The sequence below is a fragment of the Cucurbita pepo genome, chromosome 20, assembly GCF_057944985.1.
Source record: "Cucurbita pepo subsp. pepo isolate OVF chromosome 20, ASM5794498v1, whole genome shotgun sequence".
In the NCBI taxonomy this organism is placed as follows: domain Eukaryota; kingdom Viridiplantae; phylum Streptophyta; class Magnoliopsida; order Cucurbitales; family Cucurbitaceae; genus Cucurbita; species Cucurbita pepo.
Genome location: NC_141817.1, coordinates 6049208 through 6120928, shown reverse-complemented (window position 1 = coordinate 6120928; position 71721 = coordinate 6049208). Strand labels below are relative to the sequence as shown.

At 36.9% G+C, this 71721-nt stretch overlaps 4 protein-coding genes, 2 long non-coding RNA genes and 1 pseudogene across 12 annotated transcripts in view; 4 read left to right on the top strand and 3 right to left on the bottom strand.

The window, feature by feature from the left end:
* The window catches only part of LOC111783184 (putative calcium-binding protein CML48), a 2732-nt gene extending 1826 nt beyond the window's left edge, over positions 1-906 (top strand). Inside the window, exons 3-5 of the mRNA XM_023664086.2 lie at positions 169-344; positions 429-447; positions 665-906. Of these exons, the coding sequence (XP_023519854.1) occupies positions 169-344; positions 429-447; positions 665-775 (306 nt within the window). The 3' untranslated portion in view covers positions 776-906. The remainder of the gene's footprint in view (positions 1-168; positions 345-428; positions 448-664) is intronic.
* Positions 907-22557: 21651 nt separating this feature from the next.
* Positions 22558-27465, bottom strand: LOC111783586 (uncharacterized). Its single transcript, XM_023664510.2, has 5 exons — positions 27292-27465; positions 26966-27233; positions 23284-23326; positions 22845-23094; positions 22558-22752 (listed from the first exon to the last, which is right to left on the bottom strand). The coding sequence occupies exons 1-5, from the start codon at positions 27463-27465 to the stop codon at positions 22558-22560; spliced, it is 930 nt and encodes a 309-aa protein (XP_023520278.2).
* A 900-nt stretch (positions 27466-28365) lies between these two features.
* Positions 28366-33715, top strand: LOC111783181 (uncharacterized). Of its 2 annotated transcripts, none has more exons than XM_023664083.2 (8): positions 28366-28524; positions 29411-29617; positions 29724-30008; positions 30151-30216; positions 30360-30413; positions 30529-30636; positions 31983-32067; positions 33391-33715. In XM_023664083.2, the coding sequence occupies exons 2-8, from the start codon at positions 29420-29422 to the stop codon at positions 33582-33584; spliced, it is 990 nt and encodes a 329-aa protein (XP_023519851.2). In that variant the 5' UTR covers positions 28366-28524; positions 29411-29419; the 3' UTR covers positions 33585-33715. The 2 variants fall into 2 exon arrangements, with proteins under 2 accessions (XP_023519851.2, XP_086976506.1); XM_087120380.1 differs by lacking the exon at positions 33391-33715 and adding an exon at positions 32716-32765.
* A 1955-nt stretch (positions 33716-35670) lies between these two features.
* On the bottom strand, positions 35671-38607 carry LOC111783176 (glucan endo-1,3-beta-glucosidase 14). 3 transcript variants are annotated; one of them, XM_087120377.1, is made up of 6 exons: positions 38371-38607; positions 38037-38099; positions 36931-37961; positions 36348-36839; positions 36051-36133; positions 35671-35974 (listed from the first exon to the last, which is right to left on the bottom strand). In XM_087120377.1, exons 1-4 carry the CDS (start codon positions 38423-38425, stop codon positions 36777-36779), a joined length of 1212 nt encoding a protein of 403 aa, XP_086976503.1. In that variant the 5' UTR covers positions 38426-38607; the 3' UTR covers positions 35671-35974; positions 36051-36133; positions 36348-36776. The 3 variants fall into 3 exon arrangements, with proteins under 3 accessions (XP_086976503.1, XP_086976504.1, XP_086976505.1); XM_087120378.1 differs by having other exon boundaries at positions 36057-36133; XM_087120379.1 differs by lacking the exon at positions 38037-38099 and having other exon boundaries at positions 38371-38606.
* A 10090-nt stretch (positions 38608-48697) lies between these two features.
* On the bottom strand, positions 48698-50845 carry LOC111783188 (uncharacterized). 4 transcript variants are annotated; one of them, XR_015414666.1, is made up of 4 exons: positions 50576-50828; positions 50415-50496; positions 49787-49866; positions 48698-49201 (listed from the first exon to the last, which is right to left on the bottom strand). It is a non-coding gene; the product is annotated as an uncharacterized LOC111783188 (long non-coding RNA). The 4 variants fall into 4 exon arrangements; XR_015414665.1 differs by having other exon boundaries at positions 49787-50496; positions 50576-50832; XR_015414664.1 differs by having other exon boundaries at positions 48698-49866; positions 50576-50826.
* Positions 50846-63296: 12451 nt separating this feature from the next.
* Positions 63297-65366, top strand: LOC147786452 (uncharacterized). Its single transcript, XR_015414662.1, has 3 exons — positions 63297-63625; positions 63705-63786; positions 64365-65366. It is a non-coding gene; the product is annotated as an uncharacterized LOC147786452 (long non-coding RNA).
* A 6157-nt stretch (positions 65367-71523) lies between these two features.
* Positions 71524-71721, top strand: part of LOC147786451 (uncharacterized) — a 4826-nt pseudogene continuing 4628 nt past the window's right edge.

Genomic DNA, 71721 nt, shown 5'->3' with positions numbered 1-71721 from the left:
GGTAGATAAGAAGAAAACGAAAGGACAGAGCAACCTTTTAATTTAATAAAGACAGTTCCAGGTTGTATATCGAACACGTTCGAGTTTTATTTGCCTTTTCCATTCCTTTTATTTATTTATTTTCAGAATTCCTTCGGACCTTCGAGACTAAAGAACTCTCATTTTTAGGGCACGTTCGAGCGATATGATCGAGATAGAAGTGGGAAAATTGATGCATTAGAAATGAGGGATGCACTTTATGGTCTTGGCTATGCAGTCCCGTCTTCAGTCCTCGAACTTCTAATATCACTTTACGATGATCGAAGTGGGCGTCGAGTTGAATTTAACTTCGACAGTTTCGTCGAGTAAGTGTTTGAGCATAGTTGAATACTTCTAGCTTCTTATGAGATATACTTACATTTCTGGAATTGTCTATTTCTTGTCTGCAGGTGTGGCATGATAGTAAAGGTAAGACTTCAGACCTCTTACTCCCGGTTTTACTAATATTGTCACGTTGCTCGACTAAATAATACTATCGATAAATCTTGTTGAAGTAATCGAATGTGGCTTCGTATGTATAAGTAAAACTGAAAGCGTTTGTTGTTCATGGGTATCATTATCATATTGTTAGTAGCAGCACATGGTAAGTGATATCATTTCTAAACCGATCCGTGCAAAATTACAGGGCTTGACCGAGAAATTCAAGGAGAAGGATAGGCACTACACGGGTTCGGCTACGCTGACGTACGAAGATTTCATGTCAACAATCCTCCCATTTCTTGTGTCTTACAGTTAAAAGGCCTCAAAAGTAGACAAGGTGTTCATTTAAGGACGTTTGGTTTAGAGCAAAAAGGTTTTTGTTTCAGCTGCGTAGAGATATGTTTTGGAAGTTGTTTTTTCTTTATCAAAATTCTCCGATTTTCTATATTTGTCGCTATGCATGACGTTACCTTTTTTTTTTTTTTTTTTTTTTGGTGCCGAAAACATTCATTTTAAATAGTTCATAAACGATGTCATGAACTCACGCGTTAAAAATAAAATTCTTAATTCAATCCAGAACATATGAAAACGAGAATAAATAGAGGAAAAAGTAAAACAACGCTAATATAAGTTTCATGGACTTCAACTTAGTGCCTCTATCATCCGTATAGGGGTATCTTGCATTTACTGGGAAAAAATGTCGAATTATTTGTGTTCTAGGAATTCACGTGTTGGGTTAGAAAATAAATTACAAAAATGTCGAATTATTTGTGTTCTAGGTATTCACGTGTTGGGTTAGAAAATAAATTACAAAAATTTACGATGATCTCAAACGGGGACAAGAATCAATTAAGACTAGCAAAAAGTCTTCAGTTCCAGCGGTTCTATTCTTAAAAAAAGTCGTCTTGCTCAGCCATATGTCGTGTGAAGTCAATCTCTAACTGAGTGTCTAGTGAGGAAATCTTGACTAAGGAAAGTTGACTAAGGAAAGCTACCGAAGAATTCATTCTAGTCTTAAGAAAAGTCGTCATGCTCAGCCAATTGTCGTGTGAAGTCAGCGTTGTCTCTCACTGAATGTCTAGTGAGTAAATCTTGACTTAAGAAAGTTGACTAAGGAAAGCTATAGAAGAATTCATTCTAATCTTAAGAAAAGTCGTCCTGCTCAGTTATATCTCGTGTGAAGTTAGTGTTGTCTCTAACTAAGTGTATATTGAGAGTGACTCAGGAAAGCTAGTGAAGAATTTGTTGGGGAAGAAAAAACCGTAGACAAAATAAGAGAGAGAAAGAATAGGAAGATTTGGGACTTCACTCTATTCAAAAGACAAAGTGCCTTTATTTCTTATTTAATTCACGTATTTAAAACAAATTACCTTCTAAAATGGAGTGGCCAACAAATGTGGTCGAAGCACCCAAATGGCCAGCTAAAAAAAAGATGGTCTACCATTGTTCATAAATACCTAAAATCAAACCATTATTCATAAGAAAAAACGTGTAAATAAGGAGAAAAATCACAGTTTTTTTTTTTTTTATCTAAGAACAAAACTAAAAAAATAAATAAATAAACGTGGAAAGAAGGAAAAGGGAAAATCTCGAAAAAGTTAGGCTTGGAGGCTGAAACAAAATCCGAACCGTAGCCTCAGACTAAACCAAGTCAGGTTTGGATTCCACCCAGGCGCGCCTTCAGCCCAGTAAGTAGCTCGCGTTCTCGGCTCATTAGCGCGCAAGCCTGGCCCAGTTTTTGCTTTAGCCCGTCTGTGTTCTCGACCCAAAATCTGTACCCAGCATCAACACACCTACAGATCAGCCCGCCTTGTGTCACGGTCATGCTCGTCCAAGGCGTGTTACCCATGGTTGCATGACCATGACAAGTCCAGCCTTTTATGCCTTTTCATATTCTAGTGTTTTACTTTAATATTTCTAGGAAGTATGACGTTTTAGAAATATCATGTCTAGGTTTGTCAGACATGAAATGCCTCATAATGTAATATAGGGGGATACAACTAGTTGTCAACTTCTCCCTACTAAAGGTTATATACTATGAGCCGTTGTTATTTATCTCTTGCTTACTTATATAATGTCTCTTTCAAAAATCTCTCTCTGTCCTCGTTTTCTAAAACCTTTTCTTAAAAACGAGGCCAGAGGCTCGAGCATACGTCACGACGCAAGAACGAATTCGCTTAGCTCACTTGTCGTTGGAAAATGAGTGTCGCACAATCGCAAGTCAGAGCTTTGTTAGCTCCATGACATAGCAAAGACCGAAAACATGTCGACGACAAAGTCGACACCCAAATCACAAGCCGACCGGCTTACTTTAATAGAGGAGGAAATGTTGTTCCTCAAAGAAGTCCATGACACCATCCGCTTCCTGGAAGTACGGGTGACAGAATTGAATGGAAAAGTCGTAGAAATCGACGCAATGGGCAACCGCCTGGATGGGTTGCCAATCGCAGAACTGATGTTTCGAGTGACCTCGCACGAAGAAATAGTTGCTCCTATGAGCAGCCCAAGACCTTCTGGTAGCCCCGATAGCTCTATCGCGCACAAAGAGGTGACCATGATGAGTTTGTTCAATGGATTAGCTGACGAATTCAGAACAACGATCGATGACATCCAAGAAAAGATGTCTGTCATGAGCACCCGGATTGAGGTGACCATGAAAGCCGTGGAGAACGTCACGGCTGGGCAAACTAATACACGATCCAACAAACTGAAGTTCCCAGACCCTAGACCTTTCAAAGGGAACCGGGACGCCAAAGAGTTGGAGAACTTCATCTTTGATGTCGAATAGTACTTCAAAGCCACAACGGCTTGTACCGACGACATAAAGGTGACAGTAGCCTCGATGTATCTCATAGACGATGCCAAACTTTGGTGGCGTACGAAGGTGCAAGACATCGAGAATGGATTGTGCACCATAGACTTGTGGGAAGACCTCAAGAGAGAGTTGAGGGACCAATTCTTCCCCGAAAACGTAGAACATCTAGCAATGGAAAAACTGATAGCCTTAAAGGAAACTTGAAGCATAAGGGACTATGTCAGACAGTTCTCGACCCTGATGTTAGATATCAGGGGCACACCAAAGAAGGACAAGGTATTCTTCTTTATAAATGGGTTAGAACCGTGGGCCAAAAAAAAAAAATACACGAGAAAAAGGTCCAAGACCTAGCAACCGCAATTTCCAACGTCGAGAGACTCCTAGACTATGGGAACGAAGCGGGTTACCAAAGAAGAACAACACAGGCCCCAAACACTGGGGACAAAACATATAAAACTGCTGGGTCATCGAAATGGAAGCCCCAATAGGCCAAACGGAAGTAACGACAGACCAAGTAGGTGGATAGATAGATCTCCTCAGAACAACCAAGCGGGGACATCTTGAGGACCTTACCCTCAAAGGAACCACCCAACGACACCTTTACAATGCCTGTTGTGTAAAGGCCCCCACAAACTGTCCTACTGTCCTCATCGAGCCTCTCTCAGTGCACTCCAAGTGTCCATTCAAGAGAGCAATGACACAAGAGTTGAAACTATGCTAGACAAGAAGGAAGATCAAGACAACCCCCGAATGGGCGCGCTCAAATTCTTGTCAGCCCTCCAACGAAAGGTCGACCCGAAGGAGATAATAGAGAAAGGACTCATGTTCGTGGATGCGACAATAGACTCAGGAGCGACCCACAACTTCATCGCCGATCAAGAAGCACGAACATTGGGACTCACCATAGAAAAGGACCCCGAAAAAATGAAAGTTGTCAACTCCGAGCCTTGCTTATTGTGGGAGTTTCCAAAAGAGTCCCCTTCAAATTAGGGGTTTGGACAGGAAAGTTGGACCTTATCGTGGTTCGCATGGACGACTTTGACGTGGTACTTAGGATGGAGTTCCTCCTAGAACACAAAGTTATCCTAATGCCACTGGCGAAATGCTTGGTGATCACCGACCGCAACCCCACAGTAATACCTGCAAGCATCAAGCAACCAGGTAATCTTAGAATGATCTCGGCCATACAATTGAAAAGAGGACTCGCACGAGAAGAACCTACATTTATGGCTATACGACTGATGGAAGAAGTGACCACTGAGGAAACTATTCCAAGCGAAATCAAGGAGGTACTAGACATTTATGCCGACATAATGCCAGAGAGCTTACCACAAACATTACCACCCCGTCGAGGCATTGATCACAAAATTGAACTCCTCCCTAGGGTTAAACCCCCAGCGAAGAACGCATGCTGGATGGCTCCCCTTGAGCTAGCCGAATTGAGGAAACAACTAGATGAGTTGTTGACGGCAGGATTCATCCGCCCGGCAAAGGCGCCTTACGGAGCCCTCGTACTATTTCAGAAAAAGAAGGATGAGACGTTGCGTCTGTGCATAGATTATAGAGCCTTAAACAAGGTGACGGTACCCAACAAATACCCAGTACCGATAATATCTGACTTGTTCGACCAACTTCACGGGGCCAAATACTTCACGAAGTTAGACTTACAATCAGGGTGTTAGATAAAAGCCTGAGGTTTCCTTATTTAGATTTACACGTTTTAATTAGTTAATTAAATATATTCCTTTGACCTGACAAACACGTTGAATGGATTACCAATTTTGTAGGTGGCGAAACGAAATGACACAGATTTAGTTGGCCACTCTCTGTCCATTTTTAGGATAGTTAATTATTTAAATAAGTGAATCTCTTGAGGAGAAAAAATTACCTCATTTCAAGCAAGAGTCAAAATTGCAATTCTCTCTCTTTGTTATTCTTCGCATTTTTTATTTTCTTCCAACAACTTCCCATCAAACGATTTTCTCTCACCGAAGAGGATTTCACTTGCCGATTATCCAGTGTCGAAAAACATCAAGTGGTATCAGAGCCAAGTTGAAGCCATCAGTGGTATATCATTGCGGAGGAGCCAACCTTATCAACAGTTAAGTTGAATAGCTCAAGTGGTTAGAGCGTCGACCTAACAATACATAGTTCTCAGGTTTGAGTAGAAGAAAATGCAAAGTGCAAAAATACACATATATGGAGTCCATCTCGAGCAGGCTCATGTTTCTCCCTTCAGCCATGGGCCACCCAACGCTCAGGCCCCGTAATCGATTGTTTCCTCATCGTTCTGCGCCCTTTCCCATATCAGAAAACATCCGCCCAGCACCACATCGTTTTTGCCAAAACCGACCTCAAGAGGGTGCAAAATAATTCTATTAGATCTAATAAGTACCTTGTGTCAGAATTCAGAAATTCTATGGCTCGAATCTTTAGTATTCTCTTATTTATTACCTGTGTCTACTATTTAGGCAGAATACCGTCACCCATTCTTACTAAGAAACTAAAAGAAACGGAGGGGACTAAACAGGAACAAGAGGGATCCACCGAAGAAGATACTTCTCCTTCCCTTTTTTCGGAAGAAAAGGAGGATCCGGACAAAATCGATGAAACGGAAGAGATCCGAGTTTTTTTCGGAAGAAAAGGAGGATCCAGACAAAATCGATGAAACGGAAGAGATCCGAGTGAACTGAAAATAAACGTTTTAGTTTTTTGAAAATGGGTTGAACAGAATCGTCTGTGGGCTAGGTGCTGGGTAATCCGTTTGCCAGGAACAATCTGATCTCTGTGTGTAATATTATGCAACCTGGTTGACATGTATCCTAATTGCTATGTATTCTGATTGTCGTATATTTTTATTGTCGTATGTTCTGATTGTCGTATATTCTGATGGTTGTGAAATCGGATGGTTGTGTAATCGGAATGTTGTGTATTCGGATCGTAGAGTAATATGGTTAGGTTGGGCAGTCTGACGATATGTGTCTATTGCCGACATAATGTGCTTGTAGGTAGTCATGAGTAAGGATTGTGGTAATAGTTACTCGCTGTGTGATTCGGGTAACTAGCCACCGCTAGTCACCTTTGGGGTGATTCTAGAAAAGACTATCCAGTAATGGTTACATGCTGTGTGTATCGGGTAACCAGCAGTTGATAGTCAATGGGAGGAAATAAGGAGGTGAGGTCCTCGTGGTAGTGGTTACACGTTGTGTGTTTCGGGTAACCAACTAGGAATAACCACTTTAAGGATTAAAAGTGGCGTTGAGGTGGTGGTGGCAATAATCACCTGCTGCGTGTTTTGGATGATCGCCTTATGACGATTCATATGTTGACCCCCAATAGGGGAGTTCCTTACTGAGTATTTTTATACTCACCCTGTTTTTTGTAGATGATTTTCAGGCGAAGCTGTGGCACGGAGGTGACAAGTAGGATGCCAAAGTCAGTCACGGGGCGATTCAAGGATTTTTATGTTTTTCTTGTAGTCTCATTTTTTGTGTGAGAGACGTTTCCGCTCTTTTGTATTAATATAAACTATGTTGTGGATAGTTTGTGGGAACTAGGCGGACACATCAGACTTCCTTTGATTCAAATTTCCTCTTTGTTTTAAATAGCTTTAGGAGGCATTGTTTTGCGAAATTTTAAAGGAGTACCCCGCACGTGATTTCTAATAAGATTCTGCATGATTTTCATCATTTTTCCAAAGAAATCGCATTATCTTTTATAACGGCCCTGACCGCTACCGTCAGGATAAGTCGGGTCATTACAGTTGGTATCAGAGCCTAGTTATGGGATTCTGTAGACTGCTTACATCGTAAGCCAAAGAGCCGCCCATGACTGAACGGCAAACCTCATCACTTCCAGGTACGCTTGGCCATAAAATGTAGGAATATGAATTATAAGTATTGATATTTTAATTGACTATCGTGTGTGGTTTTATATACTTGTCAGTCATGAAGTAGTGTAGAATACACGTAAAAAAAAAAAAATTTATGAGGTAATTAATTGTGGATTAGGAACGAAACAAGCGAAAGGATGGCTGACCAAAAATTGGGGAGGTAAACGTGCTCGAAGCGGGTCGGCAAGGGTACAAGAGAACCTGTCCTTGGGGGCCCCACTTCAAGAACAGTCAGTGAATGCGAACCCAAATCCGGGGATAGGAGTTCCCCCATCTAGTCTACCGAGAGCAAACATTGATACTACGGAAGTACCTAATATGACTATGATGATGGGACTGATGCAATCTATGGCACAGACAAATGGGCAATTGGCCCAACTGATCCCGACCTTAGCGTCAAGTGCCAGGCTGACGACCCATCACAACTCGGGAGACGTTGATGCATCAGAAGAAAGCAAGTATTTTCGGGCTTTCAAACGTCGGGACCCCAAAGTATTCGAGGGAAAATCCAAGGACCCTGTCGTAGCTGAATTATGGTTGTCGGCTATTGATGAAATTTTTCGACGCATAAAGTGTCCGGAGGAACATAGACTGAGTTGCGTGACTTATTTGTTACGCGAAGATGCTAAACTGTGGTGGCAATCAGCCTCCCGGGCGATTGCTGCAGACGAGGACGACATCACATGGACATAGTTTAGAAAGGCATTTCTTCAAAAATACTTCAAACCAGTGGTGCGATATAAGAAGCAACGCGAATTCCAAGCATAGAGCAGGGAGACAGGTCAGTAGAGGAGTATGAGCGAGAGTTCACCCGTCTGTCCCGTTTCGCCCCATTAATGGTCTCAATGGAAGAGCTGAAAGTAGAGTGTTTTGTTATGGGTTTGCGGCCTGATATCTGAGGGGTGGTGTCAGCTCACGATCCACCTGACTACGCAACAGCACTCCGACTGGCCGAGATGCTCGATGTTAAGGAATATCCAACAGAAGACGTCTAAACCCACCCAAACACGTCGGTTGACCAGAAGAGAAAGAGAGAGCAGACGTCACCTACTTCCTCAAAGGTGTCTTCGCACCAGGCTAAGACAAATTTAAACCAAGAGCGCAGACAACCAAAGGCTTGCCCACAGAACACGCCACGTGACAGACTGCGTTGCTCAAACTGTGGGAGACGTCACCCAGAACAATGTTGGTTTAAGAACAGGGTATGTTTCAACTGTCACCAAGAAGGCCACGTTGTCGCGCACTGCACCCAAGGGAGAGAAGCTAGTACCAATAGACCCCCTGGTAACCAACTGACCTCAAACCTGAGGCCAGCTCCGCAACAGGGGCGAATGTATGCTACCACCCGTCAGGAGGCAGCAAACTCCAACACTGCAGTCACAGGTACGCTCTCTATTCTTGGGTATTACGCACGGGTCTTATTTGATTTCGGGTCAACCCACTCTTTTATTTCCACTAATCTTGTAAAACACGCAAGAGTAGAAGTTGAACCGCTAGGGTACGGGTTGTCTGTGGGTACCCTAGCAGGGGTAAGTATGGAAACCTTCGAGAGGGTAAAGAACTGTCAGTTGTGTGTGTCAAACCATACGATGGATGTGACGCTGATAGTCCTAGATATGGCCAATTTTGACGTCATCTTAGGGATGGAATGATCAGCTAAAAACCATGCATCCATCGATTGCTTCAACAAGGAGGTGGTGTTCAGACCTCCTGGTCAACCAAGCTTCAAGTTCAAGGGGACCAGGGAGGGAACGGTCTCGAGGATAGTCTCGGCATTAAAGGCAAGGAAGATCAATCTATCATAATCTTATCCCTTTCTACCCATATCCTAATCGTAATCTTTTTTCAATCGATCGTGACCATATCGTTTTTATCATTCTCTCATATCCATAGCACTTCGATACGAACCCTAACCTTAATGTTCCATGAACATATCTTGCTCCTATCGTTACAATACGTTTAATGCATCCTTCTCGTATCCTATCTCAAACAGATCATTGAACACATTGTACCATAAGTATTATCATACAATTCACATATTATAACATATACATAACATAACACATCATAAGCATATCCATCCACAAACAATTCACACATATCAATATATATGACACATGCAGAACCATGAGACATGTGTCAGCATCAAATATAACCATGCTGATAGTAAGACCACTTACCTGATTAGTTTAAGTCGTTGTCACGAATATATCCTTAATGAAAGTTCGATTCTGTCCTTTGAAATCCAAGTCAACCTATGTGAGGCCATGACATCAGTTTCAAGCTTGAACTTCTATAAAATTATTTCTCTAATTTACCTTGGTCAATTTGTTAAACTTCATGGAATATTAGAGTCTTTGCATGAATAAAATTTTGAAATGTTTATATATATATATACACATATATACACACGTATATATTCTAATTTTTATTAAAAATCTTATTTTCCAATGTTACCGTTTGGTAGAGTTATTTTAAGTTACATTCACCACTCTATTTAGTTTTAGTTTTTTTTATTATTTTTTTAAAATTTCATTGACGGAATCATATTTTTTTTCTTTTTATGTGTATTTATTTTGTTTTGCCTTTTAATATTGTTCACATCTATTCCAAATTTCGACTGCACCCTTGTTTCCAAATCTTTTTCTTTTCTTATTTCTGTGTTTTTTTTCCTCTCATTCTGTTTACTTTAATCATGTTCACAAATTTTCTTGCCTTTTAATCCATTCATTTGGCTAATGGTATAAATTTATTGATTAATATTACTGATCTTATTTACTAGAATTCATATAAATTATTGACTCAAAGTTAAACCATTGCAATGATTTAGTGAAAATTTAACGTATAATTACCTAGGATTTCTAAAAAAAATAATTAAGATAAAAGAAAAGGAAGATTTCTTAATCACCAATCTCTCTTCAAGTAATCTCCGTCTACATGTGAATCTGTAACCGGGTAAAGGCCCTTTTCATTTTTTGTTTATTTTGTTTTTTGGGCTATTACACACTCATATAGAAGAAACCTGGTTAAAGTGTTGAGGTGTGGAGCTTTTGTAGGGATGTGACCATGGATAGTGGTAGTAGTAGTCATTATATATTATTATTATTATTAAAAAAATCTTTTCAAAATACTACTACTGCCACCACCACCATTACCACTGCTACTACTACGACTATAACTACTACTACGACTATAACTACTGCTACAATTACTACTACGACTATTACTACGACTACGGTACGACGATGACAACGACTACTACACGACCACTGCCACTACTACTAATGGCCAAAGTAACTGAAACCCACCTTAAGTTTTTGGTGTTGATGTTGTTGATCCTGTTTCTCATGGGTCCGGCGACGGATATTGATCAAATAGAGTGCTTGAAAGTACCCTTGTCAAAGTTCTCTAACTTTGTCTGCTCTATTGGATATCAAAATATGTTGAAACAAATAATTGAAGCAAGAACAACTTAAGGGGAGAGAGCTCTTGGAATATAGAAACCTTAAGCACTTGTGCTTTCTATTCTCTTTGTTGTGGTGAAAAGAGCATACATCTCACCAATAAGTTAGCACCTACTAACCATTCTCCTTCACATAAGACTAACAATTTTCCTAAACATATTCAAATCAATAAATATTAAATAGTTATCCTAAAATTGCTTAAGTTAATAACTTATTTTACTAAGTCAAGCTTATTAACTCACATTCTCCTCCGTAAGCTTGACTTTGCTCGAGATACTTCACTTTGAGCAACTCCCGCATGTCTCCAAATTTAACCCTCGCTATGGTATTGGTGAGAATGTCCACACGCTGCTCTCTAGTTTCAACTTTGCTTGGTCTTGGTCAACTCTATCTTCTTCAAAAGAAATTTTAGTTTCGCAACATGCAATTTCTTCCCCTCCTCTCTTTTGTGCAGAAAATGGATCATTATAACCTATTCCTTATTTTTTTCAACCTTCTTTTAAGCCTACCTCTAGGTTTCTTTCGTTGATATGACAATTTTGAAGTCTCATTTCTCTTACACCCTAGTGTGGCCTTCCATTTGGCCTCCTTGGTTGAGATGATATGTCGATGAAACACATTGACTAGTAGGTTGCACTTCGCTGATTGGGCAGCCTCTGGTTCCTTCTTGGATTTGTACTTCAATTCCTTTTTCTCCCTTCCATTGGTTTCTTCTTCACTTTCTTGCTACCAACACCAATGGATACTTTTGGATGATGTTGATGGTCTTTCAATAGTATTTTATACGAGCGGTTTTGTGACTATTTTACCTTCATCAACAGGACTCCGTTTCTATCGTATATCTTGAGCAACAGATCGACTATCTCCACTCTACTACCTTCTTTTGTCATTTGACCAAGGCTAATAATATTGCTCTTCAAACTCGAAATTTAGTATATATTGGTCAATAGATGTTGATCACCGTTCTTACACTGGAACATGATAGATCCTTTGCCTTGGATCGATACTAGTGATCCATTGCAAAACTTCATGTTTCCAATAAACTTCTCATCAAACTCCTTGAACTTTGTTCGATCTCCAGTCATATGATTGCTCGCTCAGTTGTCTAGGAACCATATGCTCGTCTCTACTTGTATTCTCCATCTATGAAGGGGTTCACCATAACCTTCTCTTCATTAAGCATCAATAGGTGGGTCATTTTCTCGGCCAACATCAATGTAGGCTTTTCATCATCCGTGAACAAGAGGTTTGCCTTCTCACCGTGCTCCTTGTTGCGACACTACCACATAGTGCCCATATGTTCCACAAGAGTAACATTCGATCATACTTTTTTCCTTCTAGGGGTTGGCATTGTCATGGGTTTGTGAGGTATTATCATGGCCTCCTTTGTCACCACGTCTGCGGCCATGTCTGCAACCACGTCCACACCTATGTTTTCCTTGTTATGGCTTCCACATCCCCTCATACCTGATAAAAAAGAGTAAGTTGTATCGTTCTTTTTCATCTTTGCGAGCCACATCTCATGTGTGAGTAAGAGATATTTCTCCTCCTCTTTTTCTTCGTAGCCACGAAATCTCTCCTCATGGACCTTAAGACGACCAACAACCTCCTCAACCACCATGTTCTTGAGATTTTCGAATTACTCGATGGAGGTAACAATCCGCATTAATCTTGGGGGACAATTCGAAGAAACTTCTTGACGATGGAGATCTCCTCCACGATGTCACCTAATGAATGAATGCCGCTTATTCGTCAACTTCATGGCAAAGTCGTCTATTGACTCACCGTCCTTCATGTGGATAGCTTCGAGCTCACTATTCAAGGTCTGTACCTTTGTTTTCTTAACACATTCCAGACCCACATGCATTGTATGAAGCACCTCCCATGTTGCCTTTGCCGAGTCGTTCTCTGCCCATTAGAAGAACGTCCTCCGAGACTACTTGGTAGATGACGACAAGAGTCATTCTGTCCTTATGCTCCTCAACGTCCTCACCATACTCGATGGCGTCCCACACATTCTGTGCCTGTAAGTTAACAGGCATCTTTATCGACCATGTTGTGTAGTTACTCTTCATGAGTAACGAGTAATAGAGCGTTACAATCCCCCCTTCTTCTTCTTATCATTGTCACATCTAGGGGTTTACATGGTCCGGGTTGGGTTAGGTTGAGGGATTTTTTTGACCCAACCCAAAAGTTCGGGTTGGTTGGATTGGTAACCCAACCCAACCCTCTATTTTCGGGTTGGGTTCGGGTTGGGTTGTCGAGTTGTCAAAAAAAAATTAAAAGTTTTATTTATCCACAATTTATAATTATTCGGATACAATTTTAGATAACATATATTAAAAGTTCACAAACAAACACAAAACGATATATAATTATTCACATAAAAAAATCAATAAAAAACAACCCATGAAAATTAAAATATAAGATAGATCATCCAATTAAATAAACAAGAAAAATGATTAGTTTAAAGATCTTGTATATAATAAAAATAAAAATACTATAAAATATTTTAATTGCAATATAGTGTGACCTTGTTAAAGAGCCCTAAACTAAACCAAATAAGAAATTAAAAGAAATTAAAAATAATAAAATAATATAAGAGAAATTAAACAAAATAATAATAAAAGAAATGTATATCCATGGCGTCAATCTTAGTATTGGTGTCTTTAGAGAGGCCGAGGTACCACTCTGGCAAACCTATTAATACAAAAAATTTCTTAATATAATTTATATATTTTTATTTGGCTTGGGTCAATTCGAAGGTTTTATCCACGAACCTAAAATCGAACCGATTCAGTTCGGATTCAGAAAAATGAACTCAACCCTACTCGAAATGCTAATTCAGTTCGGGTTGAATTTACACCCCTAGTCACATCTCCTTCGATGACTTTGTACGGTGACAACATTTATTTCAGCATCCTAGCTCTGATACCAAATGTTGGATATGACTCACGATTGATATATGTCAGAATAAACAACTGAAGGAGAAAGAACAACTCGAGGGGAGAGATCTTTTGGAACAAAGAAACCTTAATCACTTGTGCTTTTCAATTCTCGAAAAGAGCATACATCTCATGAGTATTTATAGCGGAAAAGACATTAAAAAAATTTCCTAAACTTTCTCCACAAATTAGCAACTACTAACAATTCTCGTTAACAAAGACTAACCATTTTCTAAGTTATTTCATGTAAGTAACTACAAAACAATTATCCTAAAATTGCTCTAAGTTAATAACTTTGCTAAATCAAGCTTATTAACTCACACTCTCCCCATCGGTGCCTGCTAATTTTCTTTCCATTCACTCATTTTCTTTCCCTTCCGTAAATTACTGGGTAATTCACAGCTTCTGTCTCAATTTGTTGGACTCTTCTGCTGATCAGTTGAGCTGGTCGCTCTTTGTCACCTAAAATCCAAAGGGTAAACGATTTTTGTCCCCACGACATAATAAATTTTGTTTTCCATATTAGTCCATATTTGTTTTAGATACTGTAATTGATTTAGTGTTGGACCTACCAGTTATATTAGACGATCTTCTCACTTTGTCTTCATGTGCAAATGCAAAACAAATTACAGCTAAGAACAATAGTACCAGAGATCTGAGTTCTGATCTAAAGACATGGCTGAGCGCTGCACGGGTTAATCCAGAAACATGCATGAATGGATTCGAAGGCACCAATAACATTGTCAAAGGTCTAGTATCCGAAGGCATCAACTTGTTAACTTCACAGCTCTATAACCTTGTTTCCATGGTGAAATCGATCCCTAATCAGCCTGTTAGAAATTACCCACGATCGAAATATGTCGAAACTTATAATTGGAGCGGAAGAACAACTTGAGAGGAGAAAGCTCTTGAACAGAGGAACCTTTAAGCACTTATGCTTTTTTATTATTATTATTATTATTATTATTTTATTTGTGGTGTAAATAACCTACATCTAATGAGTATTTATGATGGAGATTGTATAATCAATCTCCAAAACTTTGAAATCAATGACTACTAAATCTTTCTAATTGATCTCCTAAATTTTCAAATCAATAACTATTAACTCTTTCTAATCGATCTCCTAAACTTTCGAATCAATAACTACTAAATCTTCCTAATTGATCTCCTAAACTTTCAAATTAATAACTACTAAATCTTTATCCTAAAATCGCTCCAGGTTAATAACTTCTTTTGCTAAGTCAAGCTTATTAACTCACATTCTTCTCGGTAAGGTTGACTTTGTTCGAGATTTTTCACTCGCAGCAATTCTCGCATCTCTACAAACTTAACCCTTGCTAGGGCCTTGATTAGAATATCCGCACATTGCTCTCTAGTGCATACGAACTCCACAACGATTTGTCTCTTCTCAACACACTCACAGATGAAGTGGAAGCCAGTGTCAATGTGTTTGCTACATCCGTGAAATACTGAATTCTTCATCAATGCAATCGCGAATTTGTTATCAATGTAGAGAGTTACTGGCTCTAGTTCACTTCTAGCCACTTCGCTCAACAAATTTCTCAGCCATAATGCTTGACACAACGTCGCAGTTGTTACCATAAACTCAGCCTCACAGGAAGATAGTGCCACAGTTCGCTGCTTCTAAGATTGCCAAGAGATCAAATTTTTGTTGAGATAAATTGTCATTCCTAAGATTCTTTGTCAATGTCTCCAGCTAAATCACTATCGGTAAAACCGACTAGTTATTCAAGACCTAGCCTTCTTTGATACTTCAATCCATAGCTTGTGGTTCCCTTCACATAGCAGACAATGTGCTTAACTGCTTGATGATGCATCATAATGGGCTTTTCCATGTACCTACTCATTGTTCCAACAACGTATGAAAGGTCCGGACGAGTATGAGTCAAGTATACTCAGTGGGATTCACCAAGCTTCCTTCAGCATCTTTCCCAAGTTGTAACTTTGCTTCCATGGGATACTTGGTCGGGTTGCATTCTGCCATCTTAAATTGCTGCAACAACTTCTTAGCATAGGTTAATTGCTTTAGCGTGATGCAATCTTACCTTTGGTCCACTTAAATATCGAGGTAGTACGAGAATAACTCGAGATCTTTCATCTCAGATTCTTTCATCATTTGCTGGTTAAACTCTTTGATGCCTTCCACACTTGTGCCAGTGACAATCAGGTCATCAATGTACACGCCAACGATGAATGTTTCAACCCCATCGTTTCTTATATACACTACTTGTTCTTGTGAGCACTTCATGAAGTTTAGACTCTTTAAGCTCTTGTCCAGACGTATGGTCAATGCCCTCGGTGCTTGCCGTAAACCATATAGGGTCTTTGATAACTTGTACACTTTGTGCTCTTCGCCTTTGATGACGAACCCTTTAGGTTGGGCAACATACTCTTCTTCTTAGAGGTCGCCATCTAGAAATGTTGATTTGACGTCCAAGTGATGGACCTCCCACCCGTGTTGAGATGCGAGGGCAAGAATCAAACTTACAGTATCAAGTCTAGCCATAGGCGTGAAAACCTCCTCAAAATCAACTCCTTGTCGTTGCACGTATCTCTTCGCCACGAGTTTTACTTTATGCTTGATAACATTTCCTTCACCACGAGTCTTATTCTTCTCGATGGCTTCAAGCTCCTTTTGCATGGCCTCCTGCCACATCATCTCAGTTGTTGCCTCACAGTAGGTTGTTGGCTCCTCGGCCGCAAGCAACACTAACCCATCAGGATCCAGTTCTAATCCAAGTGTATCTGCATAAATTTCAGTAAGTGAACAAAACTTCTATGGTCCATCCTCTGTTGTGGATCCTCCTGTGCTCTCGCCTGAGCTCTCTTGTTCTAGAGAGTCCACCACGCCTTTCGATGTCACTGGTGATGACATGTTTGGACTTGTTGGTGTTGCTATAGGGGCACTTTCTAGGTCTGTTGCGTCTCCCTCTTCTTTCAAAGCATTGAACTCTGTAACAGTCTGCTTGTTATCACCAATGCTGCACCAATTCCACTCTCCTCTTCTTCGAATACGACATCTCTGCTTACATGAATTTCTCATGTTGCGAATCATACAACTAGTGAACCTTGGTTCCATCCTCTACGCCAAAGTACACCATCTTTTGGCTTCTGTCATCAAGATTTTTGATATATGGTTTTGCAGTCTTAACATGTCCTATACAACCGAAGACTCTTAAGTACTCAAAGTGAGGTGTCTTACGGAACCATGCTTTGTAGGGGTCGCATGTTTCCAGCGCCTTTGTTGGTAAACGGTTTAGAAGATAAACCACATGTCATATTGCCTCACCCCAGAAAATCGTTTGGACTTGCATTTTCTTGGTAAATCGTTTAGAAGATAAACCATGCTTTGTAGGGGCCGCATGTTTCCAGCACCTTTGTTGGTAAACGGTTTAGAAGATAAACCACATGTCATATTGCCTCACCCCAGAAAATTGTTTGGACTTGCATTTTCTTGAGTAGGCTTCTTCTAGTGTTCATTATGGTGCGATTTCTTCGTTTGATCTCACCATTTTGTTGTGGAGTGTACGGTGCAGTGAGTTGACACTTGATACCTTCATCTTCGTAAAACTTTGAGAAGTTTTGGGATAAAAACTCACCACCTCGGTCGGTGCGCCAGGTTTTCAGCTTGTCATTAAACCCATTTTCAACGAGTCTTTTGAATTTCTTGAACGCATATAATGCCTATCCTTTTTCTTTGAGCATGCACACCCACATCCAATGAATGTAATCATCAACAAGTAAGAGAAAATGCTTATTACCAGCAATCGATGATGGGGTGATCGGGGCACACAAATCTGCATGTACTAGTTGCAGTGGTCGCTCAGCACAGAAACTGGTTTGAGCTGGGAACGACAATCTTTCTTGTTTGGAGACTAGGCTGTTAGATAAAAAGCTACGGTTTTTTTCTTTATTTAGGTTATTCACATGTTTCCTTAAACTTAGTTAGTTGATTTTTGTTTTTAGGATATCTGAATTAACGCTACATGTCTAATTGAAGAGTGTATTCTTAACTGGTCATTTCAGTAACTTTAGACACAAGATTTGTTGGCCACTTCGGCTAATTTTAGAATGTAATCTGTTTTAAATAGACAAATTAAATGAGAAACATTTGCATCGTATTTTTTAGCAACAAATCCCAAAGCTTCCGTACTCCTCCTTTATTTTCTTCCGTTTTTCTTCTCCCAACAATTTCTTCGTCAATTTTTCTTCGTCAAGGATTTCCTTTATTTTCTTCAATTTTTCTCCCATCAATTTCTTCGTAATTTTTCTTCGTCAAGGATTTCCTCGCCAGCCGAATTGCTCAGTCAAAGATAACAAATGGTATCAGAGCAAGGTTTATCTACCGGTGGTATATCTTTGTGTAGAAGTCAAGTTTATCAAATTCAAGTTGATTAGCTCAATTGGTTAGAACGTTGACCTAACAACGCACAGGTCTCAGGGTATTCCAAAGTCTTCTTTTTTGAATATCCACAAAATTTCATTTCAAGGCTTGAAAAAAGGATGTTCGTTTCAAATAGGCTTGTGAAAGAGTCTAATGAAGGAGAAACATAACAATCGCTGGGCGAGCAGCATGAGCACCGGCGATGGGTCCTTGACACAGGGGCAACAAACCATATGACCCTGGGGCCAGGTCTGCATTCTCCGAGTTTGACTTGGGTGGCACCATCTTGTTCATCAGCAAGGGAGGTGAGCACCGCAAGTTGACCGATAACATGAAATTTCATTTCCTACACATTATCCTTATTTATTTCCATAGCAAACTGGTGACACGAAGATTTTGAGTTCTCTACTCTACCAACTGAGTGATATCGGTCATTTCATTTCCTACACATTATCCTTATTTATTTTCATAGCAGATTTGAACCGAACCAGTGACACGAAGATTTTGAGTCCTCTCTCTACCAACTGAGCGATACCGGCCATTTCCTTTCTGACACATTAGACTTATTTATTTCAATAGATGTGTTTGGTTTATGTCAAGTGCAAATAAGAAAAAAGGTATTCCAAAGTCTTCTTTTTGAAGATCCACAAAATTTCATTTCAGGATTTGGATAAGACTTTGGAAGTTTTAGTACAGTAAACAATATTCAGTATTGTTAATCATTCAAATTTCACAATGGGGATTCCTTGCGCAAGGATGTGCATTTGTACGTGTATCATAGATAATATACATCACAAGTCTTGTGATAAGAAATCCAATTTCAACTCAAATAGGCTTGTGAAAGAGTCGAATGAAGGAGAAACATAACGAATTGTGAATTGCTACTGAAAGGATAAATAATTAAAGAGGCCAATGGGCCTTTTTAGGGTTTTGGGGATTGAGGGACTTGAACTCTCACGATTTTTAAAGTCGACAGATTTTTCTCTTACTATAAATTTCATTTTTGTCGGTATTGACATGTAGAATGGGACTCTATCTTTAGTGGTAAGAAGCAATGGAAATCTCACGGGTGCGCGCAGGAAAGAAAGGGATCAAAAGGAGTCGTCTAATGGCAGGCCCAATCTAAGGAGGAAGAGTCTTTGGGCAAGCAGCCAGCATCGACGATGGGTCTTCCCCAATTCCGATTCCAATTCCAATTCCAAATCTACAGAGGTAATCAACTACGTAACTACTCTAATGAGCTTCGAACACGAGGAAGAGCTTCAACTGGGTGAGCAGCATGAGCACCGGTGATGGGTTCTCGAAACGGGGGCAACAAACCATATGACCGGGGCCAGGTCTACATTCTCCAAGCTTGACTTGGGGATTTGCGAGATGGTGAACTTTGGCGACGGTTCCGTTGCGAGATCAAAAGGCGTGACACCATCCTGTTCGTCAGCAAGGGAAGCGAGCACCGCAAGTTGACTGGCCTCTACTTCATCCCGAGGCTCAATGCTAACTTTTTGAGCCTGGGTCAACTCGATGAGGTCAGCTGCTACATTTCCATCAAGCGCGGGCTACTCAAGATTTGCGATGATCGACAATGGCTGCTCACGCAAGTTCGTCGCAAGGCAAACCGCCTTTACATCTTGGAGATGGTGTATGATTTGCCAACAATCGAAGGCGTGAATAGGCTATGCAATGGGTGTCTCATCGGCAAGCAGAGGCGCACCTCCCTTTTCGTTTAAGGCATCATACCGAGCCAGTGAGCCATTGGAGCTTGTGCACGACGATATCTGCGGGCCATCAAGCCAGCGACCCCAGGCGGCAAGACCTTCTTCCTCTTGCTGGTCGATGACAAGAGCCGCTTCATGTGGCTGGTTTTGCTGCAAGCGAAGAGTGAGACGGCAGAGGCGATTAAGCGCATTCAAGCGCTTGCGGAGGCCGAATGCAGAAGAAGATACGAGGGTGGTGGAGCGCCAAAATCAAACAATCGTCGGGACGACAAGGTCATTACTGATGACGGTCAGGATGTCTGGGACGGGAGGTTCTGGGGAGACGGTCATGACAGTCGTCTACCTCCTCAATTGGTTGCCAATGCGAAGCCTCGATGGGAAGACACCACACGAGGCCTGTTACAACAAGAAGTCGGCAGTACATCATCTCTGAGTGTTTAGCTGCGTCACATAGATGAAGGTCGCGCGTCCCCACGTCGCCAAGCTCCATCCTAGGTAGCTGAAGGTCGTCTTCATCAGCTACGAACCTGAGAGCAAGGCGTACAGGCTCTATGATCCTGCGGGGGGAGGGGGGGGGCGAGCTCACGTGTCGTGTGACGTGACTGAGGCAGATGAATAATTCACGGTGGAGTACTTTGTCACCGATCCACGAGAAGGAGGAGTGCAACATCAGGCACTATCACCGCACCCAGCAGCTGCACCAGGCACGCCTACGCCAACACCAACCACAACTTCTGCTACGCCCCCTGAACCAGTGAAGTTTGCAACACCACATATTGCGGGCTCGACGGTGGATGCCGATCACGATGATGGTCTAGCGGCCAGATACCGAAGGTTTGAAGACCTACTGGGAGGAGGTGAACCACTGGGACTGGCAGCGCGTGAGCTCGAAGAAGAGGTGATCAAACTACATGCCATCAGTGCAGATGAACTGAACTCCTTCGCCGAAGCAGAAAGGAGACCGTGCTGGCTTAGGCAATGCAGGAAGAGATGGCGTCCATCACTGAGAACAAGACGTGGAGTCTATAGAACATGCCGCTGGGACACCGAGCCATAAGCAAGGGGTGGAGTCTCAAACATAACAAAGAGGGTGAAGCACAAGGCTCGTCTGGTGGCGAAGGGCTACGTCTAGAAGCAAGGGGTGGACTTTGAAGAGGTGTTCGCATCGGTGGCAAGGTTGAAATTTGTCCGCCTGTTGCTGGCGATCGCAGCACATCATTCCTGGGAGGTCCACCACATGGATGTGAAGTCTGCTATCCTCAATGGAGAGCTGAAGAAGACCGTTTACGTCTGATAACCACCTGGCTTCCTAGACAACGACAACTCCGACAAGGTACTGCGCCTGCACAAGGCACTCTCGGCTTCGGAAAGCACCACGAGCCTGGAATGCTAAGCTCGATAGTACTCTACTATCATTGAAGTTCAAGCGTTGTGCCTCTGAGCATGGCATGTTCATGCACGACCACGGCAAGTAGCGGCTGATCGTGGGAGTGTACATCAACAACCTCATAATCACTGGAGGCGACATAGAAGTTCTTGGAAGATTTAAGAGGGAGATGTCAAAGAACTTCAAGATGAGCCATCTTTCAAGGTGCATACGCAAAGAAGCTGCTGGACACAGTTGGGCTAGCGGACAGTAAACCTACAAGGACGCTAATGGAGCCCCAGCTCCAGCAAAGGAAGGCCGACCCTTTGACGGCAGTTGATGTCACCAATTATCGCAGCATTGTTGGGAGCCTGCGCTATCTGGTAAACACACGCCCTGACCTCGCTTATTCCATTGGATACGTGAGTAGGTTTATGGAAGCACCTAGGGAGGAGCATCTTGTGGCTGTCAAGCGCATCCTGCGCTATGTGGCTGGAACCAAAGGCTGGGGTGTGAAATACCGTGCAGGGAGAGAAGAGGAGAAGCTTGAGCTAGTCGGCTACAGTGATAGTGACATGGCCGATGACGTTGATGATCGTAAGAGCACTAGCGGGATGATTTACTTTCTCTCAGACTGCGCGATCTGCTGGCAATCATTTAAATAAAAGGTAGTTGTTTTGTCTTCTTGCGAAGCAGAGTACATCGTTGCTTCGATGGCGGCAACACATGGGGTCTGACTTGTGCGGCTGATGGACGAACTTATGGAAGAGAAGGCGATCCACCAATACTTTACATGGACAACAAAGCTACGATCTCCCTGATAAAAAATCCAGTTTTGCACGACTAGAGCAAACACATAGAGATTAGGTTCCATTACATTCAGGAGTGTGCAGATCGGGGGCTTATCAAGATTGACTTCATTCGAACAAAGAAATAGCTTGGAGACATTTTCACCAAGTCCCTAGCACGGGTAAAATTTGAGGAACTACGCTCAAAGATCGGAGTTCAAATAATAAGGTAGATATACCACAGCTTTTAGGAGAAGATTGTTAGATAAAAATCTATGGTTTTTTTTATTTATTTAGGTTATTCACACGTTTCGTTAAACTTAGTTAGTTGACTTTTGTTTTTAGGATATCTAAATTAATGCTACATGCATAATGCAAGATTTGTTGGCCACTTCGGAAAATTTTAGAATGTAATCTGTTTTACATAGTCAAATTAAATGAGAAACATTTGCACCGTGTTTTTCAGTAACAAATCCCAAAGCTTCCCTACTCTTTCTTTATTTTCTTCAGCTTTTCTGTTTTTCTTCTCCCAACAATTTCTTTGTCAAGGATTTCCTCCCCAGGCGAATTGCTCAGTCAAAGATAACAAAGGCAACTTTCACATAGCTTGTTCGAGCCTATGATTTTGGATAAGCCCGTAGCCATATTCTTTTCTCCCATCATTTTGAGCGTCTAAAAGTTCACGTGCCCAAGTCTTGCATGCCATAGCTAAGGTGGGTCTGCAAGTTTTGTCAATAGAGAGGTAGGTTGACTGGTCTCCAATAATATCTTGTACAGGCAGTTATGCAATCGTTTTACCTTCACCAACAAGATTCCATTTCTGTCGAACATCTTGAGGAACGAGCCAGCTAATTTCACTCTACTTCCTTCTTCCATCATTTGACCAAGGCTGATAATGTTACTCTTCAAGTTTGAAATATAGTATACCTTTGTCATTAAACATTGTCACCATTCTTGCAATGGAACAAGATGGATCCTTTACCTTGGATCAGTACATTTGATCCATCGCCAAACTTTACGTTTCCAATGAGCTTCTCATTAAGATCCTTGAATTTTGTTTGATCTCCAGTCATGTGGTTGCTTTCTCCGTTGTCAAGGTACCACACATTGGTCTCCATTCGGTTTTCTACTTTTGTGAGAAGGTTCGCCATAACCTTTTCTTCGTTGAGCATCAACAGGTTGGGCATCTTCTTAGCCAATATCAGTGCGGGATCTTGATGTAAGGACCGGGTTGACTCGATGACTCTAAAAAGACAGGTAAATTTTTCTCGAAATAAAACAAAGAAATTTAAAACATTACATACATTATATTTATATTATATCAAAATAAAGTTTATACAAAATAATTTAAAACACAACACAATAGTTAAAACAAAAATTAAGGAACGACACAAAAAGGGTTGAAGGACGATGAGTGAGGTTTGTCTATGGCACCTGCTCCAAAGTCCGCTTCCGACCTCAACCAGCTCCTTATTTCCTGAAAAAAATGGAGAACAAGGAATGAGTAAAAGACTTAGTAAGCAGCCTAATTATAGGCTCTTTATCGTGTCCTTGATATACTAGGGTACCCACTTTTTCTTTTCTTGTTCTTGTCGTAAGTTCTTGTTTTGTTTCTTAATTCGTTCTCCAAGACACTCCCCTTAGGATTTACGGTACTAGACATAAACTTGTCGACCCGTGTTCAGGCTTTATGCATTTCAAGCGACACAGTCTTAATACCTACGCTCAAGGCTTCATATGTTCCAAGCAGTGTAGTATAAGTCATAAGTATGATGTACCGTGGGAGGTCTTAGGAGGTTCTTGATTCATGGCTAGGGTAACTTACTATCTTCTTGATCCATCATGGCCATAGGTTACTCCCCATGATAGGCCATAAAGGTCACGTGATCGATGCATGCATGAACATGACATAGACCATAAAGGTCATGTGATCTGGCATATATACCATATAGGTCGTGTGATCGGTGCATACATGAACACGGCATCCTGCAAATCATTAAGTACCCATAACATGGCGCAGGGCATCTCATCTAAGTGAGGGAAATGAGACCAAACGTGACATCTTGCAAAGGAAACACGGTGCAGGGCATCCCACCTAGAAGAGGAAAAATGGCCTCTTTAGAAAGCACCGCATGGTGGGAGGTATGGGCCACAGTTGGACATTCTTAGAGTATTTCCTAGCATTCTTGAATTTTCATGTCTGAGAACTTTGGTCCCTCATCTTTGAGTGGTACCTAGCATTCTTATTGTCTTGGCAGTTGTAAAGCTTGTTGGTAATGTTCTTAGTTCTTAACCTTGTAAGTTTCTAAGGTTCTTATTTTCTTAAGGCATAAGGTGTAATCATGCATTTGTAATCATATGATCCCATAATAACTAGCATGAGTTGTTCTAGAGAGTCATAGATTTATAATGGATTCCTTGTAGGGAATCTTCTTATTTCATAGATACCTCTTTGGTCATCCTAGGAGGTAAAGTCATATGGGTCGTGATGAGCGTTTTTTCCCATATCTTGGTTTCGCTATCCTATGTCTTCCAGTGACTCCTAAACTTCATTACCTTATACAACCTCCTGAGATAAGGATTCATCATTTCATGATGTTGGGAGGTCATTTAGGTCTTAACCCGTAGGTAGTCTTCTTAGAGCCATTATAGTCATTTTACCCCTAATTCTTGGTTTTGCTACTTAACGAGTTTCAATGGATTTCAAACTTCACCAACTCATCAAGCATCATAAAATAAAACGTACTGTAGAGTTTCATGGCATTGGAGGTCATCTAGGTCATGAACCGTAGGTAGATATCCTTAGGGGCATTATAGTCATTTTGTCCCATTTCTTGGTTTACCTACTTATCCTTATACAATGACCACCAAATTTCATATATAACCTCAAAATGCTATAATATGCTCAGCATTAAAATTTCATAGGGATCATAGCTCATTTAGTGAGTTATTTTAACGTTCTTTGAATCCCGAGCAATTTCGTCAGTTTAGGGCCTTAACTCATGGTTCTTTTGATTTTTGTTTCATGTATCCTTAGTTCATACTTGGTTTAGGGTTCATGCGATTCCTACAAGTATTTCTTAACAAAAAGTCTAAGGTGACTATTTACCTTGTCGTCGACGTTCGGGACCTCCGTTCATGAGCTTCCGATATCCGAATTACTTCAAATTTCCTTCCACAGACTCTGTATTGTGTCTAGTTTCTGGAACCATAAAGGTTTTCATGTGAACCAGCCTGGAAGGGTTAAAATTGAGAAAATCGAGGAAAGATCGGATTTTGGGCTGACTTGGTCGGTTCAACTAAACCGCCCACGTCATCGTCTTCTTCCTCTGAATAGGAAGAAGACGCGCGCATCCTTTGCATTGTCGTCTGAGAATGGCCTTCCACAACTCTGATCGCTACATTTCTCCCCTCGATTTCTTCATGAAACTTAAAGAAGGTATTACAAGGAAGATCTTGGGATTGATTTCATATCTTCTCGTAGATCGTATCCTAAGATATTTTCCTCCAAAGTTCATCTAAAATCATTTTTCTCGCCGAAGCTAAAATAGAGGATTTCTTATTAGGCAGCCAATTCTAGGGGTTTTCAAGGTTCGATTTCTTCATGGAACCTCTTCCATATCCTTCCTCAAACTATAGGAATTGGTTTGGAGGAACTTCTTTGAGTGTGGGACCTTAATTTCCAGAAATTGTTCTCGGTCTGCAACTCACCCGAAACGCCGGATTTTCGATCTCTTGGGTAGCTTGTTCTACGACGTTTCATCTCTCGATTCCTTCATCAAAGTTACTCAACTTGATCCTCTTAAGCTTAAGAAATTCTCAATTCGAAGGGAAAGAGACCGTAGATAGGAGTTCGACTCTTATCCCCAAATTAAGCCCGAAATCCTTCAATTGGGCACACTCCCGAGGTTATTTCTCTTTGTGGCCTTCTATGAAAACACTCCTTGGAGGTGCAAAAACTGATTGGGATCGTTTTTTCTCGAAGAATCATCGTGTATCCTTGGATTTTATTTTTTGAGTTTTCCTTGAAGTCCTTCAATGGCGGATTAAATTGGGGGAATGGTTTCGAGCACTTTCAACACTCCATTCCTTCATATAAGTTGTGGGTAATCTTGTTTAGAAACTATAGGAATAAGTTTCAGAGGAAATGGTGGAGAATGACTCTCGAATTTGGAAGAAACCCGAGAGTAGGAGACCCACAATCTAAACACTCATAACTCTCGAATGGGTGCTTGACCTTGCTCGATTCTTGTTCCATATTGTTGCCCCTACTTCAGGCTTTATAGGAGGAGCTTAAACCGATATTGAAAGCTCCAGAATCGTCGTGATTTGGAGTTTGAATGTTTTGGATAATTCGCCAAAAATATCTGCTCCGATCAGAGGCTTACCGACTTTAGTTTTGAATACTAGCCGTTGGATATGATGATCGGTCTGGCTTCTAGATCATATCCAATTTTTGGGGAGATCCAACGGCAGAAATTTGAGTATCGAGAGATTTTGCTCAAATGGTCACGGTAGATGCTCTGATTCTGATCATAGGGACATTTTCGTAATTATCCATTTTCAGGGGTATTTTGGTAATTTGTCACTTTCTGAATATTTTATTATTATTTTCCTGAAACATCTATGATTTTACTAAAACTTCTTCATCCCTGGTCATTTTTCCCTCTTGGAGCATCTTGACCTTTTCGTCTTTTTCGCTTACTTTTCCTTTCCAATTCTTTTCGAAAGACCTTAACTCCTTAAGATTATTTGTTAGGGTATAGGAGTGACTTGATTAAGTCCCTTGTCCTTATTTAATCTTCCTAATTTCTTTTATTGGATCCTTTAGGTGGGTGGCTTATTCTTATGGGAACTAATTTCCTTCATTTTTGGGCGTTACACTTGATCTTGCATGAGTGTGAAGTTTGTCTCTCATCTCGCTTCTTGTTGTAGTACTCTGCCGCATAATGCCCATATTTTCCACAACCGTAACACTTGATCATACTCTTGTCTCTCCGGGAGTTGACTTTGTCATGGGTTTGTGAGGTATTGTCATGGCCTCCTCCGCCACCACGTCCCTGATCACATCCACGACCTTTTTTTTCTTTGTTATGGCTGCCACGTCCACTCGTACCTGAAAAAGAAGAGTCATCTGCATCTTTCTTTTTCGTTCGTGAGCCACTCCTCATGTATGAGTAGGAGGTATTTATCCTCCTCTTGGTCTTCGTAGCCACAAAGTCATGGACCTTAAGATGACCAACGACCTCCTCAACCGACATATTCTTGAGGTCGTCGAACTGCTCGATAGAGGTAACAATTTGGATGAACATTGAGGGAATGCTCGAAGGAACTTCTTGACGACAGAGATCTCCTCCACCACGTCGCCTAATGGATGGATGTTGCTGACGATCATTGTCAACTTCATGGCAAAGTCATCTATTGACTCACCGTCCTTCATACGATAGCCTCAAACTCGCTCTTCAAGGTCTGCACCTTTGCTTCCTTGACACGTTCCACGCCCACATGCATTGTTTGCAGCGTCTCCCATGCTGCCAACATGAGAAGGATGTCCTCTGAGACTACTTGGCAGATGGCGACAAGAGCCATCCTATCTTTACGTCTCAACGTCACCATGCTCGACGACGTCCCATACGCCCTGTGCTTGTAACTTAACACGCATCTTTACCGACCATGATGCATAGTTACTCTTCGTGAATAACGGGCACTGGATCGTTACACTCCCCTCCCTTTCGCTCCTTATAGTTGTCACATCTCCTCTGACAACTTCGTGTGGTGACGACATTTGTTTTGACATCTTGGAAGCTTTGATACCAAATGTTAGAAATTGCCCACGATCAAAATATGTCAAATCTTATAACTGAAGCCGAAGAACAACTTAAGGGGGAGAGCTTTTAAATAGAGGAACCTTGAGCACTCATATTTTACTATTTTTTTTTTTGGTTTAAATAACATAATATTGAGTATTTATAGATCAATCTCTAAACTTCTAGATCAATAACTACTAAATCTTTGTAATGGACCTCAACTTTCAAATCAATAACTACTTAATCTTCGAAATTGATCTCCTAAACTTTCAAATTAATAACTACTAAATCTTTATCATAAAATCGCTCTGATCATATGGTTCCATTGTTAAGGCAAATATTAATATTCATAATTCTTAAAGAAATTATTTATTTATTTTGTAAATAAAATTTCATTAAAAAGAAGAGATATAAGTAAATATTTTGAAAATATTGCACTTTATTACATAAAATAACAAATATTATCGAATTCAATTATTAAAGATAATATCATCTAAATATTAATATTATCAATATTTTATTCTTTTGATACAATTGATAAAAGAAATAAGATTTAGAACATAAATTAACAGACATGAGTAATTTTGGAGGTAGAATTAATTTTGTCAAAGATAATTTAATTAAAAATTATTAAATCAATGTAAATTACAGAAACTTTTTTTTTTCTTAAAAAAGAAAGAAAAAAGAAAAGAAAAAAAAACAAACAAAACAAATCTGACCCTACGGCCATTTATTCTCGCCGTCTCCTCCACCTTTTAGCAGTTCAGTGCGCTGCCGCAGCCGCTGCCCCTCTTTCACGTTCAGTGTTCCCGCCGCCGCCGCAATCGTATTTCTTCAGCTCGTGCCGGCGTAGCATCTCTCTTGTCGGGTCTGCATTGACTTTCTACTCTTTTATTGTTACTGTTATTCTTTCAATCTTCATCTATGCCTTTATTCTCACAACGAATTAGGGTTTGTTAGTAGAGGAGTTTGTTTAGGTTTTTTTTTTTTTTTTGTTTTTTTTTTTTTTTTTTTTTTTTTTTTGTGTGAATAGCATTAGCCGAATATATAAATTTCCTCGCAGAAACTGTCGAAGTAATCTATCATATTATCCAATTCTATTTAAAACCCTAGCTTGCAGTAGTTATTTTTGTTGAAGTTCTATCCTCATATTAACCATAAAATTGGTTAAATGTCACACCAAATGGTACTATGAATTTATTGAACATAAGAGCTTTTCGTATGCTTTGTACTACATGTACTTGGTTTAGAAAGTTATAGAAAATGATTGGAGTAAAAGACTTATGTTAAAAAGTTCGTATATAGTATAGGTATTGATAGTGAGGGGCGGTAGAAGAAATGTGGGAAAATAAGCTTTAATCGTGGGAAGATACTTAGATGTGTTGTCTACTGAGAGAGACAACAAATGCTTGAAGCGAAGAGTAGACAGAATAAGAAAAGATATAGTTGAACTCTATTCTTTTGTTTTTTACTGTTGTGCAATGGTCCATTTTGCGCGATCTTGGATATGGGGAATTTGTCGAAGATCTTAGGTTGTTCGTTTGAAAAATTCTTTTTTTGAATAATTTCCATGCTCAAGTGCATTCCTTTGATAAAACGAGAGAGAGTTAAGGTGCTTAACAAATACTACATGGTTGTTGGGATTAAATGGGACAAGTGCATGCATTCCTCTAAAATATGGCATATAAATCTACATGGTTTTTGGGATGTGCTAGATATTGACTGGTACACCATTCTGTTGTTTTCTACTACAGTGAGATAAAATGGGAGAGAGGAAGGTGCTTAACAAATACTACCCACCGGATTTTGATCCATCAAAGCTACCAAGGGTTCGTAGGCCCAAAAACCAGCAAATCAAGGTCCGTATGATGCTTCCGATGAGCATCCGATGCAATACTTGTGGTAATTACATATACAAGGGTACCAAGTTCAATTCTCGCAAGGAGGACGTCGTTGGTGAGGCAAGAGAATGCCTTTGATATTTTTTCCTTTTGACGTAAAACATAACTTAAAATATGTTTGTTCTTATTACAATTAATTTTTTCATGGTTTTTTTGCCTATCTCAGACATATTTGGGAATTCAACTGTTTAGATTCTACTTCAAGTGTACTAGATGTTCTGCTGAACTCACCATCAAGACAGACCCCCAAAACTCAGATTATATTGTAGAGTCGGGAGCCACACGTAATTTTGAACCGTGGCGTGAGGAGGATGAAGTTTCAGAGAAAGAGAAACACAAAAGGAATGCTGAAGAGATGGGGGATGCAATGAAATCTTTGGAGAATAGAACCTTGGATTCTAAACGTGAGATGGACATCCTTGCTGCTTTGGATGAGATGAAGTCTATGAAGGTTTTCTTTTTTTTTACATTGTTTTGTCATTGAGATTCTTGGTTTGTGCTTTGTTTCTTGGAGCTGTGGCTTTGATTGAGATTCTTCTATTATTAAGTTCAGTTTATTGTTTTAAACAACTTGTTGGGTGTTTGTTTTGCAGTCCAGACACGCAACTGTGAGTATTGATTCAATGCTTTTGGCTTTGCAACAAACTGCAGCAGAAAAGGTATGTATAGCAATGCCTCCAGGAAATCATTTGGACATGAAATATATGAGACGTAGTATTGAAAACAAAAACCTAGGTTCTCCTTTTTCTTGTAGGGCGTCAATTTCACCATTTTGACTAATTTTAAAATGTTTACCTTGCAGGAAAAGAAGTTAGAAGAAGAGGATGAAGCGTTGATAAAATCAATAGTCTTCAACGTGAGTTTATAGTTTCAAAGTGTTTCTCTTCTTCCATTTATAGTTATTTCTTTTTGTTTATTCCTATGAGGAATTATGAATTTTCACATACATTTGTCAATATTCCGATGCGCAGAACTCAAACAATTATGTTAAAAGAATTTCAGATGATCAGTTTGATGATAGCAGTCCTTCTGAACAACCTTCAACCAACAATGACAAAACATCCAACATTAATGCTAAGGTAATAACATAGCAAGCAAAGCTCCTTTTATTCCATATAAGTAGATTAATAGTGAACATTAATAGTGTGAGTTATACATTTATAAACTGGATTGACCAATCAGGTCCAGTCTCTGTGAATCTCAACTGTTTAGCTTCTTCTTAACTTCATGACATAAGAAGCTAGCTGTGCAGTTTTTATTATTCTTTGTAAAATTTGGTTGTGCAGTTTTTGAGAGTCTGAGATGTTTGGCTAATCAAGGGTGAATATGGTGATTAGAAAGAATTTGTTGAAAGCAATTTAGTAAGAATGAGATTAGACTTTTAAAGTCTTGAGATCTTATGGCAGCCACTATGTGTTCTATTTCTTTGTGATGTAGTGACATAGTGTACTCTTTTGTGTACTTTTTTTTTATAGTTGATTCTTTCTTTTACCGTGGCTTTAATATTCTTTTATGGCTGGATGTTAGTCTTTAAGCCTTCACTGGGGTTAAGGCCAAGTTAATTGGCTAGCTGTGAGACTGTAATTTTTTAAGCTCTTAGTTACTGTTGCTAATGACTTAGATGCTGATTTGTGGCCCCTTTAATAGGGATCTCTAGATTGTAAGAGATATTATTTATTAAATATTTGATTCAAGAATCCTGCAAGATTATTTATTAAATGTCTGGAGGAAAGAATTCAGTTGATGCCACCTTCTGTATTGATGTAGCTCGAACTGGTGAAGAGGTTAATGTCCGCTCCTGAAGATCTATCCTTCAACGTCTCCTTAGAATGGAAGAATCCATGGTAGAGACGAAGAATTGCCAACTTGATCTTCACCAAATGATGAAGACCTTTACTGAATGGATGGACTTGATGTCCACTCGGCCTTACTAATCTAGAGACAAGAAATAGAGATAACCATGGAATGTTCAAGTCCCAAGTTCTTAGGACTAGATAGTTCTACCAAAGAAGAAGAGCTTTTTAGAAGAAATCTGGAATGTGCAGAACCTCAAAGGTTCAATTCACTAAATTACCCCCACAAAATACTACAGATGCCTGATACAAGCTTCTGACTGATAAGCACCATTCACCTTCGACCTTTTTCCATTGGGCATCTTGTTGTGCGTTCGAGTGTTCATGGCAAGCTCCATCCAAAGAAAATCGGGCCTTCTCCTATTGTTGAACGTTGTGGTCTTAGTGCCAACAAAGTTTATCTTCCACCACACTTCAAAATTTCTCCTATTTGTATTATTTTTATGCACAAAGATGTTTTCATCTTCTTCTTCTTCTTCTTTTTTTTTTTTTTTTTTGCTAATTAATTCTATTTGTAGCATTCAAATTTGTATAAACCTTTCTCATTAGCATTTCTATCTAATTGATTGCAGAAGCAAAAGCTCTCTGAAGAATCTCCACATGATGATCCTACTACTACGACAAAAGATGTTATTCTTCATAGCCTCACGGGTGAAGGTAGCTCCACTTTTCATTTTTAGTCCATCTATTTTTCTAAAGAATGAATCTTGGGTGAATGAAGTGGAAGATAGGACTACGATACTAAATCTTTAATTGATTTGCTCCTTCTTTCCATATATCAAGCAAGCATATGATACGACTATGATATACTAAACCTTTAATTGACTTCCTTTTCTATCCATATATCAAGATAGAGAACGATTTGCATCTATTGAACTTTTTGCCACACCTTTTTTTAAGGTACTTTGGCATGTGGATGCATATTATCTTTTTTTTAGAAATATATATAAAACAATGTATAAGAGCATAAAAAAAAAAAAAAGAGGCTAAACACTTACTGCAGAAAAGGCTAGATAATAGACCATAAGGGCACGTTAAATCTAGCTACCTCCCAATACTTTCTCTATAATTTCTTGACTCTCAAGAAAGATACCTACTTTTATAGGTTTATGTTGTTGCATTCTTTGTCAGATGAGGAGAAAGACCTTGTCTATAGAGTTGTGACTTAGCTATGACTGTTTGGAATTCTTTTTTTTTTTTTTTTTTTTTTCTTTTTTCTTTTCTTTAAGGTGCTTGGATGTCGTTTGCTAGTCACAAAGGTCTGTGGGAAATGATTGAGGTGTTTCCGATCTATCGTTGTGGCAGGAGGTTTTTGTGGCCAGCTAGGATTCGAGGGGTGAGAGGAACAATAGAGGAGAGGACCTTTAGAGGGCTTGAGAAACCCTAGTGACATGTGGTTCCTTGTTAGATTCCCTGATTTTCTATGGGTGTTGGTGTAACAGCCCGAGCCCATTGCTAGCAGATACTGTTCTCTGTGAACTTTCCTTTTTGGGCTTCCCTTCAAGGTTTTTAAAACGCGTATGTTAAGGAGAGGTTTCCACACTCTTATAAAGAATGCTTTGTTCTCCTCTCCAACCAATGTGGGATCTCACAGTTGGACACGCCGTTATTTGTAATTATTTTCAAGATCTTGGAGCCTCTTTCCTTATTGGAGTTCCTTTTAATCAACTTTGTTTTTTTGCATGCCTGTGTATTCTCACTTTTTCTCAATGAAAAGTTAGGTTGTTTCTAAAAAATGGAGAAAGAAAAAGGTTAGAAGGGTTTCCTTGCCTACGGCCCTTAGAAGCAAATCTTACCTTTAGTCTCCATATTTCTTAATCAATTGATAGCTGGTTACTGCTGCTCGGCAATTATGAAAATAAGTTGGAGGCTTGTAGATTGATGACTTTTAGCTTCTTTTAGATACTTAGTGTTGGTAAGTTTATTGACAAATTGAGTGCTCAAATTTTGATGCTTTTGCTCTTTTTTGTTGCTTGACAGGAGGCGATGGCAATGGCGCCACATCCAGTGATGCTAAGTTGATTTCTAAATCCTTGTCAATTAAGGTTTCCATTATTAAGAAACCAGAATTGACTCCTCGGGTGGAGACCAAACAGAAGTTGGAAGTTCAAATTGGCGACACGAACAATGGACTAGAGTCATTGTGCCAAAACTATGGTAGTGATGAGGATTGATATATTTATTTTTATATCGGTTTAGGTCACATTTTAATCTTTACCAACTTTATCTTGTATTCTACCTATTTTAAGGAAGTAATATTTTTCAATCCACCATTTCAATTGGTGATGTTTGTACAAACGAAAAGCTCTATCAATTGGCAATGTTGCCTGTACAAAAGAGAAGAACCCATGAAAAAGCCTTTGTTGGATTCGACGTTAAGTCTCGTCTTAAAATAAGTAAATTTCTCGAGTAAAATAATGTTTCTTTGTTGGATTGGACGGATTCCCCTGCCCCGGTTGTGGATGGAGTAGTAGATTTGTAGCAATGGTAATGTAAAGCAAATGCTAGAAATTGTGAGGCCGGCAACTCAACTCGCTACCTCTTAAAACATATTTTAAGATGCTTTTGTTCAAAAGCTTTGCTGCTGCTTCAAATGGGGATGATTATGATAGTGATGTCTCCAACTTTGCATCCCCGTCAGTGTTAACAAAATACCCACCGCTTCTGTTATCTCTAAAATTTTATCCATTTTGTATCTGAAGAAATGTAAATGTATGTTTATCAGCTTCAGTTGCAGTTTATCGGAAGTCTAATAGGTCATAGCCAGATTTATTAGCTACACTATTGATACTCAACTCTAATTTTCAGCCCACCATTCAAATAACATAGGGCTAGAAGTAAATTAGATCTAGAACTAAGATTTGGAATCTTGTTCTAAATTGAGTCACTCCACAGTCAAACTTGATCAATGTTTAATTAAATGTCTCGGATGCAATCTACCGTAATAATTCATCCTTAGACTAGTTCCATAAATTTAGGTGAGTTCATTAAATGAAACTAAAGTGCATTAATGATCTCTTTCTTGAAGCTCAACTTTGCACAACATATAAGAGAGGTCTTCCACGTTTTCTAGAATTTTCTTTAATAAGCTCGTCATAGCTTGAATATAAGTGTACAAGGTTTGCTGTAGCTTCTTGACTCTTGTCCTTGTAATTGAACCTTGAGGTATGAAAATTTATTGGTCGTGGTTCATTGCAAGGTATACTACTAAAGTACTATCGATGGTGCCTAGTGGGGAGAACCATGACCTTTTTATTGTTCCATCTTGAGTGGCATAGTAACAGGTAGTTTTACTAGTCTAACCTAAAAAGGCAAAGTAGCAAGTAAACTGTTCTAGCCCGATGAGAGTACATGAGTAGGTGGTTTATTATTCCAGCCTGGAAAGACATAGTGACAGGTAGTTTGCTAATCATAGGAACGGTAGATGTTGCCCGAAACCAATAAGGAGAATCCATAGAGCTTAGTAGGAGGATATGTATGGAGTACGGTCACCATTTCGAGCAAAAATGGCTCCTCCACACTTATGAGTATTACCTTAAGGCTTCTCCATGGGCCACAATGACTCAAGGCACATTTTGCTAGGGACATTATGAGCACATAACCTAAGTTTTTGTGTATAAAATTAAGTTTGACAAGAGCCTACAACTATGTTGCTTAGCAAGTATTTTTATACTCATGCCATGTTTATTCTATTTGTTTTCAAATGGACCATAGACGACTGCACGAGGTGCCCTTTAGATCGAATGGTCTTCCTTCTCATCATTTTATTATTATTTTAAATGCTACTTCTTCAAACTTATATTTTTTTTAAACCGTTTTGATTTGACTCCGTAGATATCACCTTTAAACTATTTTTTTTAATATCAATTTTGAATGCATATTTAAATTTTAAATTCTTTGCGTCTCCGACTCTACAAAAGAAAATTTTACTGCGCTCCTTTTATCCTTGAGTGTACGTGACGACCTGTGATTCAAGGTATCAAAAATTGTATGGTCGCATTCAAACACTAAACTTAAAAAAATAGCAATAATAAGTAGGATAGGGTTAGAATGATTAAAAATTAAGTCAAATCCCATTTAAATCTATCAAACAATAAATATAAAAATCTAAGTTAAAGAATCTTACAAATGAAAGCTCTAAAATGGTTATGAAAAATGAATGAAAAAATCAAACAATTCTTCCTTTTGGTCCTCACCTTAATTTTTCATCTTCTTTTGAGATGGGAGAGGAGAAGGGAAAAGTTAGAGAATAGGAGAGAGAAGAAGAAGAGAAAGGTAGAACAAAATTTTACTCCTCAAAAAGGTAAATAAAGAAATATAAAAAGGAGGCCAATTTCCCTAAGAAATATCAGAAATCTCAAATACATGAAAATGGCAATCCAAACATCATCCAAAATCATTAATACTCTAGAGATGAAGATATCCATTAGCACCTCATCCAAAATACCAACAAAAATAAAATACCTAATTCCTTTATTTGGAAGCCACCCACCAAATCTCTTCCCATACCTCCCTTTGAAAAGGACAGCCACCGCCTCATATGGAAAGAAACCTCATCTTTCTCCTAAGATGACACAATTCAAAAAGTAAATATCAAACTTATCAAAAAGGAAAACAGAGGCAGGCCCAAGAAGGCTGACCCTTACTACTTCAATCACTTGGCCCCGCCACGTATGAGATCACTCCACCAAAAGGGCCAGAAGCTGATGCCCACCTTCTGTTCCTGCAAGGAAAAAAGACGAAGGTGGGGTGTCCACAATTTGTGATGAGAGCTGTTCAAAACCTTCCCCAGATGTCTATTTATTTATTTTTATTTTTTTATTTTTTTGGTTAGGAATAAGATACTACATGTCCGATCTCATACATCTCCCATACTGCTGGAGATGCATTCCTTACCTATAAATCCGTGATCATTCCCTAAAGTAGTCAACCATTACCTATAAATCCGTGATCATTCCCTAAAGTAGTCAACCATCCTCAGCATTTTTGCAGTTTCAAATTTGGCTTCCCAGGTGTGTGTTTAGTACCCTTTTCCGATATGAGTACCTTTGAGTTTTGTGAGATTTACTATATCAGACCTAAATGAAGCTGCAAAGAGTTGAAGAAAAAGAAACCGGTTCTTCTTCTGGAGCACAATATTATTTCAATTCAAGACAGTGAAAAAGCTTCATAATGAAATGATAATACTTTATTGCTGTGAGAAACTACAAAAAGAACTCATCCAATGAACCAAATTGATGATGGGATAGGAAGTAAACATATAATACAGATGGATGGTTAGGTGCAGCAGCTGAAGGGATCTATCTGTACGGGCTCCTCTATAAAACACATCATGCTAAGAATAAGAATTTCTACTATCTATACTTTTACTGTCTCATTATTAATTGATAGGCTATGAATATAAGAAGCAAGCTCAAAACTGAGAAAACCTGCAAATAAATTATTCACAAATCAGATACTTTATACAATAATGTAGAAACAGTAATAGGAATTGCAAAACAAAATAAATGGTGTTCTTACATTTCTTTTGGACGATGAATACAACAACTCCGGGAGATACCCCTGCAATCCAATGTTATAAACTGGTGTACCATCAGGATAGTAAAGACCATAGTTTCTCTCCGATGCTGGACCGGGCTTCAAATCCTCGTTAAACAAAGCGAAAACATAGATATCGATTGGAACTGATGGTTTTGCCGGGGTTCCTTGTCCACTCTGAATTCTTCTTAGCAAATTACCATTATACAACCCTGCGTTCTCTGGTGTAGCACCGACCTCATTCATATCGCCCTGAGATGGCCAACCAGTCTCAGAGACTTGGACTTGGATATCTGTATGTCCCATGGCTTTGATGGCAGCATAAACCGCATCGATTTGAGCATACAGCATATTGTCATAGTGAAAATTTGTAATGGGATCAGTCATCCCTTGGTTAGGCTGGAAAAGCACATATTCTAGGGGAACTTGGGCAGGGCTATCCTTGTATGCAAAAAAGGGATATGCATTTATAAGAAAAGGTGACTTAACCATCGAGTGGAAATTGAGAATTGGCTGTATGAATTCAGCAAGATCCGGCTTGAATGTCCCAGCCGACGGAGGGAAAGAGTTGGCTAGGATATTAAGAGAATGAGCTGTGGTAACAGAAACCTGCTTATCCAGCCCAAGATTAACAAGCGCGTTATAAACAGATTGCATTGCAGGAAGAAGATTAGACCTTAATTGGGAATCATTGGAGTTGAAAACTTCATTGCCAACTGTGATGCAAGTGATTTGAGTCTGAGAGATGTGTGTTTGAACATTTTGTTGAACCCAAGCTAGGGCTTCCTCGGGATCGGACATGTTCTGAAGATATTCATTACCAAGTCCTATAATGAAATTCACATCACTCCTGGAGAATGCAAACAAGACATTAGGGTCTGCGTCGTACAATTTTACTCTACTGATGTTTAGACTTTGGAGAAGAATGGCGACGCGTGATGGAGACGGCAGATTATTAGCGATCTGGCCGTAGTTAATTCCAATTCCAACACTCATGGTTCGGATTACTGAACCTGAAAAAAAACACAATCCGAATTCAAGAACAGCCAAAACGTTGAAAGAGGAACGAATCTTAAATTGATACTTACAGGGCATCTCAATTTCGTAATTATTCACTGGAGAACAGAAATTCGTAAAAGACAAAGAATATGCTACAAAAACGGAATTATAATCAACTAATCGTTACAATCTGTAGAGAAAAAAAAAAAAAGCAGAAGGAAACCAGAAAGAACTACAATCCTCTGCAACTCACTGAATTCAAGAAACAAACACAGAATCTCACTCGATGACACACTCACAACTCCCGTAACAAAAATTTCTACATTCTTTCTTGAATATCCGATTAAAATAAACAAGAAACAAGTTCCAAAGCATTTGCCGCAGTTTCCGAGCAGCCAAACAACCAAGAACAAGAAAGCAAACCTAAGAGAGTGAAAAACATCAACAGAACTCGGAAGAGGCGGTGGAAGTTAGGCATGAAGGACTGAAATGATAAGGCGAAACCAACAAAACACCGCCGCACCGCTACGTCCGCCTCCGTAACGGCCGTGAATCAGCAGATAGGATTATCCCCGGCCAGAAAGTGGGGGCTAAATTTCATGGAGTACGCGTTTTACAGTGAGACGCTGCAGACGCATCCGGACAGCTTTTATTTGAATTACCTTGTTTTCTAAATAATATATATTTTTAGATAATTATTTGTGTAATTAAATATAATTAAATATATAGTTTTTAAGGTTAAAATGAAAATATTTACTTTTTACAGTTTTCTGAAAATAGATTATTGCGAATCTAAATTGTTCCCATTCCCTCACACCCTCTTTTTCAATAATCAATTCATAAAAAAAACCTGTGGGCCCCTTCCAAAGATTTTTCATTTAAACCTTTTTCTAAAAATATATTTTCAATAAAAAAAATACTAAAATTTTATAAAAAATCATTTTTATTTAATAATATATATATATATATATATTTTATCATTTCATCATTGAATAAACCCACCTTAAATTATTAATTATTTATAATTATATGCTAAATTATTAATTATTTATAATTATATGCAAATAGCATATTTATATTTAAATTGAAAGGTGACATATATTTTAAGTTAAATTATAGAAAATACTTCCAAACTTTATAATTTATTTTAATAATACCTCTCGTAATAGTACCTGAACTTTTTGAACTTGAAAAAGAATCTAAAAATATTAGTATTCTAAATATGTAGATAGAAATTGATATCTATACCTATAAACTATATTTTCCTGCAATTCTCTTTATTTCTCTATGTCTCTCTCCCTACCATCTTTCTACCATAGCCTAGACCACTCCAGCTCGCATTGCAACTACTAGGTCAATCTAACGATCTTTATAGTCTCGCCCATAGCATATCTATGGCTTAATTGGTTGCCAACGACCTAACTTCTAAACCTGCATCGACCCAGTTCAGTAATCTAATTCATGGCCTAATTCAACCTTTATGACTCTAGCTTACCATTTTGGATCATTTTGGAGTTTTTTTTTTTTTGTTTTTTTTTTCACGTTATTGGAGTTTCAAGTCATTTGGATTAAGTTTAGAAACTAAACCAAGATGTTACCTCATAATAAGCTATAATCGACCATAAAGCATAAAGTAAGAAACAAGAGATACAAATATACCATGCCCTAAAGTAGCACTACATAAGACAAGTCCATTAAGACACGAAGATAGCTAGGTACCACGCAAGAAACAAGAACCTAGGACAATAACATAAAATAAGAATAAGGACAAGGATATGAATCATGAGAACTAGAATAAGAAAAATAGAACCTTAGAACTAAGGTCCGTAAATTAGAATCAAGATTTATAACTCATAATCCATGACTAAGGTCTTTGGGTAAAACGATGACAAGAACTCGAGAGCAGAATCTAAGAATCTAAATTTTTAGGACAAGAACAAGTCAAAAAAAGAGTAGGGTACCCTAACATACTAAGGATACTATGAAGAGCCTACATGTAGGCTACTTATTGAGTCTTTATACTCATTAAGCTTTTTCATGCTTTTTAGGTGACAAGAAGGAGCTAGTTGAGAACTCATGTGTTTTAGGTGACAAGAAGGATCTGATTGAGAATGGAAGTAAGTCAAGAGTAGGTATCCTACGTAGCATGTTTTCACCGTTTTAATGTTTTAATATTTTAAGTTGTTTTATTTACGAAACCCACCCAATATATTCCAACTTTATTTCAAATTTTTAAATATATTTCTGTTTTATTTTAAACACGAACTTTTTTTTTATCGTCCTTTTTATTTAGTCTTTTATGTTTTTAAAGATAGTTGCAGCTCGAGTCTAAGAAAAATTGGGTCGTGACATAGGGGCACAACGGTAATTTTGCCCTTCTATACTTCTAAACATGCATATTCTTACCACCTAAGTTAAAGAATGCATGTACGCTAGCGCGTCCCAATGATCCCTACAAGTATTACTTGTCTAAAGTCCGTGTGACTATTTACTTGGATGACACATGTCTTCTCGAATTAGACTTTTCATGTGTTAGGAGCTCCAAAATTTCTAAAATATCTCTAGAAGATAATATTTCAAGTTAAATTAAGGTTAGTCTTGTCGAAAAATCTAAAAGCACCTCTCATGTGCTGTTACGTGCCTACACATGCGAAGGAGAAGCTACCAACACACATTGTGTTGGATCGATATGGCAACCCTAGAGGAGGAAGGGGGGAGGGGGTGAATAGGGTTATAATAATAAAAGTGTTTAAACCGTGATTAATTTTTCTAATGATGAAACTTTTTACCAACCATGAAGCTTTTTACCAACAATAGAAGATAATAATGATAATTACTAGAATAAAATAATTAAGTCAAAACAATAATCAAGTAGAACATGCAATAAATCACAATAATAATTTTGAAATTAAATAGGAAAGAGTTAGAAAATATAACACCGTAGTTTTATAGTGGTTTGGTCAAACTTGACTTACTCCACTCCCCAAGCGCCTCTTGGGAATTTGAATAAACAATTGTCTCGACTCTTTCCATGAATCAGAGCCAAACCGCTACACCGTTCTTTTTACGAGTTTAAGAGCAAACTCAATCCTTTACACGGCGGAGGATCAAACCGGTACAAATATTTGAATTTGGTAGTAACACACCACAACTCTATCAAAGAGTAGATTTACAATTTGAAACACTCACAACTATTTTTTCACCATACAAAAGAAATCTATCCCAATAATAAGATGAATAAAAATAAAATTGGAAGTTTGGAGATAACAATAAACAATGAAGACTTTGAACAAATGAGGATCGGAGAATGTATGGAAGTTGTGCATCGAAAATGATGAGTTTATATAGATAAGAAAAGTAGCAAAATGTAGGAATTAATATTGACTATTGGATTGTGTTAGAGTAATGGAAGGTAGAGATTAAAAGTAAATAAATAACAAAATTTTCCAAATTCATTTATTTAAATTTTTTTAAATATAATACAAAAATAATAAAAACTGATGTGAGTACGGTCAAATGACAAATTCAAAATTTATTATAAATATAATAATAATATAATAATAAAAAGTTATGTAAGTAATGATTAAATTAAAATTTCAAAATTTATTATAGATATAATAATATAATAATAATAAAAACGATGTGAATAACCACTAAAATTTTAAAATATAATAATATAATATAGTAATAATAAAAATCGATGTGAGTAACGGTTAAATTCAAATTTATATTTTTTAAAAATATAATAATAAGAAAATCTCCACTATTTGTTACTCTTTCAAAATTATAAGGGTAATATTTGATATACTTCTATTTGTCCATCATTTTGATTTTGCTGTCATATCATCACGTCATGTAGGTTGCCTTGACTGTAATTTCTTCGTTTTAGCTGTGTAGGTTGCCTTGACGGTAATTTCTTTGTTTTAGCTTTGATTTGAGTAATTGAAAAGTGGTTGAAATTGTTATTCCCAACCTTTTACTGTGGACAGTTCAAAAGACTGAAAATATAGTTAATAATTAAGAGTAGATTTGTTATCCTCACAACATCATTCAATTAATTAATTGAAATTAATTAAAATGAGACAAAAAGCCAACAATCTCCCAGTTTTGTATGATGACAAACTATTTCAAAAAAATTTATAAAAACAAAGGTAATACACTGTCCATGTAATAATATCAATCTATGCTAATATATTATCATAAATTTCACCTAAGAGCATATTCTCCCCCTATATTAATGCCTAAAGAAAGTATGAAACATCACACCAAGTAAATGATTCATAAATTACAAAACAACAAATTTAGAGCATAATTTTTCTTAATTTTCTCCCCTTTGTAATCATAAAAAATAACAATTGAAAAATAATACAGAAGAATGACACAATGCTCCTCTAAAAACATTCCTTCAAAAATTATAAACAAAATTATAAAATTCAAGATATAACACAACTAATAATACCAAGCTGAAGTCTATTTTTGCAAAAATTTTCTTCATTCAAAGTCTTGGTAAAAAATATGGGCAGTTGATTATTAGGGTTTACAAAATCAAGAATAATATGTCCATTTTGCACGTACTCTTTAATAAGATGATGTTTAATGTCAATATGTTTAGTTCTAGAATGATGAATAGGATTTTTGGTTAATTAATAGCACTTTGTATTATCACAAGATATAGGCACACTATCAAATTTTAATCCGAAATCACAAAGAGTTTGTTTCATCCAAAGAATTTGAGCACAACACTAGCAACCGAAATATATTCCGGTAGTAGATAAGACAATCGGATTTTGCTTTTTACTAAACCAAGAAACTAAGGAACTACCAAGAAATTGACAAATTCCACTAGTACTTTTACGATCAAGTAAGCTTTCGGCAAAATCCGCATCAGAATATTCTTCCAATTTAAAATTCAATATTTCTACGATACACAATCCTAAATCAATAGTTCGAAGCAAATATTTAAATATTCTTTTAACTGCATGTAAATGAGATTCCTTAGGACAAGATTGAAACCTAGCACAAAGACATACACTAAACATAATATAGGGTCTACTAGCGGTCAAGTAAAGTAAAGATCCAATCATACCTCGATAAGCTTTAATATCCACGCTTTTACCTTTTTCATCCTTATCAAGCTTAGTGGATGTGCTCATGGGAGTTTTTGTAATCTTACCTTCATTGAACTTGAATTTTTTGAGCAAATCTTTAGTGTATTTCTCTTTATTGATAAAGATACCATCCTTGAGTTGTTTGATTTGAAGTCTAAGAAAGAAACTAAGTTCTTCCATCGTACTCATCTCAAACTCACTATGCATACATTTAGAAAATTCTTCACATAAAGAAGGATTAGTAGAACCAAATATAATATCATCCACATGTATTTGCACTAATAACATATCGTTTTCTTTAATCTTAATAAAGAGTGTGGTGTCGAGTTTACTCATTTTAAAATCATTCTCGATAAGAAAATTACTAAGTTTATCATACCAAGCTCTTGGAGCTTGTTTTAAGCCATAAAGAGTTTTTCAACTTATAGACATGATCAGGAAATTCAGCATTTTCAAATCCGGGAGGTTGTTCTACATAAACTTCCTCCATAATATAACCATTCAAAAATGCATTTTTCCCATCCATTTAATACAATACAATTTTTGTAAGAAGCAAAAGCAAGTACCATTCTAATAGTTTCTAATCTAGCAACGGGTGTAAAAGTTTATTCATAATCTATGCCTTACTCCTGACAATAACCTTGAGCTACAAGCCTCGCTTTATTTCATATTCCCATTCTCATCCATTTTATTTCTAAAAATCCATTTGGTTTCAATAATAAAAGTAGTAGAGGGCATACAGATTAATTACTTTGTTCCTTTCAAATTGATTTAGTTCTTCTTGCACACAACTAAAATCCAAAACTCATCATTTTCGGCATCTTTAAGACTTTTTGGTTCAATTTGAGAAACAAAAGCAAGATTATTAAATAAATTAATAGAAGAACGAGTTTTCACACCTTGTTCGAGATCACCAAGAATTAAGTCCTTGGGATGAGATAAGGCATACCTCCATTCTTTTGGCATTGATGAAGAACCTTCTTCCTTTAAGCTCACTTCTTCTTGAAACCATTTTCTTTGTCACTAACAAATAAATCTCCAAAAATTTCTTTCTAAATCATCACTACTACGTCTGCATAGATTCTTCAATAACTAAAGTTCACTTATTGAAAACTCTATTAGTAGATGAATAACCAAGCAAAATACCAATATCAGTTTTTTGATCAAATTTTTAAGCTTTTCTTTGCTGTTCAAAATAAAACATTTACCACCAAAAACTTTGAAATACCCAACATTTAGAATTTTGTTATTTCAAAGTTCATAAGGAGTTTTATCCAATGAAGGTCTAATTAAAACTCTATTTAAAATATAACAAAGAGTATTAGGCTTCCGCCTAAAAGTATTTAGGTAAATCATACTCATTTAACATTGATCTAGCAAATTCTTGTAAAGTACGATTTTTCTTTTCAACCACACCGTTTTGTTGAGGAGTCCTTGTACATGAGAAGTCATGAGAAAAACCATTATCTTCACAAAATTTTCAAATGCAATACTATCAGATTCTTCTCCATGGTAAATTAAAAAACCTTTTTCATTTTGAACTCTTTCTACAAAACTAGCAAATCTTTTCAAAACATCATTATTATGTTTTATCATCAAAACCCAAGTAAATCTTGAAAAATCATCAACTATCACCCGAGCATAATAATTTCCTCCATAGCTAGCTATTTTAGAAGGGCCAAATAAGTACATATGTAATAGTTGAAGAGGTCTAGCGGTAGAAATTAAATTTTTAGATTTGAAGGAAGACTTAGCTTGCTTACCTATTTGACAAGCATCACATATTTTATCTTTTTCAAATTTAAATTGAAGAAAACCTCTAAGTAATGAATTTTTTGAAATATTTGAAATCAAGTGCATACTAGCATATCCTAGTCTTCTATGCCATAGCCAAGAATTATCAAGCAAAACCGAAGGACATTTGTCATTTGTAGGACAATAATATAAATCAATAGTATACACATTATCATCTCTATTTCCTATCAACAAAACTTTTCTATCACTAGCATTTTAAATTATGCAATTATTCTTATCAAATACAACTAAAACCTTTATCACATAATTCACTCAGGCTAAGTAAGTCATGCTTTAGACCATCAACTAACAATACATTTTCGATGAAAGTACAAGAGCCATTACCTATAGTACTCTTACCAATTATTTTACCCTTTTTATCACCAAAGGTTACTAAGCCACCATCCTTCTGGGAAAGATTCACAAACTTGGATTGATTACCCGTAATGTGTCTTGAGCAACCATTCTACAAGTACCACTTATTTTTCTTGGAGACTTTCAAACAAACCTAAAAACAAAGATATTCAAAATTGACCTTTTGGTACCCATATTTGTTTGGGTCCTAGGAAGTTAGTCTTCACAAATTTAGGAATCTATTTCATGTTTGCATTCATATTAAAGACATTGTATTTAGATAAGTAACAAGAATAATCTTTATGTCCAAACTTACCATATGAGAAACAAACAACATCATGCAAAAATTTATTTTTTGGACTAAGCTTATGTGTTCTATTTTTAATAGAAAAATTACTTCTTAAGACATTGTTGAACTTTATGTTTTGAGAAAATTTTATTCTTGAACGAATATTTTGAGAATTTTTCAATTTAAGGCACTTAGGTCTAATATGACCTTCAACACCACAATAATGACATATAGGCACAGATCTAGATTTATCATACTTAAATACAAATTTACATGAGTTAGACTTAGACATGATAAGGGGATGCTTTTACAAATATTGTTTTAGAATTTGAAGGTGTAGAACATTCATTAATATAGCCTAATATTCTTTTATCACCCTATGACTTACCTCCTTAAGTATTTTGTCTAATTTTTTAGCAACTATTGTTAACCTTTTAATAGCCTCTCCCGCCAAGTTGTTGCAAATTATTTGATTCATTCTCTTTGATCAATTTAATTAATTTATCTTTTTCACAACAATCATGCTCAAGAAACTTAACTTTATCAATTAATGCATTTTCTACTCACAATCAAAAACATGTTTTTCACAAAGTACATCAATTTTACCAATATTATGACCATTCTTTTTTTAAGCAAGAAATTTTATTTAATAAAGACTTATTTTCAATTATTGAAGTTTATATTTCTTTTTAAGCACAATATACTTGAACTAAGTTTTTCTAAATCAATTTGATCTCATCAACAACTTTAAATAATTTATGGTAAGAAAGAGATTCAAGAATTACCTCATCTTCTTGTTAATCCTGTCTGTCACTTTGAGCCATGAAGCAAAAATTTGCTACTTCTTCATCACTTCCACTTGCACTTTCATCACTATCATCCCAAGTAGCCTTCATTGCTTTCTTCTTGGATTTCTTAGATGATTTGAGGAGAGGACAATCCATTCTTATATGACCCGACTTTTTACATTCATAATATATTTCCTCATCGTTTTTGCTCTTTTCACCTTTCGACTCTTTTTGGTTGGTGAAATGTTTCTTGAATTGTTTCTTCCTTCTAATAAAATTTTTATACTTACATGTGAAGTAGGCGACATCATCTTCATCAAGAACGTCCTCATCTTCAGAGTCAACCTTGATGGACTTTAGGGCTATACCTTTCTTCTTTTTGGATTCTTCTCTATGTGCCCCTTCATGGTAATCTCGTGTGTTATGAGAGAACCAACAAGTTCATCCAAAGGAAGTTTTGTGAGATCCTTTGCTTCTTGAATCGCCGTCACTTTTGCCTCCCAACTTTTAGGTAGAGACCTAAGAATTTTTCTTACATTTTCGGAAGTAGAATATACTTTTCCAAGATTTTTCAAAACATTTAGAATATTAGTAAATCTAGTAAACATATCACCAATAGGTTCATTTTCATCCATTTTAAATAGTTTATAATTATGAACTAACATGCTAATTTTTGTTTCTTTAACTTGATTGTTCCCTCATGAGTTACTCCAACAGTTTTTCAAATTTCATATGCCGAAAACCACATACATACTCTATTAAATTCATCATTACTTAAGGCACAATAAAGACAATTGATAGCACTAGCATTCAAAGAACATCTTTTCATATCATGCTCATCAAATTCCTCTTCTAATTTAGGCACCTCAATATTATTAACAATTTTTATTGGGATGTAAGGACCATTACTAACATTTAACCACAATTGATAATCAACCGATTGCAAATAAATTTTCATTCTAGCTTTCCAGCATATATAATTTGTTCCATCAGAATAAGGGGCTTAGAAGTTGATTGTCCTTCACTAAAACCATTTTTAACACGTAGGTTTCCCATAAGCTCGAACAATAAAGTTTAGATAAAAAATCTATAAGAGCAACCCGCTCTAATACCAATTGTTGGATCGATATGGCAACCCTAGGGGGGGGGGGGGTGGATAAGGTTTTAATAATAAAAGTGTAAAGTGTTTAAACGTGATTAATTTTTCTAATGAGGAAACTTTTTACAAATAAGTAGAATATGATAATTACTAAAACAAAATAATTCAAGTCAAAACAATAATAAGTAGAACATGCAATAAATCATAATAATAATTTTGAAATTAAATAGGAAAGAGTTAGAAAATATGACACCGTAGTTTTATAGTGGTTCGGTCAAACTCGACCTACTCCACTCCCCAAGCACCTCTTGGAAATTTGAATAAACAACTTTCTCGACTCTTCCCACGAATCAGAGCAAACCGCTGCACCGCTCTTTTTACGAGTTCAAGAGCAAACTCAATCCTTTCTATGGCACAGGATCAAACTATTTGAATTTGGTAGTAACACACCACAACTCTCTCCAAGACTAGATTTACAATTTGAAGCACTCACAACTATTTTCTCACAATAAAAAAAAAAAAAAAAATCAAGAATAAGATAATAAAAATAAAATTGGAAGCTTGGAGAGAGCAATAAACCATCCAGACTTTGAACATATGAGGATTGGAGAATTTATAGGAGTTGAACAAATGAGAATTGGAGAATTTATGGGAGTTGTGTTGAGGATGTGGGAAAGATGATGAGTTTATAGAGAGAAGAAAAGTGGTAAAATATAGGAATTAATATTGACCCTTGGATTGTGTTAGGAGTAAAGGTGGAGATTAAAAGTAAATAAATAAGAAAATTTTCCAAATTCATTTATTTAAAATTTTTAAATATAATAATAATATAATATAAAAATAATAAAAACCAATGTGAGTAACGGTCAAATGACAAATTCAAAATTTATTATAAATATAATGATATAATAATAATAAAACGTTACGTGAGTAACAGTTAAATTAAAATTTCAAAATTCATTATAAATATAATACTAATATAATAATAAAAACTACGTGAATAACCACAAAAATTTTAAAATATAATAATATAATATAGTAATAATAAAAATCGATATGAATTACGGTTAGATTCAAATTTATATTTTGTAAAAATAATTTATTTAAAAATATAATAATAAGAAAAACTCTACTATTTGTTACTCTTCCAAAATTAGAAGTGTCACACTTTAATATACTTTGATTTGTCCATCATTTTGATTTTGATGTCACATCATCACGTCGGGTATGTTGTCTCGACTGTAATTTCTTCGTTTTAGCTCTGATTTGAGTAAGTGAAAAGTCGTCGAAATCAATATTCCCAACCTTATATTGTGGATAGTTCAAAATACTGAAAATAGTTAATAATTAAAACTAGATTTGTTATCAACAAAACATCAATCAATTAATGGATTGAAATTAAGTAAAATGAGATCAAGACCAAAAAGCCAACACATTGCACATGCGAGGATGAACGCGCTTAGGGGAAGAATATGTTCGTCCACATTCTGACATGTGACACCCTTTGATTCACTCATTGACTCCAAGGGATTGCATTCGATCGTTTGTGAGCATGAAATTCCTTCGTTTATTCTCGTAATGACATGTGGCACACTCGTGTGATACACGAGTCACGGGTCTAATGAGCAGTTTGGGTTGGCTTGACAAGTAGACAGAGCTGGTTATCGAGTCGGGTCGAGTCTTCGAGACACGCATCACCGTTTGGTGCAAGAAGCGTCGCTCCATTCCTCTCGCGGTGTGCTACTCTCTTGGTTAGACGCAGTCTTCCATTGGCGATTTGACACATGTCTTCGCCCCTTCCTGAAACATGTCCTTCCTATGGCTGCATGAGTTTTCTAGATTTCGATTAGATTATCCATTCTTTTCTATTTTCTTTAGATTTTTAAAACTTCCTAACTAAAATGAACTTGGTTTCTTGACTAAACCTGCCTAATTTTAAACCATCTTTACAAAGGTATTTTTCTGGTAATTTATAATTAATCATAAAATGAAATAAATACGTCCAAAACTATAAATCTTATTATTTTTGACGCACACTAGAATGCTGTCTTCCGATCTGAACTAACTCCGTCTTCCTTCATGAATAATTCATGCAAACTAGGCATACCGGCTCAATGGGGCGATGACCTCCATCAAGCACCCAAAGCACAAGTTCGCGCTCAATGGGGCGAATTCGTCCATCAAGCACCCGGAACACGACATACACAATTCTAACATAAATTAAACGCATGCATACATACGGCGGAAGCTTAAAGGCAACACTCATGTAATTCACCCAATACAAACATAACAATTAATTTGACTAATACTTTACATGGAGAGCTAATCTGAAGCAGAACTACTAACATGCATGCAAACCAAGCGAATCCTACAAGTATTTCTTCTTAAATACTGGGTGGTGACTTACCTGGTTGACGCGTGCCCTTTTTGCTAGCGTTTCTTTGCCCGTGAGGGGTCCAAAAATACTGATTTCTTTAAATTAGGTCCCTATTCACGTAAAAACAGTATTAGAACTGGAATCGGGACAAAAATCGAGCAAACAGAAAGCAACAGGGCCAAATTGGCCGTTCCACGTGCACTCACGCGCCAGCAGCGCGCTGGGAGTGCGTGGACACGTGCGTGGGAAGGCGCTAGTCGCAGGCTGCACTCCCGCTTCAGCGTTGTCGTGGGTCGGCCGGTCCGGTCGGCTCAGCTCACGTATGCGGTTCGGCCCAGCTTGCAGACGACACGTGTCGATGCCTCGATGGAGCTGCGTTGCTCTAGCCGATGGTCGACGCGTGTCCGGCGCCTGTCGCCGCCCTCCGCCGCTCGCCGGCCGCCCCTCTTTTTTTTCTTTCTTTCTTCTTTTTTCTCTGTCCTCTGAAAACTGAAACACAGTCCCCTTTTCCGATTTTCATATCTTTCGATCCGTAGATCGGATCGATATGATTCCTTCGGCAAAGTTCTAGATCGTGTTACGGGCTACGTCCTAGTATTTTTTTGTTATATTTTTTCTTGACTACTGGACTAGTTAAGAGCGTCGGAAGTTCGCTCACCGTTCTCGGACGATTCTCGGACCTCCGCCTTCAGGTTGAGATCTCGGCCAAACTTCTTCACAGATCATGCGTAGAGTTGTTCCTAGATGAATATATCAAGATTTCAGATCTTGATTCACAAAGGAAAACCGTAGATCTGAGAAAACGTTCAAGATCCTTACCTTGTGGGTTTTCCGATTTCTTGATGAAAAATGGGACTCCGGCCACCCACCTTCTCTTTTCCCTTCCAAGAAAGTCTCCTTGCACCATGATCTTCACCTCCTTGCATCATGATCTTCACCGGAATAGACTTCGACGGTAGTTTTCGGTGAGTCTTCCAGCCGATCATCCCTTCTTCTCTCTCTAGGTTCTCTTTACCCCTTTCTCTCACTATTTCTCTTTTAGAGGACTCATGGGTTTCCTTTGGACCCCTTAGGTGGTTGGAGGGGCAAATTTACCTATTTACCCCTCTCTCGACTTTTCATATTTTTTTTTTTTCTATTTCTATTTTTCTTTCTTTGGGTATTACATTCTTTGTTTTTTTTTTTTTTTTTTTTTTTTTTTTTTTTATTACTTTTGGCCATTCTCAATGGATTCATATTTTCTTTTCTTTCCTCACAATTGACTATGTATCATGCATCTCTCTCATTCTCTTATTTTATTTTTTATATTTTATTATTATTATTATTTAAAGTATTTTTCGCCATTTTCAATGGTTTCTAATTTTTTTTCTTTTCTAAAATATCATGAAGCAATTTTTTTTTTTTTTTTTTTTTTTTTTAAATTCTGTTGCATGACCATTTTCATGATTTTCTTTTCTTTCATAAAAATGATTTGTATGCAATTTACATAATAATGGTTATTATTATTTGATTTCTAACTAAAATGTAATAAAATAAGGATAAAAGAATTTAACTAATACAATTTCTTGGAACATCCTCAGATAAATTTGTATAAAACTATCTTTGTTTTCAGGTTGTTTTTTTTTTTTTTTTTTTTTTTTGTTGAATTATACGGAATGGGAGAGGTATTTTAAGAAAGGAGCAGAGGGATTAAAGGAGAGGTGGTGGGTTATTTTTTTTTTTCCCTTTATTTTATTATTAGTATTTGTGTGGTTACATTACATTTTCAAAATAATTTCAAAATAACTTCAGAATTTTAAAATAGTCATTTAGGATAAATAAAAACATAATTGAAATTTATATGAAATCAACTTATCCTAAGATTTCTAATATAATTAACTATGTTGGATGATGGAAGTCTCACATCAGCTAATTTAGGGAATCATCAATGGGTTTATAAGTGAAGAATACTAACTCCATTATAAGTGAAGAATACTAACTCCATTGGTGTGAGGCCTTTTGGGGAAGCCCAAAGCAAAGTCATGAGATCTTATGGTCAAAGTGGACAATATCATACCATTGTGGAGAGTCGTGTTCGTCTAACATAGTATATGAGCCATGCCCTAAACTTAGTCGTGCCAACCAAAAGAAAATGAGCCAAGCCTCCTCGAAGGCAGTAAAAAATGACTAAGACTCTAAAGAAGTCGAGCCTCCTCAAATATCGAACAAAGAACTCCAAAAGAAAAGGAGTCAAGCCTCCTCGAAGGCAGTAAAAAATGACTAAGACTCTAAAGAAGTCGAGCCTCGATTAAGGGGAGGCGCACTTTGTTCGAAGGGAGGTGTTGGATGGAAAAGGAGCCAAGCCTTTCGATTAAGGGGAGGCGCACTTTGTTCGAAAGGAGGTGTTGGATGGAAAAGGAGTCAAGCCTCCTCGAAGGCAGTAAAAAATGACTAAGACTCTAAAGAAGTCGAGCCTCGATTAAGGGGAGGCGCACTTTGTTCGAAGGGAGGTGTTGGATGGAAAAGGAGCCAAGCCTCCTCGAAGGCAGTAAAAAATGACTAAGACTCTAAAGAAGTCGAGCCTCGATTAAGGGGAGGCGCACTTTGTTCGAAGGGAGGTGTTGGATGATGGAAGTGCCTCGATTAAGGGGAGGCGCACTTTGTTCGAAGGGAGGTGTTGGATGATGGAAGTCCCACATCGGCAAGCCTCCTCGAAGGCAGTCAAAAATGACTAAGACTCTAAAGAAGTCGAGCCTCGATTAAGGGGAGGCGCAAGTCCCACATCGGCAAGCCTCCTCGAAGGCAGTAAAAAATGACTAAGACTCTAAAGAAGTCGAGCCTCGATTAAGAGGAGGCGCACTTTGTTCGAAGGGAGGTGTTGGATGATGGAAGTCCCACATCGGCTAATTTAGGGAATGATCATGGGTTTATAAGTGAAGAATACTAACTCCATTGTGGAGAGTTCATACCATTGTGGCGAGGAGACCTTGTGTTCGTCTAACAAACTCCTATATTTATTAGATATCTCACTCTTTACAAGTTGAAAGGTATAATTTAAACCTAAGATTGAGAGGGTACATCTAACCCGAAAACTCGAAAATCCAACCTGACCCAACCTGAATTATAACGGTTGGGTTGGGTTGGGTTGAATGGGATGTCGGGTTTGGGTTGATTAAGTCAACTCGAACGGGGCCGAAGCCCAAAATTGAAGCCCACGTTGTATTATCTGTCACTACGTCCTGCGATGCTGTACACGTCTGGTGTCTGGCGTCTACCGTTTGACTGTGAGTCGGAGACTTTGTCTCTCAAACTCATCTCTAACCTTTTACTACTCTTTGCACGAATACTTGCACTATGCACACTTTCTGCACTCCATTAATTGTGGCTAGATAGGTGGCAACGTTAGTTATGTGGCATCTTTTTAGGGAGGTTTAGTTAAATTTAAATAAAAAAAAAGTTGGAACCCGAACCCAACCCTAAAATAGAGGGTTGGATTGGGTTGTGAAAATTTTTGGGTTGGGTTACCCATCCAACAAACTCAAACTTTTGGGTTGGGTCCAAAAAAACCCCTCAACCAAACCCAAACCATGTACACCCCTACCTCAAATAATCTATCTAATTTAACCAATAATCTATTTAATGATGGATAAATTTTCACCATAAATTTTGAATTTTATTAAATTTAACTAAATTTTTAGAAAAAATGTTAGTTGTTTTTTACCTTTCATTTAATTTTCACTCCTTTTTTTCATAAATATAACAAAAAAAAAAAAAAAATGATGATTAATTAGTCGAAAAGAACTTAAAATTTTCAATAAAATATAATTTATTTTTTTTTTACTTACATAATTTGCTTTCACTCTCACAACAAATAATATATTTTAAGAAATTTAAATCTACATATAAAAGTAGCTTGATGTGGATCCATACTATCCTATTATTCTTCAATTGAGAAAAGTCTACAAAATAGGTCTTTCCAAACAATTGTGCTGTTTTTTTTTTTTCCTTTTTTTCTTTCCGTTTTTAGAAAATCAATGACAACGGAAATAGTGAATGAACTGGCACGTGATCGGTATTGTTATTAATTTGATGTATAATTGAATTATAAACGTAACAATAGTGAATGAACTGGCACGTGATCGGTATTGTTATTAATTTGATGTATAATTGAATTATAAACGTAACTAAAATGTTAGCCGTACTTACTTTCCTTTTAAATTTATAATCAATAACTATAATAAAATATGCTACAAAAATTAAAATAATTACCTTATGTCTTTTTTTAAATAAGAAAATTATTAAAAATATTTTATCTTTAAAAATTTCATGGATTAAAAAGTTCATAAATCTTGTAAACACGACGAATATGTAATAAAAAAACCTCGTAAACACCACGAATATACTATTTCTTAGGTTCTATCTTTCTTTTCAGTTAAGGTTGATGCATACTACTTTTCTACACATAGTTCCCATACAATTGCATAAACCCCGCTAGTAGGCTCATTAATATATTCCTTATGTCTGACTATGGGCTAGACACACTCACACTGTCAAAAACCAATTAAAAAAAGAGGGCATATAATAACGTGGCATACGTCACAACATACTGGAAAAGTAATCAATACTTGTGTAACATACCACATGCATGAAGTCCTGCATTAAAAATCATGGTTCAAAGTATAATGTACATAATACTTCCATACTTATCATGACATAAATTTCCTATGAGACTTATATACACATTCATGCTCATCGTACATGATACATCATGGTGTCTCAAATGGCATAAACGTGATCATATTGACATAGCAAACATACTCAACAAATAGGAAATACATGCATAAAAAAAATTCATAGAATATCATATCATAATTAATAACACGGAAATAGCCCCTGGTCATGTATTAATTGTAAATTTGAGAAATCTTCATGTCTCTTATCTCGTAAGGAGATAAGGACTGGGATATCTAATCCAAGTCTGAACAATGGTTTTACAGTGACAAGATCGACATGGAGACAGTGACTGGGATGTTTTTCTCTGAGAATTTGATGCATGATCTTTGAGTAAAATTGAAGGTTGAAATTTGGTAGATAGTTTTAGGATACCTTTGGAATAGTCCAATTTTTGAGTTGATCTTCGATTCTGGCAATCTGATATTCTTGATTGACAGTATTTGAGATGGTGAGATTTTCTCCCCTTCTATGTTCATTTGAACTTTCTTCTTCATTGGTAGAACATTTGAAATGGTTTGATTTTCTGAGCTTTCTGAGAAATTCGTTCATAAGAAGATAGATAAGATAAAAGATAGAGTAGAATGATTTTTCTCTGAATTCTTCAATTGATATTCAAGAGAGAGCTATCGGCCGATCGATGCTCTCCTTACATTGATGAAGTCCTTTTATAGACTTCGAATTTGAACGTAAATATGAAAAACGCCAACTAAGAGATAAGATTGAATCTAGGACCCTGCAAGATCTGTTTTCCTAAAAGTAAGAAAAGACATAAGTAAACTAATAATTTAAAAGACTAATAATTTACTGACACTAATAATTCACATATGAGCCTTCACTGTGTGGCTGACAAGTTGTCAATCTTTGTTTTGTCTCTGATAAAGTTGTCAGGATGTAGATAAGATTTTTCTTCCGAATTTTTCATATGACTAAGCACCCTAGCTTGCCAACTGACTTACTGCGCTTCCCGCGTCTTACCATCTGGAACACAAGGGCTATTCGCTCAGCTATCACATACTCCATATTCTTCTGAATTTTCTTATCATCCTCCTGGTTTCTGCAACATCGCTCTTAAAGATTGAGTAACTCCTCATCCCTCACAAAAATTGAGAGACTCTGATACCATTCCTACGCTTAATGACTTGAGCTCTTACAATTTACATGAGCTCTATCATCTTAGTTTAATATAATACAATTAATAAATATATTTACATTTTTCCATGTTCATCAATTTCTCAATGAAAATAGGAACTCCTTTTACATCAATAACTTGATGAAAGAGGAATGCCATATTGATCCAAAATATGATGAAAGTAGGAAAAGATACATCAATAATAGAGAAAAACCAAGATAATAAAAATCCAAAGGACACCTCTTTTTTTTTTTTTTTTTTTTTTTAAATAGTTTAACGACTATTCAATCATTGATGATGATATTTACAAAGGTGTTGAGAATCCAAAAATGGATCATTGAGATCATAAATCGTGCCTTCATCTTCTTCTTCTCCAAGACATCGCTTCTGAAGTTGTCTGGGCTAATGTAGCGAGTAGCTTCGACTTTGAATTAAGGAATTTGGAGGTCCTCTTCTTGGATAAATCCTGAAGGTGGCCATTCTTAGATAGCCAGACTTTTACCGCTTTGATGTCTGAGTAGGTATAAGTATATTTATCCCACCATTTGATTTTGATAGTTTTGAAGACCTGTTTTATATGGTCTTCGGTTTCTTTAATTTGAAAATTCCAAGTTAAAATCCAAGGAATTTGAAAGTATACGCAAAAGCACATGGTTAATGGAAATGGGGTTTTTAATATATTTTGAGTGAAGTAGTAGAACGATTCCGGTATTGGAACTGGAAATATATCTTTGGCTGATCCAAAGATTTTCCACCATTTGATGAACCAAAATGGGTAATGAATTTTATGAGCATTCTGGCAGAATTGAATAAACCATGAGTGCTCGTAATTTTGATACCAAATGACATTGAACCATGTCATCTGATAGTCTCTGCATGAGTAAGAATGAGGAACAAAAGGTTTTGAAAAAATCTTCTCCGTGTATGGATCTTGATTCCAATACGTCGGGTTCATGACTTTGAAAATTTTTAATTTTGAATACGCGATTTTTGAAGGATCATCGCGACTCAGAATATGAGTAATTTAAACGGACTTTGTGTCGACTAGAATGAATTCATAAAACCTTCTGGTTTTATGAAGATCTCCTGGGATACAAAAGAATCCCAATGGATAAGCTTTTTTAACGACTTCACCGATTTTCGGGTCGTCGTATTCTAGTTCTACCAGAGCTTCTGGTATAGACACCGATTTTTGAAAATAGGTCCTGATTTCAGGAACTGGAGAAAATCGAACGGGAACAACCGCGTCCGAGTAGGTTGAGGGGACAAAAGGTCCCTTTGAAGTGGATGAGACAGTAGGTCTCGATGGAGTAATGGCAGATGGCCGTGTTGAAGAGGCAGAAGGCCTCGCCGGAGTGATAACCTCCGTTTGTTTTTTAGAAAGCTTTGCTTTGGACCTGGTCACCAAGGTGAAACCAGCATCCATTGCATAGCTGTCAGACGTCATTGGCGTAGGTGTGCTTGAAGAAGCATTGGGCTTCTTCCCTTTTTTGATCACTTTCTTTCCGGTCATTGCTGGAAGAAGGAGATTGGCTACCGAGAATTTTTCTTTGAGAGTAAGAACTCTCTTGAGAGGTAATCTGCCAAGGGGTTTTCGACCCCTCTTATAGGCAAAATTTGGAAGTCGAAGCAAGATAAAATTGCCTGCCATCTAGCAAAAATTTGTTTAGACACAAGATTCTTGACATCGTTTTCTAAAACAAATTTAGATGCCCTTGAATCTGTTTTGATAACAAAGCTTTTGTTAATTAAATCACTTTGAAATTTTTGTACACAAAGTACTATTGAAAGTATTTCTTTCTTTACTGTTGAGTAATTTTTTTTAGTAGAATTCCATATTCCTGAATGTAAACGGACAATGGATTCTTTCTTGTCAAGGGACTGTTTCAGGATTCCTCCATATCCAATATCGGATGGGTCGGTCTCCACTATTAAACTAGCCCTTGGGTTTATCAGCGATAAACACGTAATTGACTTGACAAGGGATTTGATTTTTTGGACTGTTTTGGTGTGTTCTTCAGGGCTTTGGATTCTTTTTTAGCCTTTCAAAGAGTGGCTTGCAAATGGGTCTGATATTTTGAAGAAAATCAGACACATCCCAAAAATCTTTGTAGTTGGGATTTATCTGTAATTTGGTCCGAAAAGTTTGAGGCAAACTCAATGGACCTTTGAATGGGTTTAATTAGACCCAAATAAATTTCAAATACAAGAAAACGGATTTTTGTTTGAAAAAGTTTAATTTTTGGTTTAGACACAACTAAACCGTTTCTTTTGACTGTCGTAAAAAATGTTTGAAGATGCTTAAAGTGTTGATCGATGTTTTGAGAAAAAATCAGAACACCGTCAATATAAACAATTGAAAAGTCTTGAAAAGGATTGAAAATATCATTCATAATCTTTTGAAATTCGGATGGAGCGTTTTTTAGCCCAAATGGCATAACGTTCCATTCGTATTGTCCGAAAGGGACATTGAAAGCCATTTTGTACTTGTCTTTTTCTGAAATCTGGATTTGCCAAAATCCTGATTTCATATCAAATTTTGAAAATACTTTTCCATTTGAAATTCTTTGCATTAAATCTGATTTATTTGGAATTGGATATCTAATCCATTCCAAAACCTTATTTAAGGGTTTGTAGTTTATTACCAGTCGCCGGACACCACGTTCCTTTTCTGCCTGGTTGTTGACGTAAAAAGCCGCACATGACCAGGGGCTCTTTGACGGTCTAATAAGACCCTTCTGCAAAAGATCATTGATTTTTGCTTTGCAGAATGTTAGTAATTCTCAATTCATTTGAATAGGTCGGGCCTTCGTAGGAATATTTTTCTCCTCGAAGTTCTTGACATAAGGAAGATCAACTATGCGTTGCTTCCTATTCCAAAAGGCATTAGGGATAGTTGAACAAATTTCCCTTTCTATTTGAGTATGTATAGTTTTGATTTTAGACTGGACAGTCTTATTTTGAATCTGTTATTCTATTCTTTTGAATGAAATTTCTTCGTTTAGAAAATAAATTTGTTTTTTCTTATAATTTAATACATTTATTGATTGAATAATTGTATTTTTTTTTTTTAAGATTATTTATTTCAGTAGGGGAAAGGAAATTAAATTTTATCTTCCTTGCTTACTAAGGCCTTTGACTCTAACCCATTTTCAGTTATTTTGAAAGGATATAATTGAGTAATGAAAAGAGTACCTACGATTAACTCTTGTCCTAAGTCATTTACTAAAAGGAAGGAATTTACGAAGCAAATTTCATCATTGCAAACATGAACTTTTGATAGTTTGTAATTAATTTTAAGTTTGTTGTTGTTTGCACCTCTAAGACCCTCAGTAGTTTTTTCAAAATACTTTGTAGGTATTAAGCCTTCTTGAATGCAATTTTGATCGGCTCCAGTATCTATGAGAGCCTTTCGTGTGATTTTGAAATCATAAATTTTTAAGGTAACGAGACCGTACCATTTTTGATATTGAGAAGTGGTGATGGCTCCAACGAAGGAACTTTGAAAATATTCTTCGTCCAGGTTCGGTTGCGCCGTTTCCCTTTGTTCGGGCAGCCTTTCTTGAAGATTAAGAATTTCTTGACGAAGCATATAAGATTCTGACCTAGTTTCAGATCTTAACGCCTGTACCTCTTGTTTGAGATTATTAATCTCTCTTTGTAAATCTTGAGTAGTGAGTTCTCTCGGTTTTTCAAATCTTTGGAGAACTGATTGGAGTCTGCAGGGATTTCTTTCTTCCCTTTCAGGTGGCTTAGAGATTGTCATGGCATCTCTAAGTCGTTGAGCAATTTTCTATTGAATTTCTGGATCTTGAACTTTTTCTACTACTTCGAGTAGAATTTCTTGATCATTTGTAAGGACATTTATGCATCCTTCACACGTCCTTTTCCCTTATTGTTCTGATTCATATTCTGTGCTAGAATAAGAATCGGATTCTTCTTGGAGTTTGAGGATTTCTCCCTCGCTGGATTGTTCTGAGTCGGTTAGAGCTAGTCGTAGTAGCTGATTTTTCAGCTCTTGATCTATCTCCAACTCATTTATCTTTCCTCTGATCGGACACTTATTAGCATAATGTTCTTCTTCTCGACATTTGAAGCAAGTTTGCCTTTTCTTTCCTTTATGGGGTTTTGTAGGAGTATACTCCCTCCTTGAATACGTTGGCTTTTGAGACTGTACGGGTTTATTCCGATACTTTTCTCTTGGCCTGTATGAATGATAAGGTTTTGGATGTGTCTTAACCTTCTTTCTTCTGGAGGTTGAGGGAGCTTTTATCCCCTTCATCCATATTGATCGTAAAATCTTCCAAGCGCTTTTCTAGTCCTTCATGTACACCCCTACCTCAAATAATCTATATAATTTAACCAATAATCTATTTAGTGATGGATAAATTTTCACGATAAATTTTGAATTTTATTAAATTTAACTAAATTTTTAGGAAAATGTTAGTTGTTTTTTACCTTTTATTTAATTTAAGAGTACCTTGAGTACCTTGATGTGGATACTATCCTATTATTCTTCAATTGAGAAAAGTCTACAATCTTTCCAAATAATTGTGCTGTTTTTTTTTTCTTTCTTTTTCTTTTTCTTTTTTTCTTTTTTTCTTTTTTTCTTTTTTTCTTTCAGTTTTTAGAAAATCAATATAACGGAAATAGTGAATGAATTGGAATCGCGTAATGAAAATCAATGACAACGAAAATAGTGAATGAACTGGCATGTGATCGGTATTGTTATTAATTTGATGTATAATTGAATTATAAACGTAACTAAAGCAGTACTTACTTTCCTTTTAAATTTATAATCAATTTAACTATAATAAAATATGCTACAAAAATTAAAATAATTACCTTATGTCTTTTTTTAAATAAGAAAATTATTAAAAATATTTTATCTTTAAAAATTTCATGGATTAAAAAGTTCATAAATCTTGTAAACACGACGAATATGTAATAAAAAAAACCTTGTAAATACCACGAATATACTATTTCTTAGGTTCTATCTTTCTTTTCACTTAAGGTTGATGCATACTACTTTTCTACACATAGTTCCCATACAATTGCATAAACCCCGCTAGTAGGCTCGTTAATATATTCCTTATGTCTGACTATGGGCTAGAACACACTCACACTGTCAAAAACCAATTAAGAAAAGAGGGCATATAATAACGTGGTATAAGTCACAACATACTGGAAAAGTAATCAATACTTGTGTAACATACCACATGCATGAAGTCCTGCATTAAAAATCATGGTTCAAAGTATAATGTACATAATACTTTCATACTTATCATGACATAAATTTCCTATGAGACTTATATACACATTCATGCTCATCGTACATAATACATCATGGTATCTCAAATGGCATAAACGTGATCATATTGACATAGCAAACATACTCAACAAATAGGAAATACATGCATAAAAAAAATTCATAGAATATCATATCATAATTAATAACACGGAAATAGACCGCATGTCACATGTTATTCATACATCAAACAATTCATCCAACCTAACCCGTAGATATTCTAATAGTACTTGTAAGTCAAACAATTCATCCAACCTAACCCGTAGGTATTCCAATAGTACTTGTAAGTCAAACAATTCATCCAACCTAACCCGTAGGTATTCCAATAGTACTTGTACTTACAATTTTGTCTAAACCATTGTTCTTTTGCTTTCCTTAGTTGGTCTTAGCCTAATTTTGCTTGATATGATCCAACGTCGCCTGAATCAAGCTCAATTACGTCAAAAATAACTTCATAACTGTAAAAAATAGTAGGATGTAGAACAAATTGATAAACATATTTGAATTCGAGTTGATCCAAGGTTTTTTTTTCAATTTGACTACAACAATGTACCTATCTAAAAAGAACTTTTGTCCCTAAAAGTATGTTAAACTTGGAAGAACATAGGGTACTTCTTCATCATTCCATCCTCCCGTTCTAGTGTGCAAAGTCTTTACTTCTCGAAAAAAGAAAAAAAAAAAACATGTATCGGACTTTCCTCATAACCAAGCTCTCGTCTGATTGCAAAGGCTTATGGCCTATCATATGGGTATAGTTGATCATGTACTTACGAAACACAGATAAATGGAACACATTATGCATCACATATAACGATGGTGACAGAGCCAATAGATATATTACCAATCCAATTCATTCTAGAATTTTGAAAAGCTTAATGATGCATGAGCTTAAGCCTAAGCTTTCACGTCAAAACCTCAAAAGAGTCTTCATCGGCGCTTTGTCATCTACTTATAATTTCAAGTCTTTTTGTAATACATCGGTGTAATTTTTCTGTCTATTCTAGGCTATATGCATCCTCATCTTGATCTTCTGCACCAGCTCATTAGTGGCTTGTACAAACTTTGGTCCTAATAGAACGCGTTCATCCACTTTGTCTAAATATACCAGAAACCTGTACCATTTTCCACACAAAGCCTAGAACTGTATCACGCCTTTAGTTGCTTGAGGCGTTTGAGATATGTTATAAGAGATTTCAAGAAATGAAACTTAAATCTCAATTGCTTGAGAATCCAACACGGAGACACGTAACAAATCTTCCAACGTCTAGTTCAAACATCGTCTCTCTCTAGGTGAAAAGCAGTATAAAAAAAATCTAATCGGGAACACTACATTTTTTTGAAGACTATGTCAAAAATTTGACGTGAAACAAGGGTCCAAATCCGACACTATGAAAAATGGCACTGCATGTCATTTGAATATCTCCCTGTATATTTGTGCCTGTTATCCACAAAGTAGATAGTTTTTATGGTAATAAATGTGTGGGTTTGATGAGTCTATTGATAATCACAAATATCACCGTTTAACCTTCAAGGTTTTTGGTAAACTTCAAGTCCCTCTCCACTTCCACTCTAGAACGCTCAAAGGTTGCAACAATTCTTTTGTCCTCTATTTCAATGCCTTGATTTATTTGCAAATACATCTATTTACAAACTTTTTTATATCATTCTTCCAGATGCACCACCAAAAATGTTGTTTTAGGTCTTAGTACATCTTACTACAACTTGGATGCATAGAAAAACGGTGAGTTATGAGCTTTCATTCATATCTCATATCTCAACTAATCACGTGGTAGTACACAAAAACATCCTTGATAGAGAAGTTTGTTGTCCTAGGGTCATCATAAATCAACAGGCATTTGTCACATAGTTGTCACTTGTTGACCCATCAAGCTTTTATTAATATATTGTGGTATCTTATCTCTTTTTGTTTTGTAGTACACCACCATTGTAACGACCCTAAATTTTCACATATCTAGAGTCGCCACTAACGTCTCATGCTCATCTATAAAGCGGAAATATAACCCTTACATGAACATCATTTATAACGTAAACTTTAAAAAAGTTTAAAACAACTTCTTCTCTGGAAAACACAGCCATGGTCTTATGTGTTTAAATACAAAATACTAAAATTTATAGAAAATAAAAAAAAAAATACAAAATAATTTAAAACAATGGAATGCAAAACAACCTATTCTAACTTAAAACTAAGAATTTAAATATGAATCTATCCTATGCACGTGCCACAGTCTCTACTCGCGATGCCGCCGTCCTCCGTACAGGTGCGCCTTGCCCTTTACCTGAAAAATGACATGATGCAATATGGCACTCATCATCCTATAGCATGCTCAATATGGAAAACATCATCATATTAAGGTAAACTGTAATACCCGAAGAAAGAAGAAAAAGAAAAAAAAAATAGGAAAAGTTGAGAGGGGCAAATAGGTAAATTTGCCCCTCCAACCACCTAAGGGGTCCAAACGAAACCCCATCCATAATCCTGCAAAAGAGAGATAGTGAGAGAAAGGGGTAGAGAGAACCTAGAGAGAGGAGAAAGGATGAACCGCCGGAAGACTCACCGAAAACTACCGTCGGAGTCTATTCCGGTGAAGATCATGATGCAAGGAGGTGAAGATCATGCAAAGAGACTTTCTTGGAAGGGAAAAGAGAATGTGCGTGGCCGGAGTCCCATTTTTCATCAAGAAGTCGAAAAACCCGCAAGGTAAGGATCTTGAACGTTTTCTCAGATCTACGGTTTTCCTTTGGGAATCAAGATCTGCAATCTTGATATATTCATCTAGGAACAACTCTATGCATGATCTATGAAGAAGTTTGGCCGAGACCTCAACCCGAAGGCGGAGATCCGAGAGTCGTCCGAGAACGGTGAGCGAAATTCCGACCTTCTTAACTCGTCCGGTAGTTAATCAAAAATTACGAAAAAAAAATACGAGGACGTAGCCAGTAACACGATCTAAAACTTTGTTGAAGGAATCATGTCGATCCGATCTACGGATCGAAAGATATGAAAATTGGAAAAGAAGGTTGTGTTTCAGTTTTCAGAGGGCAGAGAAGAAAGAAAAAAAAAGAAAAAAAATAAAAGAAGGGAGTCGGCTGGCGAGCGGCGGACGGTGGCGACAGGCGCCGGACGGCTGCGACAGGCGCCGGACACGCGTCGACCATCGGCTGGAGCAACGCAGCTCCAGCGAGGCGTCGACACGTGTCGCCTGCAAGCCGGGCCGAACCGCGACGCGAGCCGAGCCGACTGGACCGGCCGACCCACGACTACGCGGAGGCGGGCGCGCGTGCAGCCTGCGACTGGCGCCTTCCCGCGCGCTTGGCCACTCACTCCCAGCGTGCTGCTGGCGCGTGAGCGCGCTGGAACGGCCAATTTGGCCCGGTTGTTTTCTGTTTTTCGGATTTTTGTCCCGATTCCAGTTCTAATATTGTTTTTACGTGAATAGGAACTTAATTTAGAGAAATCAGTATTTTTGGACACCTCACGGGCAAAGAAACGCTAGCGAAAGGGCACGCGTCAACCAGGTAAGTCACCACCCGGTATTTAGGAAGAAATACTTGTAGGGTTCGCTTGGATTGTATGTATGCATGTTAGTAATTTTGCCTTAAATTAGCTCTCCATGAATGAGATTAATTAAATGGATTGTTATGATGTGTTGGGTGAATTATCTGAGTGTTGCTTGTATGCCTTAAGATTCCGTTGTACGTATGCATGCGTTTAATTTATGTTAGAATTGTGTATGTCGGGTTTCGGGTGCTTGATGGACGAATTCGCCCCATTGAGCACGAACTTCGTGCTCTGGGTGCTTGATGGAGGTCATCGCCCCGTTGAGCTGGTATGCCTAGTTTGCATGAATTACATACTATGATGTTAGAAGAAGATTGCATGCACCCTCTGTTAATTGCTAGGGCCCATTTCTATGATAGGATTAGGGAATTTCTGTTAGGAGCGATATGCCGCTCTAGACAGACTTAATTTTCCCCTAGAAACTTAGCGGTTTACCACGGCAAGAAAGTACCTAGGAGGGTTCATAGATTGCTAGCGTGAGAACGGTATCTATAGCTTCGTGGGAGGACCAAGGGTCCCTGATCAGTCATTACTGCTCTTAGCCATTTCGCATGGGAAATGTGTCCCCACGTCGTACAGCCCATTAGCTGCATGGGAACGGGTTGGGTCGCGCCCCCCATAGGAGGACTATATGGGCGTAGGGGTATTCAGCACACCCCTAGGCTAGATACCATGTAGTCCTAGATAGCCATGTAGAGGTAGCGCCTCATAGAGAGATACCGACCGTATCAGCTTGGCATAAGGAACCTCTAGGTGACTAATGAAAGGACGATGAACAGGTGAAACCCAAGGGGCAAGCCCCAAGAGACTAAGGTTAGAACCTGATGTTCTAGAACCGAATTAGGAAACCACGGGAGTTCTGTTAAATTAAGATGCAAAGAGAGCCTACAAGTAGGTGGCTTAGTGAGTATAATTTTTATACTCATCCCGTTCTCCTTCATTTTTCTCAGGTGTTCACTGGCTACTGGTCGAGGTAGAGGAACGTTTGAGAGCTGTACAGTCACAGAGGGGGTCGTTCCGGAGCGTCAGTCCCTTTTCGGTCTTTTAGAGTCTTTTGTATTTCATTTTATATTTGCAATTTCTTTTGTAATAATTAACAAACAAAATTTCTCTCTTTTGTTTTAATTCAAAGTATTTTTTTTTTATCTTTTTACTTTGGTTTTCTTTTCTTTTATTTTCCTTTTGTTTTTTTTCGATTTCGTCTTTTTGGTCACGATTCGATTTTTCGAAGACTCGAAAATCGGGTCGTGACATAAACGTCACGCAATCATCATACTCATCATATTGCCACAAAGTGCATCATACATATCAAGTACGACATTCATCAAAATATATATGTACTGAACACATCATCAAGTATCGTAACCCACACATCATCATAACTCAACATCATCATAAGTCATACACCGCATCGTACGACATAGTTTATACATCATCATAACTCATACAATTTTTAACCTATCCTATAGTAAGACCACTTACTTGATTAGCTTAGACTGGTATCACCAATTTATCAAGTTCGGTTTTGTTCTTTGTATCTAAGCCAACCTATATGAACCATGACATCAATTTCAATTCTCTAAATTTTATAATGGTCCAGGTGTTAAACTCCATGTGAGCATTAGAGACTTTATGAGTATTGAATATATATATATATCGTTATCCTTTTTTTACTCTATGTATTTATTCTGTAAAATTGTTTCTGTTCACCAAATATTTCATTTTCCTCCTCCATTGTCTCTTTTCTTTTCTGTATTTAATCAGTTAAATATATTATTTCCTTTTACCTCTTTCTTTTCTTTTCTTGTTTTCTGTACTTAATTTGATATATATATATATATATATATATATATATATATATATTTTTTTTTTTTTTTTTTTTTTTTTACCTCCTCTCTCTCAAACCTCTCTCGATTTAATTCTTTTCCAAACCTCTTGTTTAATTTTTTTATTCTCTGTTTAATTCTTTTCTTCCCTATTTAATTCTAACAGTTTAGTAAATGGAGGGGAGATCTAATCTTAAATAATTGTATAAAGGAGAAGATCTATGATATCATACAAAGATGTGACATGATTTCTAACTACTAATTAAAATCTAAATAATTGGGTAATGTAGATGGAGATCTGATTCTAATTAATTTCTAAAAATCTAAATAACTAGGTAATGTAGGTGGAGATCTGATTCTAATTACTTCGATGAAGGATTTTGAATTTTTTCTTTTCTTTCCTAAAAATATCAGGAATCATCATTTTTTTTTTAATCATCATTTTTTTTTCTAAATTCTGCCTATTGTACGGACTATTTTCCTATTGTACGGACTATTTTCCTATTGTACGGACTATTTTCAATCCAATCTGACCGAACCATTTTCGATTGATTTAATTTTCTTTTCTCTTAAAATCTTCCCCTCTTCCATTTTTTTCCTTTTAATTCTAATTCTTTTCTCATATCTAGTTCAACAGTCTAATTACAGGATTTTATGTGCTTGTTATTTACAACCATCCAGTCTAATTAACAGATTTTAGCTCTGTTATTTACCTCCATTCTATTGTAAAATTTCTATTGAGTTTTTCTAAATCTTCCTCTCTCTCACCCTATCTCTTTTTTTTTTTTTTTTTAATTTGGAAATCTCTATTTCTTTCTCTTCCTTCTTCTTCCTTTCTTTCTTTTTTTTTTTTTTTCTTCCCTTCTTTTGATTGTTTGATTTGTTTTACAAGTTTCTCCTCTTTCTTTGTATTTCTTTTCCCCTACCAAATTTTAATTGATTTTTGAGTTAAAATATCATCATTTCTAACTCAGATCTAAATAATTGCAATGCAACATATTAATATCCTCCCATACAAGAAAAGAAAATGTAGATCTGACTACTAACCTTTTACAATGACATCTCTCTTTGATTATCTGCCTAATCATCCCTCCATTATCTTCCTTTTTTTCTCCCACAAAATCTATCTACCTTTCTTCTCCCCATAAAATGGTCTTTCTTCCCAGAGATCTATCTGCCTTTCTTCTCCCCAGAAAATGGCCTTTCTTCCCAGAGATCTATCTGCCTTTCTTCTCCCCCATAAAATTTTTTCTTTCTCTTTCTGTTTTGTTTGTAGAATTATTGATGTCGGGGAGGTATTTTAGGATAGGGTGGAGAGATTAAAGGAGGGGTGGTCAGGGTAACACTTTTTTTTTATTGCTTATTTTATTATTTTTATTTTACTATTATTATTATTATTATAATTATTATAATTATTATTATTATTATATATAACCTAACGGGGCGTTACAACCATTATAATTCTTGAAACTATCTTACTTTTGGTACCAACCATATGCACTAAAAAGTGCTTTGGGCGTCTCCTTTAACATCAACTTCTTGAGGGGATAATCTCCTTAACGTCAACTTCTTGAGGGGATAATCTACTTGGTACATGGTTTTTTTTTTAAGATGACAATTTAGCTAATCACTAGTAAGGATGTTCAATTTGGCATTTGTTCATTGAGCATCAATAATTTAGTGTAAGACCAACTATTATTAAGACAAATAATTTCATGTTGCTATAGTACAGGTAAGATAAAACATTAACCTTCTCATGTTACCTTACTAACACGAGAAAGAGCATCAACCTTTTCATGTTATCTTAGTCCTCAAGCTAGTTATTTATTATGGACATCATTACAATTTACAAATCTTCCTATATTTATTTCGGACATCATTACAATTTACAAACATTCATATATCCTCATGAACATCTAATTTGTAGAGTTATGGTCAGCACATTCTTTAACTTTTGAAAGCTCTAATCGTAGTCTCACTACAGGTACAAGTAACACTCGTGCGAGTCAACTAAGTCAAACTCGAAAAATTTGAATAAACCTTCTACATCAACTCATCAAATAAAAAAAAAAACTTACAAATTTTTGTCTCCATACGGATCAAGACCAACTGCACACTATTTCTTCTTTAAAATGATTCATTACACCACATTCTTTAATAGTAGTCTTTTATTAACCACACAAGGTCAATTTACTAATACTACAAATAAATTTAGAAACTTTTTTTTTTTTTTTTTGTTTTTGAAGATTTAGTTAACGAAAACCTCATAAAAGAAATCTTAATAACTCATAATGACCATGTCTAACTTCAAAAAAAAAAAAAAAAAAAAAAAAAAAAAAACTTTGAATCACTGACATGCTTGACTCATATACTTATAACCTTTGTTCTAGAAGAATACATGGTCTTCATCACTTAAGGAAATGAACTATTCATTTGTGCAGCATAACTAAAAAAAAGTAGGTTCTCTAAGGATTCGATACTCTACTTATTACTTGTGACAGTGTATACTTATACCAATACTTGCAATTTTTTAATACATAGTGTTGTATATCTATATAAGTTGGAAGTGTTCTAATGATACGAAACTTTCTTCACAAGATCTAGAACTTCTTTCAAATTATGTAACTTTTTTCACATGATCTTCCTAGCTATGACTTGAACACTCTAAGCTTGTGGGAGACTATGGAAAGAAAATCCTCCTAGGATTTGAGAGGGAGAAGTCTAGAGAATTCTTTGTTCTCCAAAGAGAGGAGAAAGTGTGTGTGGTACACATTTGGTTTAACCCGAGGGTCTTACTAATATTTTGAGACATTTTTATTATATCTAGAATAATATATTTGAATATCATATATATTAAGAATATTTGCTAAAACTATTCCATCTCAATGGTGGTGAAAGTTTTTTATCTATAATCATTTACCAAATCAAATAAATTACAAAGTAAATGAAAATTAAAAAGAAAATGGTAAGAGAAATATACAATATTGCCTATAATAAATATGATACTTTGCTAAACCCAAATGAAAGGCTAAATATCCTCAATCATAAAATATATTTGCCTATGCTACATATAAAACCATAATTCAAGATTAAATATCCTCAACATATATAAAATATAATATTTTATTTAAACACATAGTTAACTTATCCCATAGGTCTGACTATGGGCTAGTGCATGCTCACGCTACCGAAAACAAACGAAAAAGAAATGAGCATGTATAATAATATGATATACGCATCTGTAACATATTGGAGAAGTAATCTGATAAGCGCCAACAATGCTAGATTTTTGCAAAGCTAGAGGTCCTTCTAGAATCCTTGCAAAACGTTCACAGAGAAAGCTAACTTAACGGATTGATTCGAATCAAGAGCTGGTTAGAAGATGAATGACTCTTAGATCGAACTTGGAATCTATGATGGTCACTCTTAGATACCAAGACAATTCACTCCAGAATTAACTTGATCAAAACTAATTCAATGAATCGGTATAAACATCAAACCTAAAGCAAGGTTTGAAAAAGAATAACACCAAAAAAGTATTAAGAAAACACAAAGGTTTTGTTAGTATTCAACTGTAATAACCTAAAATAATGATAATATGTATTTTGTATTTATTTGTTGTTGTGTTTGTTAATAATAATAATAATAATAATAATAAAATAAAATAAAAACGAAAACACAGCAGCTGCGTCAAGCAGCTGCTGTAAAGGAGGATGAGGGGCAATGGACGCGTAGGCTGGAGGCGTGGGAATGATGAAGGGTTGCTAGATGGTGTGGAAGCAAATTAGGGAGTTGATTAGGCTTTAAAAAGAAAAAAAGAACGAGGAGAAGCCGATAGAGTAAAACTCAGAAAACAGAGGAGGAAAAATTCTGAGATTTGGAGTTTGGGTTGCTTAAGTTTGGTTGTCAATCGAGGGTAAGGAAAGAGAGGTTGCTGCTGAGGAATCCTTTGAGGAAGGGGATACGGCCACGAGCTTAATCGGACGATTATCGAAGGTAACGAAAAACCCATATCACCGAACCTTTAAATCTCGATATCTAGGTTCATATTGCAAAATAAATTATGAAATAGGGCTTGTTAGAACCGTAATTAGGAGATCTATAAAGTTGTAGAAGAAATCAGAACGAAATCCGAGCTGTAGAGATGAAATATTGCTTCGGAACACAACGAGTATTAAAGGAAAAGTTTGGGAAAAATTGCAGGAAATAGAGGTTGAAGACGAGCGCGTGAGGGACACGCGAGGCACTTGGGAGTCCATGAGTGAGAGCGTGACTGTGCGTAGATTAGGCACGTGAGAAACTACCCCCAAACTTGTGTTGACGCGTGAGAAGGTATTTTGGCTCTCGGTTTGTCCCGTTCGACTCCTTTTGACCTGTCCTATCAAAATTGGTCTATACTTATGTTGAAATTGGTAAAATACAGGTCTAATAGGAAGGAATTGTGTTTGAATACCTATTAAACGTACATTCAAGGGGAAAAGAAGTTCGAAACCAAGTAAGTAGCATACCGATCCTTGAACTAGTTCTTAACTTGTTGACTAACATTTGAGTATGTTGTTTACCTGATTAAGAGTTTAGTATGTTAAAATGAGCTTTGATGATATTGAATGTTTATGATATTGAATGTTTATTGTATATCGTGATTGCTTGCCTGTGATGTAAGCATGATATAAAGAATTACTAGAATGTTCTACGTGTTGAACATGATAAATATATGAAAGCATGCAGTAAATGTGAGTACGTGATGCATGTTAATGGAAAGGTTATGACTCTAGGATATGCTTATTGGTTGTTGAGCCATGGCTTATTTATATGAGTATGATAGTCTACTAATTCCCGCGGAGTTCTTGACGAACGCTGTGTGCTAAGTCAGGGAGCATGAGTACTTCTGATCGTTGGTATATGAGATAAACAGGCCTCCAGAGAAATTAGTAGACGGGCCGTATTTGACCGAGAGTGAGTCTTACATACGAGTTCGAAAATTCTAGATAAGCATATCAAAAGAGAGTCAATAACCTAAGCTGGAGGTAGTTGAGATACCTCATTAATGAACAGATGACCCTAGCAAGAGAAACTATGAGTCAATGGCCAATAAAACTTAAAAACACCTAGAAAGATTAGTTATGAACTCATGAATGATAAGCTAGCTACTTACTAGGTAATCTAATTACTCATCAAAATTATTATAACTTTTCTTTCCAGATTTAGATGATGCAGGCCAACAGAGGACGAGACCAGCAGGCTAGAGACTACTGGGAATCCATGTCTTGGTCTGTTTATGTAATTGTGCTTTCGTTGTCAAGAATTTACTTTGGTCGTTTTAAGTTTTAAAAAGTACTGGTTTTAAATGTTTTTACCGGATGTTTTTAGAAATATTTTGAAATTTATGATTGGATATCAGGGTTTGTT

Excerpts from the sequence above, each read along its gene's own strand:
- LOC111783181 (XM_023664083.2), top strand. The coding sequence starts at position 29,420 with ATGGGAGAGAGGAAGGTGCTTAACAAATACTACCCACCGGATTTTGAT. Across the intron at positions 30,009-30,150 it reads ATGAGATGAAGTCTATGAAG|TCCAGACACGCAACTGTGAG; the intron begins GTTTTCTTTTTT and ends TTTGTTTTGCAG. Across the intron at positions 30,414-30,528 it reads TAAAATCAATAGTCTTCAAC|AACTCAAACAATTATGTTAA; the intron begins GTGAGTTTATAG and ends TCCGATGCGCAG.
- LOC111783176 (XM_087120377.1), bottom strand. The coding sequence starts at position 38,425 with ATGCCTAACTTCCACCGCCTCTTCCGAGTTCTGTTGATGTTTTTCACT. Across the intron at positions 38,100-38,370 it reads GATGTTTTTCACTCTCTTAG|CATATTCTTTGTCTTTTACG; the intron begins GTTTGCTTTCTT and ends CCGTTTTTGTAG. Across the intron at positions 36,840-36,930 it reads ATTCATCGTCCAAAAGAAAT|GTTTTCTCAGTTTTGAGCTT; the intron begins GTAAGAACACCA and ends ATTTATTTGCAG.
- LOC111783586 (XM_023664510.2), bottom strand. The coding sequence starts at position 27,465 with ATGGTGACGTTGAGACGTAAAGATAGGATGGCTCTTGTCGCCATCTGC. Across the intron at positions 27,234-27,291 it reads AGAGCGAGTTTGAGGCTATC|CAACATCCATCCATTAGGCG; the intron begins GTATGAAGGACG and ends AATGATCGTCAG. Across the intron at positions 23,327-26,965 it reads AGATGACTCTTCTTTTTCAG|GAAATAAGGAGCTGGTTGAG; the intron begins GTACGAGTGGAC and ends CATTTTTTTCAG.